Below are 72,089 nucleotides of genomic sequence, written 5' to 3' on the forward strand. Positions count from 1 at the left end.
TGACTCAAACAGTAATAGCCCTCCCTCCACAAAACCTTCCTCGCTGCCAATATGACTAATAATTAATCGTCTTCCTTTTCCTGAGGGACCTTTTAGTCCAGTTGTAAGCCCCTCTAAAAAAGCTTGCCGAGATGACAAAACCTGGGGATCTTACCAAACCTTGTTCTTCATGTGACCTGTAATGACAGGTTGGTAAGTTTATAATCATAATCACTAATCATTTTTCAAAATTAACACCACATTCATATCATATAAAATTGATTTTAAGATGATTAATTTATGATAGGTTTAATTAAATTCTTATAAACATGTGACATGGTTTAATATGTCTCACAATTATCAGAAAAGTTCTGATTATCTAAACCAATACTGGGTAAAAGTTAGCTGCAGGTATGTTTGATACAGACAGACTAGTGATATTTTTTGTAATGCTATATATTATTAGTTGATATCATAGATGTAGAACAAAAGAAACAGACTCCAAATGTCAAACAAAATTAAAAAGAAACATGGACCTAACTAACTTTACCAGTTTCATTCTAATAAATATATATCGAAAAAAATGTGTTTAACAAAACGAACTTCAGTTGTTTACCCATTAGGTGTCAAATTAAATAAATGTTATGTGTGTGTGTAAACTTAATAAACCATTGTTGACAAATGTCACACAGTTAATATACTGCCTAAATAAGCTCACACCAATAGCTGCCATTTTTTCTGATTGGGCATTCAGTTCAATATAGTAAGTACAAATCAATGGCTAGTATCCAAAAAAATTACCTTCATTAAGCCAGGTTTCATCTTGATAATATAATGTTCGTCCTTCTCTGCGATATTGTTTTATTTTGACCAAGTAACGCTTTCTCCATAAAATGATATCTGCTCGGTCAATGAGGCAGCTTTGGCGTTTCCGGCTGGCATACTTGAAATTCAGATGCTTGAGTACCTGTCGCATTGTATTTGCTGACAAATTTGACAAGTCGGCATCATTATTCACAACTTTTAAAACCTGCAGACAAAGAAATGTTATATTAGCATGGTTTATTCAAGAAAATACTGAAATCAAGTAATAATAATAATAATAAGGCAGGGCAGCTTGTGGCGAGCTGTTGGGGAGTAACGACCCCACGGACCCGAGTGCTCCCGAGAGTCGGTCAGGGTCTCCGTCTCCGGCGTGTCTTCGTCGGTCGGAGTGGACCCCAAGGGGACCCGCAGGACTCTCAGCTCTGGCTTGCCTTCATTGGCTGTCCAGAGAGGAGTCGCTAGAGCTATATGCTCCAGGGGTGGAAGTGAAAGATGCATAAGACGCGAGTTGGCACAGTGGCTGGTAACAGCCACTGGGTAGAAAGCGGCGCACACCTCTCGACACCCCTGAGCCGCTCACACCGGTGTTGCTCCTGGTCGTCTTCACGACGGCAGTTTCAGGGGCCCATCTAGTCAGCGGCAAGTCACCACCTGCCTCGATAACGTGTGTTAGCATTGTTATGGCAGGTGTCCGGACTTCTTTTCAATAGCCCAGTCTCATTGTCCACCCAAACTTCAATCCATAGACCGGTATACTGTTCACTTTTTCTGCAATAGTCCCAATGCCTGCTGCGACCGGTTCATGGGTGGGTGTCTATTGTTGCGCCTGTGAACGGGTTCCAGCAGGCGTTCTACATGACATTAAAGCTCTCCAAGGGGCCTCTACGTGTTGGATCTATATCCCCACGCAAGCCTATCAAAAGACCGGGATTTATAGGCCCGTGATATCCAAGGAGATACAAATAATAATAATAAAATAAAAAAAAACATCCGCTGACACTGACAGACGTCCTTTTACATTTCTTTTGATAAAATATATTTTAAATGTGGTTTTTGCCCTAAAATAGTGATAAATACTCATGTGTGAACCGAGTTATTACTACACCATGCGGACAATTGATATTTTTCATTGTAGACACCGCGACCATGGGTCGCAGTCGCATTACAACCGTGTTGACATTTGTCATACTTCACCGGCAAAACTACAAAATTATTAGAAATGATAACAAGGAGTCGAACTAAAGCGGTAACATCAAGCGCACGACCACCACCCCCGCCCGCCTCGTCCAGTTCCTCGTCCACATCGTCGTCAGGCGACGAGTTTGCAACGGCGCCTGACACAGACGGGTCCAGTGACGAGAGCGGGCCGCCGCCGCCGGCGCCGCCACGACCACCTGCGCGACGAGGGCGGCCACCGCTGCCGGCACGCTTGGGGCCTGCGGGACATCCTGCCCCGCCCACGGCTCCCGCTGCCGGTGGTATAGTGCGTCGCATGAGATGGTCTCAATCCATTAATGAGAATGTCATGCGCGCCTATTATGGGGCTACAGAGGGGGGAACACAGCTATCCGCGTATCGTTCAAGAGTACTGCCACTGTTTCAGGTTCTTGAACCCACCATCACCGTGTCGGAGCAACGATTATCGGATCAGGTGCGCGTCATTCAGCGGCTAAAGCGTTTGGATGATGCGACACTTGATCGGCTTCGCCTGGAGGCTCTCTCTGCTCGCGCAGCCTCCGCCTCGGTGCGAGATCTGCCCGCCACGTCGCCGGATCCGGTGCCCGCACCCGACCTGGCACCGGGGGCGCCGCGGGTTGATTTTAGTACCGACGAGGGGGATTTTGCGAGTCAGAGCGTGAGTACATCTGCCAATGAGAAACTGAGGAGGACTTTGGAAGAGGCGATTACGCAGTATCGCGCCACAACCAACTCTAGGCCACGATTACCACGTCTGCCTATAAATAGACGCAATCTAGCGCTAGTGGGAGCCCTAAACGCTTTACTAGAGCCACATTTACGGACTAGTAAAGATTTAGATGATACGCACTCGATCATGTACTGCGGAGCCATCGCGGCGTGCCGTGTTGCTCGAGTCAAGTTTCCGGAAGCTGAACGTGCACCTAGGACCGCCGGAGGTGTCCCTGCATGGCAAGCGCGGATCGAGCGACGTATCAGCTCGTTTAGGACTCTCATTGCAAAGCTGATCTGCTTTAGGGGGGGCAACAACCGCCCCCGAGTAATGCGCTTTGTGAACCAGGCGTTCGCGGGGACGGATGTCAGGCCCCGCGACTACATGGCCAATGTCACAGAGCGCATCGACTTTCTAAAGCAGAAAGTCTATGCATGGGCAAACCGTATTCGCCGCTACAGAAAGCGTGTGGATCGATTCCAGCAGAATCGTCTTTTTCAAAGTGACCAAAGGAAGGTGTACCGAAGGTGGGAGGAAGCCGACTCTCGTGTGTCCGACGTGCGGCTACCGGATGCTACTGCCATGACTGATTTCTGGCGTAGCATCTGGTCAGTGCCTGTGGAACACACGGAGGGCGGTTGGATAGACGTTGTCGAACGTGAGTGCGAGAACATCGAACCTATGGGGGCTATCACCATCAGCCCCGATGACGTAAGTTGTGCCATCCGTACGACCCAGAACTGGAAAAGTCCTGGACCGGACGGATTGCACAACTTCTGGCTAAAATGGTTTCGATGCTCGCACGCACGGTTGGCAACGCAGTTCCAACAAGCCCTAGAGCTCGGTTCCCTCCCACCTTCCCTAACAACTGGTGTAACCTTCCTGCTCCACAAGTCCGGTAGTACCACGGAAGCAAAGAACTACAGACCCATCACGTGCTTGCCTACACTTTACAAGCTCCTTACATCCATTTTGAGAGCAAAAATTAACGCGCACATTGTCGCTAACAATATTTTGGCCTCCGCTCAAAATGGATGTAGGGTTGGGTCCCGTGGTACTAAAGAGCTCCTCCTCATAGACATGACCATATGCCAGCAAGTTCGACGGAACAAGGGGGCCCTCTCGGCCGCCTGGATTGACTATAAGAAGGCCTATGATTCGGTGCCTCACTCATGGCTGAGAAGGGTATTGGAGCTGTATAAACTTGATGCAGCTTTAATATCCTTCCTAAGTGCGTGTATGAGGCAGTGGATCACAGTCCTTCGTCAATCAGGAGGTGGAGATGACCGCCCTGGCCCGCAGGACTTTATAAGGATCGAGCGAGGAATATTTCAGGGTGACAGTCTGAGTCCCCTGTGGTTCTGCCTAGCTCTGAATCCCCTCAGCACCCTGCTGAAGGATTCAGGGTTAGGTTGCCAGCTTCGGAGAGAGGGTGAAGTCATTTCTCACCTTCTGTACATGGATGACCTCAAGCTATTTGCGCCAAATAACCAAGACTTGATGGTGCTATTGAAAACCACAGAAGTTTTCAGTACCGCCATCAGAATGGAGTTTGGTGTCGATAAGTGTGCGGTTATGCATGTACAGCTGGGGGAGGTTGTAAATTCAACAAATTTACAACTTTCTGAGACAATGTCTTTCAGATCTATCTCTGAATCAGAAACCTATAAATACCTTGGTATGTCACAGTCGTTGGGTATTGAGGGCGAGGGTATTAGACGGTCGGTGAAGGAGCGCTTTTTCAGTCGGCTCACAAAAGTCCTTAACAGTCTTTTGTCAGGAGGCAATAAAGTGCGCGCCTTCAACGCCTGGGTAATGCCCATACTCATATACTCCTTTGGCATACTAAGGTGGACTCAGACCGAGCTGGACGCCCTGGATCGGAGGGTCCGTCTACTACTCACCACACACCGTATGCTACACCCACGGTCGTCAGTTATGAGATTGTACATCTCACGGAAGTGTGGAGGTCGAGGCTTCCTTAACGCCAAAGATCTCCACAACCGCGAGGTGTGCAATCTCAGGAATTATTTCCTTAACAACGAGTGTGGGATGCATCGTGATGTGGTGGCAGTGGACGGGCACTTCACGCCGCTCTCCTTGGCAAACGAGAACTGGCACAAACCTGTGGTACAAAGTGCTGCGGGCCGCAAAGCGGTATGGGAGAGTAAGGTGCTACACGGGCGGTTCTACAAGGCCCTCACGGGACCCGATGTAGACCTGCTCGCGTCGGTGAACTGGTTACGATTCGGGGACCTCTTCGGAGAAACCGAGGGTTTTGCCTGTGCAATTGCGGACGAAGTTATGATGACGAACAACTATCGGAAATATATCCTGAAGGACGGTACGGTCGACATTTGTCGGGCATGCCGCCGTCCCGGAGAGTCACTCAGGCATATCATTTCCGGTTGTTCTCATCTTGCTAACGGCGAGTACTTGCACAGACATAATCTCGTAGCCAGGATTATTCACCAGCAGCTGGCTCTTCTATACGGCCTTGTGGACTGCGAAGTACCGTACTACAAGTATTTACCTGTGCCAGTTCTCGAGAATGGTCGTGCCACGCTCTATTGGGATCGATCTATCATCACTGACAGGACTATTGTAGCCAATAAGCCTGACATTGTGATAATAGATCGATCGCAGCGCCGGGCCGTGCTCGTCGACATCACCATTCCCCAATGATGAGAATCTCGTGAAAGCCGAGAAGGACAAGTCCAGTAAGTACCTAGACTTGGCTCACGAGATAACCGCCATGTGGGATGTTGATTCGACGATCATTGTCCCGATAGTCGTTTCAGCGAACGGTCTCATAGCGAAGAGTCTCGACCAACACCTTGAGAGACTCTCGCTAGGTGGTTGGATCAAGGGTCAGATGCAGAAGGCGGTGATCTTGGACACGGCGCGGATAGTCCGCCTGTTCCTCTCTCTGCGGCCCTGACCACCGGCAGCTTGGGCCCTGCCCCGCTGCTGGCGGCACCCTAGGTTAGGTTTTTTATAATTTGTTTATATGTATTTTGTATTGTTTTGTAAGTGTTTTTATATTTTACTTTTATATACATATTATAAAAAACCTAACATAAGAAAAAGAATAAATAAAGAGAATAATAATAATATTCTTTATTGTGCACAATGAAACATGATTAAATACAGCAAATTAACATAAAAAACTAAGCAGCAACAGGCGGTCTTATCGCTTAAAAGCGATCTCTTCCAGACAACCTTCAGGTAGTAGAAATTAGCGCAAGGAAGAAATATGTATAAGGGTAGCAAAAATAAATGGAGAACGAGTACAGGAAAAAAAAAATATATCAGCACAACTAAATATATAACAATATCAATACATGCATAAATGTAATATATACAATAAATAAATAAATATATATATATATATATATATAAACATATCACACAATACAGATAGACAGACAGAATCTAATAATTAACGATTATCAGTTAATTATCAGTTATATATATATATAATAAATTACTCACCTTCTGAATGGTTGGTGGCTCATTCCTATGAAAAAATTGATGAACTACACGTCTAATTGCAGCGAAGGTAAACTCATCAAGTTTTTCAATAATGGTTAATTTGGGGCCAGGTTTATTGGGAGGACTAAAGTTTTCATCCGTTTTGTGGTCTTTCATAATCTGCCTGACAGTTCTATCAGATATTCCCAATATTTGAGCCACTTTCATTGCACAGTCCACACGTGACCAATGTTTTCCCGTGGGCCATGTACTGTGGGTATGTTTGTAACAGTTCACGACCATGAATTTCTCCGAGACACTCATATGACTTTTAGGACGCTTTTTTGGTGGAGATATAGGGTCATTCTCTTTGCTGTGAGAGGAACCTGGTACAGGCTCCATTTTACTTGCGATAAAGCAAAACCCACGAGCAAAACACAAACTTGAAACAATAACGAAATGAAACAACAAAAACTTAACAATGGAAATCACCACGGGGCGAACACAGAATACAGAAAACATTCGAGCTATCCAAACGTCAGATGTCGAATGAAGTGACAATAGATGTTATGGCCGCCACAGAACCACCATGTCCACCATAAAGGCTACCACACATGATCAGTTGTCAAGTTTTGAAGACGTACGTAAAAATATGATTGATTTTTTTTCCTAAAAATGTAATCGCACATAATGAGAATAATAATTGGTACCAAATGTTATTAAACCCTGAGTTATTGCCATTGTAATTTAAACTTTTCTCCTATAAAACAATTTAACTAAATATATTTTTTTGCGACGAGTATTTAAATAAGATTGTTTATTTAAGAAGGAAAATTAAATGTTGCCTTTAATATTATAAATAAAATAAACAGCTACCTATAACATTTACAGAAGTGAAAATTTACCGATCCACTAATATGTCATTTTAATGGCAACACTTTTTTGACGTATGTTGGAATCTAATTAGGTTTTAGAGTTTACACGCCAACCCGTGCGTCCGTGTTCTAGCCCCGGCGGTGCGAAGCCTCCGGATTACACGAACCCGTCGAGATCCGTGCCCGTGTAGTTCGGGAATAATGTTAACATGGATATTTCTTTCTACTCCTCGTTTTGTGTTGATTAGGTTAGGTACAATATCCGTGCAAGAGCTCAAGCTTTCAATAGGTTTCTGTGAGGGAATATGAGAGGGCAGCTGGAGTTAAGAATAAAACGACGTAAAATGTATTTGAAGTTACATGTCAAGTCATCCGAACATCCAAAGAGTTGATCGGCGGCGAGAGTCCCGTGGCCAGTACTCACACTCCTCTTCGCGGCACTGTCGTAGCTATCAGTGGAGCCCCAGGCTGTTCCTCAATTTCATTAGCCGTGGGCCAGGCAAAGCTTTGGTGAGAAGGTCTGCTTCCATATCCTCTAGCTTAGCTTTAGGGCGGCTTGATTGTCATTTAGGATGACTATGCGCTCGTATTTAGCCCCTAGATCCTTGTAAAGGTTCTTCAAGTGGATGGCTTCCTTCGCGGCTTCAGTCAATGCAATGTACTCGCTCTCTGCTGTTGACAAGGCGATGCTCTTTTGTTTCTTCGACATCCAGCTTATGCATGTACCAGCATACTTGTAACAGTAGCCTGAAAATGACTTTCGGTCGAGCTTACATGAGCCCCAGTCTGCATCGGCCATTCCGTGCAAATCGTTGCCGGTCTTCTTAAATGTCAGGCCCACACTCTTTGTTCCTTTTAAATAACGAAGTACTCTTTTAGCGCATTTAAAATGCTCTTCGTTATAGCAATCATTAAACTGTGATAAGTAGCTTATGGCGAACATAATATTGGGTCGTGTCGCCACTGGTGTGTGTGTGTGTGTGTGTGTGTGTGTGTGTGTGTGTGTGTGTGTGTGTGTGTGTGTGTGTGTGTGTGTGTGTGTGTGTGTGTATGTGTGTGTGTGTGTGTGTGTGTGTGTGTGTGTGTGTGTGTGTGTGTGTGTGTGTGTGTGTGTGTGTGTGTGTGTGTATTTTAATATGCGTTTTATTTCCGGTCAAACGCTGCTATTAAATTACTTGACCGTCACTGGAAGCTTTATAATTGAGACCTGTTTGTTATCGCCTGGTGTCGCCCCTTATTAGATTAATTCTAATGTATTATAGCGCCAATGTGATTGATTAGTATCTGAATTTATGATGACTGAAATATATGATACTGAAATATCGTTTTTGAATTATTTTATTCTTCGAACAGATAATTTTACACTTAGTAGTTCAAGTGTAATGATTTATAGTTATTCCTTATTATAATTTATTTATGTACTTATTTTAATTGTACAATCTTGCCTGAACGATCAGGTACAATGATTGCAACCAGGCACAGTGCCTAAGAAATCAAATTTACTTTACTATTACTATATTATATAAATCAATGATCGTAATACCTATACAGGATTAAACAATTGTGTGACATTTGTAGAAGAAATACTTGTTCTTGCTACCTGTCTCCTGTAAAATCGCTGGAAATGTGTTAGCTGATTGCCAGTTTCCACGAGCCATAATGTCATCAAGGGAATGATTTTCCCACCAACTTTTTGAAGCTGCAGCTGATCTAATACTACCTTGGGCAGCTGCTATGTTCGCTTCTTTAAACAGTTTTTATCTAATTAGCAATGATCGTCCGTGAGGCTGGCTGCGGCCGATTCTTGACACTTGTCGTGAACAAATTAAATGATTTATTTAGCAGCATTACGTCTGTCATTTACAAGTGATATGGTTCTTTCTATCTAAAAAAGGGAGATTTAGCATACTATTTACTCGTATTTGCTAATTGTAGAGTCTATTTTTGAGCCAAACTGTGGCCAAAAAATGATACATTTATCTGATCTTATACAGTTGTCATGGTCAATCGTAAGCAAGGTTAAATTATGTATGCGCCTACCAGAGCAAAGAAGTAGTAAAGTGGCAGTATGACGCATTATTTGGAAAGCATTGTTAAAGAATTATCAGTTAATCAACATCCCAAAATGGGGGTTTAGTCGTTTTAGGACACGTTAAGGAAATCGACTTAAGAATATGTTTTATCAGAACATGTGAACTCAAACAACTTGATGTTTCAGTGTTACACAATGTAGAAACGACTGACTTGTGTAAAAGTATGGTATTATACTGATAATTTATTTATTTGATGTAAATCCGATAAAAATTGTGCTAGTTTATATATATATATATATATTTGTACATGCCAAAGAAATCCAACGTTGCCAAGCTCAAGCTTTTTTGTAAGTTCTTAAAGTCATTTTTCTGCAAGATTTTTTAAGCAATGATAATTGATCTGAGCTCCATCACTAGCGCCTCAGAGTATATTTATACAGAGTATACTTCCAAACCTCGAGAATCATTTCCTCGACTTAGGGAGGTGGTAACCCTGTCGACGTGTCGATGAAATTGAGATTCTTCCGCAGGTGTCTCAGAGTAAGCGGCCTTGCTAGCGCTCGGGCTTTGAGATCTGCCCACCAGAACATTTTTTCCCTAGCAAGGCGTCATTACCAGAAATATCCCGGTCGATTGGTTCAAGTGAGCGAGGACTATGGGCATCAGAAAAAGGTGGTGGGAATACCCACGCGAGTGGATAGTTCCACGGAATACTGAATGCGCGGTACATCGCTTGAGGGTCTTTCAGGTCTCGGGATACATAATATTGTGTACCATGTGGGCTGTTGCCGAGGCGAATAGATCCACCACCGGTATTTCCCACTTTGCAAAAACTGTATCCACGCAAGCCGGTAGTAAGTTCCATTCCGGTGGTAGGTGACGACGCGATAATTGATCGGCTTGACAATTGTACTTCCCCGGTAGATAATATATTTTAAAGTGTATTTGATTGTGATCTAGAAGATCTAAAGTCCGATGGGTTATGTTTACCAGGGCTAATGATTTCGATCCCCCTTCTTTCATTAGACGGGTTACGGCCGTCCTGTTGTGGTATTGTATAGGCATCAAACTGTGATGCAACAGGTGAGCGTAACCTTGAAGAACATGAAGGATCGCTAACATTTCTTTCTGATTGCAATGAAGGTTCCGAAGCTCCCGAAAGAGCTAGGTCGTTCAACTGCGACCCGGACATCGGTTTTAGAAAATTGGTGGGGAGGGTGATGTAGACTTGTTGACGCCTGGCAACTTTATACCCACCAATTTAATCGCTCGACACACTTTGCGGTATTAGGAACGATGTGTTCGATGGGTCTGGCAGGGTGAAATTTACTTACCATCGAGACTTATGAGGGTTCGAATAAAGATTTTGGACATGATCTAGTAGTATGGCATTTTGATGGGCAATCAGAAAATCGTCTAGGTAAACTACAATTCTGACATTCCATTGTTGCCGCAAAGCTACCCAATTTGTCAGTATTGACAACGTTTTTGTCAAATTTGTCAGTATAGAAAATACACTTGGCGTACGTGCGTGAAACGTGAGACTTGTACGTGAAAGTATATTATGATTATTATGGCATATACCTGCACACCCCGTCATTTGGTTGAGGAAGTCGGGTATCCGATGCATGTTTATGTGGTGAAACGGTTAGACCAGTATATAAACCGTTTAGCGCTTTCAAGTTGAAAATTGGTCGAGCTGATCCGTCCGATTTTGGCACAAGGAAAAGAGGAGAAATGAAGCTTGGTGACGGTTAGTGCTATACTTAGAATGCCTTGAGCCTTCATTTTGGGCACGGAGCATCATTGACATCATTAACTATATATTGACGATCGGTCTGCAGTGGGTAGTGACCCTGCCTATGAAGCCGATGGTCCCGGGTTCGAATCCCGATGACCCTGAACTGTATACATAATTGATTTCACGGCGGTCCGAGCCTCGCCTTCGCGCGAATTAAGATAACAGCAAGACTTTTGATTAAAAAAATATATTTATTTCGACAGACAGAATAACTACCTAGTTTTACAATCAAGAGTATTCTAACTTAAAATTACTTAAGACCTAGTATTTATAATTAATTAATGCAATTCAGCATCTTTAGCATTGACGTAATGCTCTAGATTAGGACATGCTGAATTGAATGTTAATTAGTGCTGTAACCGCCAGAGTACACCCTGGAGTCAGCTCTCAGCGATAACCCAGTTTAATATTTATTTACGGAGCCTGCTGGTTCAGAAATCCAATTCCTCCCCCTGTGGGACGTAGTCGGAGCGTAAAACAAACACCACTTAATCAGATTCTTATTTATTTAGCACTATAAAATACTCTTAACACACTCAGTCTAGACCTTAGGCACTAACTTTAAGCACTAAAAATACTAACACTATAGGTACTTTCACTATAACGTCACTTTAGCACTATACTAAGGTAAAATAACTAAGCGGTCCACGTAACAAGCACTAAACCAACTATTAACACTGATACTGTTCACTACTTTAGGGCACTTTCACTTTTCTTCCGGATTTTCCTTTTCTTCTTGTTGTTTCCGAGAGCGCGTATTAAATTGAACTGAGCGCAGGTCGTATCTCGCCTGCTCATATAGGGCGAGTACGACGTCTGGAAAGTTACTCGAGAACATTCTCCAAGCTCCGCGAGGTATCGAGCGTAAACCAGTCGCTTCGCGACACCGCCGCCTGACGGGATATATATCAGTGCTTGCGCGCGTGCCCGCCAGTACGATCCTTGCTTTCGCAGAGGCCGCATCGCTCGTCCGCCGCGTCAAGGTCACGCGCAATACGCTATTCTCATAGCGACCCAACACTCCTGTTTCTGCGGAGACGATATCGATCGATCAATCGATTTTAATTAAATAAAATGTGTTTGTGTCAACTTATTTCTATCCTATAACTAGGCACCCTATAGCTGGATTAGTTAATTGTTCTCGTTAGGCGATTCGTTCCGGCAGGGGTTAAGGCTGTCCGTAACATTCTGCCCCCGCTGACGCTACTGCGGCTGCTCCTGTTGCAACGGTAGGACAGCCAACTTTGTGACGGGTCTCCGGAACATGCCGCCTCGGGTTTGGACGTCAGCCGATCGTATTCCACCATCCGGTCCTGGGTACACCTTGGTGACGATGCCGCGTGGCCAAACGTTGCGCGGCAGGTTTCCGTCCACTATTATTACGTAGTCGCCCTTCTGGATCGGCCTGACCCCTTTGTCCGATGATTGACGCGGTGCGAGTGTTGGTAGGTACTCTCGTATCCATCTTCGCCAGAAGTGATCGGCCAAAGCTTGACTGGCCCGCCAAGTCCTGCGATCTGCTTCCTCGCACGGTCCGGTCGATGGAACTCCTGTTGAGCCTCCTAGGAGGAAATGAGCCGGTGTCAATGCCTCCTCGTCCCTTGGGTCTACCGAAACGTGGGTTAGTGGTCGTGCGTTCACAGTGTTCTCCGCCTCTGCCAGTACGGTCAGCAACAATTCTTCTTTGGGTGCCTTTGTGTGCAGCGTTGCTGTCAGGGCGTTCTTTACGGAGCGTACTAATCGTTCCGAAGCTCCGCCTTGGTTAGGTGCACCAGGTGGAATAAACCTCCATGTGACGTTATGCTGTACGCCGAACTCTCGAAGCGCTGGCAACCACTCTTTGTATGCGTTGCGTAGTTCGACGTCTGCTCCTCTGAAGTTCGTCGCATTGTCGCTATAGATGACTGCGGGCCATCCTCGTCGCGCTGCTAGTCGCCTAAGAGCCATAATCGCCGAGTCCGTTGAGAGACTATGGACGACCTCTAGATGTACGGCTCGCGTCGTTAGGCACGTAAACAATGCGACCCATCTTTTTTCATGCCTTCGGCCGATGGTCACTGTTAACGGTCCAAATAAATCCACTGCTGTGTTCGTAAACGGCCTCTTGTACGGCTCGATCCTAGCCAGCGGTAAATCTCCCATCGCTGGTACCTTCGGTTGCGCTTTCCTCAATACACACAGGCGACACTTGCCAGCCACCATGCGCACCGTTGGCCGTAGGTGAATGATCCAGTAGAGCTGCCGTAGATCATTCACAACCCGTTCGTTATTTGCATGTCCAGCTTCCTTATGCGCGCGTTCAATCAGTAATCTTACTATTTGATGTTTTCCGTCCAGGATGATAGGCTGCTTTTCTAACCCTTGTACTGGCGCTGCATTGAGCCGTCCTCGCATGCGTATTAGTCCGTCTGGGCTTAATACTGGGTCCAAATCGTGCAGTCGACTCTTGCGGCTGACGGGCTCGTCCTTAGCCAGAATCCGATACTCCTCAGGAAAGCTTGTGCGTTGAGCATACTGAAAAAGTAGATGCTCCGCCTTTTTCCTATGTATGACTAGTAGCGGCTGTCGTTGTCGACTCCTAAGACAATCGATAAATTGAAAAACTCGTGCCGTGGCGTTCAACAAACGATTGAAGTTTGAGAATCGCTCGACGTCTGGAATCGGCTCTTTGTTGACCCTTGGCTCTTCCTGGGCAGCGCAGACAACTTCTTCATACTCGGGAAGAACTTCTTCAATGTCTTCTTTTATCTTCTCCTGTGGCCATTCTTCCTCTGGGCGCTTAAGAAAGTCTGGTCCTTGATACCATCGGCTTTCGAAGGTCACTCGCCGATCCTTGTCCGGGCGAGTAGCTTCGTCCGCCGGGTTTTCTTTCGTGGGAACCCAGCGCCACTGTTTCGGTATTGTCAGCTCCGCTATCTCACCTAAGCGGTTAGCCACATAGGCGCTGTACCGTTTTGCGTCGTTGCGGACCCAATGCAGCACAGTCTTTGAGTCCGTCCACATGACGACTTGATCTGGTGTTAGGCGATGCTCCTCTCGGATAACTTGCTGGAGCCTTGATCCGATGAGCGCCGACTGTAGCTCCATGCGTGGTATACTGAGTTGCCTCGTTGGCCCAACCTTACTTTTTGCTGCGATTAGACTCACTTGGGCATCCCCGTCGTTTGAGGTCACTAGCCAGTACGCCACGCATGCATATGCTTTTGTGCTGGCGTCTACGAAGACGTGTAATTCCCTTCTCGCCACTGCCCCCGTTGAAAGATAGCATCTTGGTATCCTAAGTTTCGCGACACTGTTTAGGGCTCGCAGCCAAACCTCGAAGTCGCGCTTATCCTCTTCTGGCAGTGGCGAGTCCCAGTCCAGCTTTTTGGCCCATAGATTTTGTAGCTGGACCTTTGCTGTTATAGTGTAATGGCTCAAAAGCCCCAGTGGGTCATATACTGACAACACGGCCGATAACATTTGCCTCTTTGTAGGCGTCTGTCTCATTTCCTTTACTTCGACCGGTACCCTTATCAGCGTTGTGTTGAAGCCCAACTGGTCGGTTTCAGGGTTCCAGTACATCCCGAGGATCTTGTTCTCCTTGCCTTTGCCGAGCTGTGCCGGTGTGCTCGCGTGTAATTCCGCCGGGATCTTTTGAAGTAGCTTCACACTGTTTGAAGCCCAGCCTCGCAACTGAAACCCTCCCTTGGCATGCGACGACGCAACCTGCGTAGCATGATGTAAGAGTTCCTTTTCATCCGGGTAGCTGGCCACGTAATCGTCCATATAGTGATTACGGATGATGTCCTCCACAGCATCCGGGAACTCCTCTGCGTTGTCCATAGCGTTCCTGTTCCTGACACTATGGGCCAAAAATGGTGAGCTTGCTGCGCCAAAGAGCATGCTCGTCATTTTGTAGAAATGTGGATTCCCTGTCCGGCGGTCCCCTCTCCAAATAAACATTTGTGACGGTTGATCCTCGGCCCTTATTTTTATTTGGAGGAACATTTCCTGTAGATCCGCCACAACTGCAAACTGTCCTTCGCGGAACCGAAAGAGAATCCCTATCAGTGACTGTAGTATATCCGGCCCTTCCAAAAGAAAATCATTTAGGCATTTCCCTTGGACGCGGCATGCAGCGTCGAAGACTAATCTTATTTTGCCCGGCTTATTCGGATTAGTTACCGCAAAATGCGGCAACACCCACGCTATCTTGCTATCTGGCGGTTCCTCAAGGGGCTCGGCGTATTTTTTCTTTAACAAATTATCAATTTGCTCCTTATAACTCTCTGCGAATGCCGGATCCCGGTCCATCTTGCGCTCGATACTCCTTAATCGACTTATCGCAGTCTGCAAGGTTGGTGGCATTCGCGGCTCGTCGTCCCGCCATAGCTGGCCCACTTCATAGAGTGGTCCGTTGTCGTCGATTTTCTTTATTGTTTTATCCAAAATATCCACGGCCCTTTGGACTTGCGGATCCACTTTCTTGATATTTTTTATTCCTAGCGAGTCTATGTTAAAATAGTCTCTTAGCATGGAGTCCAGGTTCTCATCCTTCTCGCGGCAGTGTAATATCAGGTGCTCTTCGCCTTCCCTAGGGATGACTAGCCGTGGTCTGCCCCCGAAGATTACCCATCCTAGTCCCGTTAGGACTGCCGCTGGCTCGTTTAAACCCCTTATGATTGCTTCCTGTGGCAGCAACACAGGCCATTGATCAACGCCGATGAGCAGTTTGGGTACAGCCTCCTCGTAGCACGCAGTCGGAATATTTTTGAAGTGTTCTAGTTCCATGATCTTCTTGCTCATCCGTTGCGTGCGTAGGCCTATACGTCGCACAGTCGTGAAGATGAGATCGTAGGCGGTTTCCAAACCCTTCCCACGTACACACACTTTCACCTGTCTGCTTATTTCGGGCTCTGCTTCCATATTGCTTACGCCTGCGAGACATAGCGGCGTGGCAGGTCCTATAGCTCCTACGGCGTCCGCTAAGTCTGTCTGAATCAGGCTTACGGTGCTCCCGTCGTCCAACATTGCGTAGGTGTCCACTTTCCCTTTGGGACCTTCTACTGTGACGGGAACCATCTTGAGGAACACAGCAATTGGCAGTAGCGTCAACGCCGGTTTTGGTGGCGCGGTGCCGCACGGCGGCGCATATTTCACCGCGTTGCGGCACCGCAACGCTAAAATCGGCAGTTTGCGTTGTGGCGTCGCGAAGAGCGTTGTCTGGTAGAGTAACCAGTTCCTCGTGGGTTTTGATTGTGGATAGACGTGTCTCTCTGCCATGGAGCGTCGTAAGAAACTTATTGCTTATTTGTTATTAAGAAGACATTACTCTGTTTTAAATAAACGACAACGAAGATACTGGATACATCCATTTAATAAGGCTATAAATCCCGATGGCGAGTACTTTTCTCGAAAATACGAAGCATTAAAGATAGACGAAAAAAAGTTTTTCGCCTACTTTAGAATGAGTGTATCATCATTTGAAGAGCTATTAAGCGGGTTATCAGAATATATACAGAAAAAAAATATTATAGGAAGGAAACCTGTTACTGCTTTGGAAATGCTGGGCTTGACAGTAAGGTAAAGTGAAACAAATACGTTTTTTATATTTTTTTTATTGATATTTATGGTACTAGGAATCAAATTAAGGATTTTGCATTTGCATAACTACTTATACTTAGAATACTTAATTGCTCTTTCAAAAGTACAATGATTAATTTAAGAAAAATCAAAGTCATCGTCTTGTGTACCATAGGATTGTGTACCTGACGTTGGTGAATTTATTGGACGTTGTTGGTTTGATGGCTCGGAATGTATCTGTGAGGATGTGGTAGTCCTCGTTGCATGATTCGAACTTCCAGGAGTAGAAGTGTGGTAGCCACTCTGAAAAGTATTATCATCTCTCTGAGTTAAATATCCTTGATTATAGCCCTGATGCTGATAACCTTGAGAATAGCCGTGAGGTGTATATTGCTGAATTGAAGGCCGAAGAATGTCCGTTAGTATTTGAAGCACCCGACTTTGGAATATCAATGTTTGATGTTCATTCAATGCTTGAAGAGATGGTAAAATCCCTTTGAAAAAATGCAAATGTCTATTCTCCGGTGTTTTTAATATGTCAAAAATATTTTCTTCAAAGTCATCCCTCTCATTTGCCTTTCGTTTTCGTGATTGACTTCGGTAACGAGGCAATGCTGTTATTTCATTTTGGGTATCACTATCTTCTTCCACTACATTTATACTGGAATCAGTTGCATTTTGTGAAACCTTTTTCAAAAACTGTAATTGTTTATTCAAGTGATATTCTTTAAATCTTGCAGCTCCAGCTCCAGACCGATTGGCATTTTTTTTTTTTTTTTTGATATTTACTAAAATTATCCTTTATGGTCTTCCACTTCTTAACTAGTTCATTACCTGAAACAGAAAGCATCACAAATGAAAAATAGTAATGAAGATTAATAAATAAATAATAGTTAAAAAAAAACACACTTTTATTAGCAAATAAATAAGGAGCTTTAAAAATTATGTAGGTACAGTACGATTAAAATCAGTTAACGATTCGGCCAACCTCGGTAATTGTCGTGAACCCTCATCTCTCACATAGAGTTATCAATTTACAGATATGGCCTTTAATTATATTACTCGTTGTCTTATTGAATACAATACAATAACGATATGAGCAACAAAACTAACTCAACCTTTAATATTGAAAAAGAGAAAAATAATTATCAATTATTAATCCGACGTAATATCGTACTGTTACTTACATCAAACAGTAAAATGTTGACTTATTATATGTATTTTTTTATATATTGTATACAAGTAAAGCTTCAATAAATAATGAATGTTTAAATTCATGTCGCTTCTGCATAATAAATTTCTTAGGTCTACCGGTTAGTAATGTCATCTTGGCAGGTGCTATACATTGCGTTTATGATACTTCAAATTGAATACTACCTAAAAGAAATCGCGGTAATGTATTTCGTGTCATTTCCGTCTCCGGATTTAGGCGATGATATCCGAGAAAAGGCGAATCGTTAACTGATTTTAATCGTGTACGCAAACTTTCACAGGTGAAAATGTTGTTGAAATTGAATAACTTTTCAAAAAAAAAACAAACTGCTTGTTCCTGATTTAGGCAAGTAAAATCTGATTGACTTTGCCTTGAACAAGCAAAATGTAAATTATTTTTTTAGTACATGTGTCTTTGGAAAAATAATAATTCAACTTTAGCAATACTAATCACCTGTAGCAGTTTGCGTAGATAAATTAATAGCACCTTGTATTATTATACCTACATTTTTATTAATTTATTACATGCCTACTACTTAATTATTATTTCATTGCAGATTTCTAGCAACCGGCCGTGACTTCAAAATCATGCATACAAATTACTACCGAGGAGCAAGTACAATATCGAAAATTGTGAGGACTGTTTGTCGCGCCATATGGAAACATCTATTAAGTCAAAATATACCTCCTATAACAAAACAGCTTCTAGAAGATGTCGCTATTGAGTTTGACAAGAAAGCGAATTTTCCTAACTGCATAGGAGCTCTCGATGGTAAACATGTCCGTATTTGGTGTCCTGCGCGCAGTGGATCACTATTTTACAATTACAAGGGCTATAATTCAATAGTTTTATTAGCTCTGGTTGATTCTAGATATAGATTCATTTTTGTCGATATAGGAGCATATGGAAAGGAATGTGACTCCACCGTTTTCCAGAACTCGAAACTTTATGATTTGATGATGACACATAAATTACCCATTCCAGCACCAAAGCCCTTACCAGGTGATCAAAATGCAACTCCATTTGTTTTTGTGGCAGATGAAGCATTCGCAATCTCGAATAACGTCATGCGCCCTTACTCAGGGAAGCATTTGTCGGTAAAACAAAGAATATTCAATTATCGGTTGAGTCGTGCCCGAAGGTATGTGGAGTGCGCTTTCGGCATCCTAGCCAATAAATGGCGCATATTACACCGAGCTATGAAAGTGCAATATGAATTTGCTACAGACATTATTAAGGCATGTTGTGTACTACACAACTTTGTTTTGAATCGAGATGGAGTACAAACGGATGATGACATTATTAACGATAATGATTCTGATCTTCAAACGTTGCATTCGCCGACAACTAATGAAAGTAGTATGAGCCCACATTTAATAAGAAATACATATTGTAATTACTTTTCTAGTGATGTGGGTAGCCTTAGTTGGCAATTAAAAAAAATATGAACCTTCCTATTCTCATTTAAAAAATAAATAATACCTACTTTATTTTAGAGATGCAACGGATAGTTGTTCGGCCGGCCAAACGATACCTACATGTTAGTTTGGCGGCGGGCGCGTCGTGCAGGTTTCAACCTGTTACGTATTGTAGGTTCGCGCGGACCGTTTTCTAGGCAAGAAACGAGTTTTATTAAGGTGCGTCTACGCTAGGCGAACCGAGCACGAGCGGAGCCGTTCTCGGCTTCGTCGTTCGCGGCGTCAACTGTGGACGTACAACGAACCTGCAACGATTACTTCCCTCGAACGTAGTTTTCCGCAGTGTGCTCGCGGCACGAATATGGACGATGTTAATAATATTGCGGCAGCCGCTGCTGTTGCAGCGATTATTATAGCAGTAGTCAGCAAAAAAGGAAAAAGGCCAAGACGATGGGGATCTACAAATCTATATAAAATGAGAACCAAGCAACAAAATTTAGATTTGCTAACCATTTTGAGAGGTCAAGAAGCAACTGGCCAATTTAAGAACTTTATATATATATATATACGAGATATATATATATATATATACGGATATACGAGACCATGCATCAATCTTCTTATTTTTTTTATAGTAATCCTCATGTTTTGGGTCCCATATCAATGAATTATTTTGATATAAATCAATTAATTGCAAAGAAGCATCTTCGGTCCACGTTTCCATGATGCTCGGCTCGAGCGACCGACGTCTGTCACTAAACACGTCCACGAGCGCACTGCGAGCGCGAGGCAAATCCCTTTGTGTTCGTCAAAAAACCGACAACCGGCGGAACGCAAACGAGCACGAACGAAACGCTCGCAGCGCGCTCGTTCGAGGCTTGTAAGTCGGTCCACATTAGACGAATTGTGTTCGGCTCGTGCTCGGCTCGCCTAGCGTAGACGCACCTGTTGGTCAGTACGGATCTATTTCGTATGCAGTAGGTATAGTTTAAATTATTTGAGATGAACGAAATTTGCAAAGACTGTCATTGCGATTTGAACTTTATCTTAAGATCTGTATGGTATATATTTGTATGGATAATATTGTCCGAAACGTTCAACTGAAATAATTTAAACTTTTTATACACATGCGCCCGCCTATTTTGCTGAATAAATAAGTTCTTTGTCTTTAATGTGTATACGTAATTATGAACTCATACTTCATTCTGTGTTTATTTGTCTAAAATAATGGCAAATAAAGATACTATAATATGTACTATCCGGTATCCGACCGGATAGTAAAATAATGGCCGGATAGGCGGATAGCAACCGGATATCCGTTGCATCTCTACTTTATTTCATTCAGTCTATTGTAAACTGCGAATAAACAATTTAAATAGCAATTTAGGATTTTATTTATAGTATTTGTTTACCTTTTAGGATTAGAGCACCATATACCCAGGACCATATTTTTTAATAAACAAAGTACTAGTCCTGTGTTCTGTGATTGTTATGCGAATGATTAAATTCTCTGTGTACTTACCATTAAATATTTTTATTTATAACTCGGACTCTTAAAGAAAGGGACTGAAAATGGCGACGCTGTTATTTGTTTCTCGCTCACACAAGCATAAGTGTGAGCGTGAGGCAAATAACAGCCCTTTTCTTTAATTGATTATTTCAAAAGAAAAGACTACACTACTTACCCAATTTAGATTTTGCGGCAGCGTCTTTTTCGTTATAATTTTCATAAATGATTTCACAAATGCTTTTCCAAGCGTCTTGTTTTATAAATTTGTCTTTATAAGTTTCGTCACTAGAATCCCACAAACAAGGGCGTTCCTGAACCAAAGATATAAATAAATCAACGTCAACGTCAGACATTTTAAAATTGTGGGTTGACGCGTGTTGTTTGCAAGACTGACAGAAACAAACTGACGTCGACGCTGGAATGTGCGCCGCGGTGCGGCGCCGCGCCGCTGATATCGGCGCTGGCGCCACTGTGGATTTTAGCGGAAATATGCACCACCGTGCGGCACCGCGCCACCAAAATCGGCGTTGACGCTACTGCCAATTTTAACGGCGCGGCGCCGCAACGCGGGTATGTGTTTCGGCCCTAACAGTGTCCGGCTCTTTTACTACAGCCGCCGGCGTTTGTCCGGACCTAAGGCTGGCGGCGGGCTGCGGGGAGGGTGCGGCCGCGCAGGGCGGCGGCGGCCGGCGTTCACGCGTTACTTCCTGCGTCTTCCCCTCGCTGTGCAGCAACTTGTGATGCCTAATAGTGCATCCGTCGACTCCACAAGGTTTGTCGTAACACTTAACCCTTCTATGTTTGCTGTTTAGGCATCTGAAGCATATTGTGTTACTCCTGGCCCATTCCCATCTGGCTCCCACGTCCATGGCCAAGACCCGCTTGCACTCCGGGGTTCTGTGGCCACCGCCGCAGCATAGGCAGGGCGCGTGCTGCGCCTCGGCGTTGCCCGTCGTGTATGTTTGCTCGGCGTGGTACTGCGCCTGCTGTGGACGTCTACTTCCCTGGACTCGTTGGCTCGTCGTCGATGGGCGGGCGGTTTATTTTACTGCCGTTTCCCTCCTCTTCGTGTAACTCGTAGGCAGCCGAGCATGTGAGAATTCTAGCTCGGCGTCGCTCTCCTCCATGAGAAAATCCGCCATGAGCATAAGCTCGCATTTTCCATTTTTTATGTGCTCTCGGGCATAGGCACACCATCTGCTTCGTAGGTGAGGACTCAGGCGATCTGTGATTTCCCTCACAAGCAATGGATTGTTACTGTAATTCTTACTATCCAATTCACACAAAGTGCTTACTATGTTGACAACTTTGGTAGCAAAGTTATTCAAATCTGTGGCGCTAGGACCCACGGGCGGCAGACGTTTTAACTCCTCTAGCGCTTTGTCGACGAGAAGATCGATTCTTCCAAAATTCTTTTTCAACAATTTTATTATTAAATCTGGCTGAGTCGATGTCGATAGTAAATGTTGCACGTATTGGCGTGCGTCCCCACGTAAGCAGTTTCGCAGCCTTGCCATATTTTCAAATGCACTAAAGTTGTAGCGTTGAGTTGACTCGTTGTATGCGTTGTAAAATAACAACCATTCATTCGGGTTGCCCGAGAAAGATGGTAATTCATAGCACTGCTTCGGCGGTGTCGTGCGTACGGCGTCCCTTAATTGGTCGGCGAGCCTATTAAATGCAGTAGCCGCATCACTCGGCGGCGGCTCTACCGACGACCGTAGCCTCGTATGAGGAGTGAACGGCGTTGACTCGAAGTAGTCCCTTGGCACTTCGATACGCGGCTCCCTGTACCCAGTGCGTGGTCGCGGCGGCTCTAACGGTGACGGCGAACGATAATTATTGCGCGGTCTGCGCGGCGGCGATCTATCTTCTTTCCTTGGCTGGCGCGGCGGTGATGGACGTTCATTACGCGGCCCGCGCGGCGGCGACCGGGCGCGCTCGGCCCGTGGCGGCACGGGTAGCGTCTCTACGCGAACGCGAGGTGGGTTGTCAGGCGGGCGGTGCGGCGTCTCGACGATATCATCCACGTCCTTTAGCCACTCGCTGACTCGGCTCTCGGGTTCGACTTGTTGTTGTCTCTTTGGGCTACAACCGCGCGATGATGCCACGGAGGTGTCCGAAAGTGCCCCATATTCGTCTACCACGACGTTTAGACGGTGTTTATATTCCATGTCAAGCATCTCGCGTTCCAGAGCGAGCTCCTTTAGCTTCAATTCTATTTCTTTCCGTTCTTTCATATATTGAAGCTCTTTGAGTTTGGTTGAACATAGACTGCTGATGTGTGAACCTCTTGTCGACGTAGATTTGACCGACGACACTTCACTCCGTGCGTTCTCCTTGTTCCTAGGCAAGGTTGTGAGAGGTAGGGGCGCAGTGCACGGAGGTTCTCTCCTTACCTCCGGCCACCCATTCTCCCCCTCGGAGATGGGCGACATCTTCCTCGAGCGCGCGCTTAACTGTTCTCGTTCGGCGCGGCGTCGCTCAATTCGTCGTTGATTAAACCGCTCAATTGAACACGGCGAACGCGGAGGCCCCTTTTGGACGGTTATCTTCACGGCCTTTGTTCGTGGTACCTCGGCCTTGGCCCTTTCTAGTACCGGCGGCGAAGATTTGGAACTCGCCTCTGCTTCCTCGTCGAAGGCCTTATATATAGACCCAGTGCCCTCGACGCCCTCGCGAAGTTCCCCTAAACTGTAACCGCCAGAGTACACCCTGGAGTCAGCTCTCAGCGATAACCCAGTTTAATATTTATTTACGGAGCCTGCTGGTTCAGAAATCCAATTCCTCCCCCTGTGGGACGTAGTCGGAGCGTAAAACAAACACCACTTAATCAGATTCTTATTTATTTAGCACTATAAAATACTCTTAACACACTCAGTCTAGACCTTAGGCACTAACTTTAAGCACTAAAAATACTAACACTATAGGTACTTTCACTATAACGTCACTTTAGCACTATACTAAGGTAAAATAACTAAGCGGTCCACGTAACAAGCACTAAACCAACTATTAACACTGATACTGTTCACTACTTTAGGGCACTTTCACTTTTCTTCCGGATTTTCCTTTTCTTCTTGTTGTTTCCGAGAGCGCGTATTAAATTGAACTGAGCGCAGGTCGTATCTCGCCTGCTTATATAGGGCGAGTACGACGTCTGGAAAGTTACTCGAGAACATTCTCCAAGCTCCGCGAGGTATCGAGCGTAAACCAGTCGCTTCGCGACACCGCCGCCTGACGGGATGTATATCAGTGCTTGCGCGCGTGCCCGCCAGTACGATCCTTGCTTTCGCAGAGGCCGCATTGCTCGTCCGCCGCGTCAAGGTCACGAGCAATACGCTATTCTCATAGCGACCCAACACTCTCCTGTTTCTGCGGAGACGATATCGATCGATCAATCGATTTTAATTAAATAAAATGTGTTTGTGTCAACTTATTTCTATCCTATAACTAGGCACCCTATAGCTGGATTAGTTAATTGTTCTCGTTAGGCGATTCGTTCCGGCAGGGGTTAAGGCTGTCCGTAACAAGTGCTGACAAATGATATATTAGGGGTGCTGGCACCCTTAATTCCTCCCTCCTTAAGAGAGGAATTATCTGAAGTTGGCAGTGGCGGCTTCAGAGAATGCCGTCTGAAAAATACAGAATGTAATTTTTGTGTTATGAAAATTATTGCTATTACACTTGAAATGGTATATAGGGCAATGGTCCACACACTGATTCTATTAGTAATGATGTAGTTCTCGCTGTTGTCACTTTCACTAGTTTCACTATTGTATTTTACGCTGTTGAGAATTTCTTTGACGTCGCTGAAGTCAACGCCTCGTAGGTCCACTGCATTCCTGGATTTCTGGATTTGTTGCTGCAATTCTGGTAGTACAACAGGAGGTAAGATGTAGCTGATGATTGTTGTATTGGTAACTGCTTTTATGATAATATCTTCTATTTGTGCCTCGCACTGTTTCGCTGGGGTTATTATGAAGGTTCCCTCTAAGCTTTGTTTGGAGATCTCGTCTCCGCATGTTTCAGATATGACTGTTCTTTTTCTTGCGTGTAGGAGCCAATGGTCTGCTGTAACTTTCTGTATTACGGTGTCTTCTGTCTTGATTATTTGTTGTTTGCATTGATGTGGGTTGTCTTTTAATAGCATCAATTGTTCTATGCAGGTTGCTGCTGGATGTTGTACTATGTCGTCCTCGGAGCAGATGTGTTTGTTTTCTTCTATTTCCTCACAGTATCTAGCTACTGGACGGAAATTCAATCTATTCATCATAAGGTAAGGGTATTTAGGAATAATGGTAAGTGTTTGTTTGGTTTGAGGGTTGTAAATTGGGATAGGTATAATTTTGTAGTAAATATATGTGTTTTTCTCAATAAGCGGGATATCTAGCATAAAGGTTAAACGATTATTACTAATAAATGACTTAAGGTCTATGCTACGTTCTATTTTAACTAAATTTTTCTTTGACACTGGATAAATGAGAGTGGCATGTTTTTCTATTTCAAAAAGAACTTTAATAAATTCGGTCGAGTTTATAATAGATTGATGTAGAGTTGACAGTTTACTAAAAGCTATGGCTGTTTCTATTTCTTGTATGATATTGTAGATAGTGCGAAAGTTATTTAGAATCTGATACATGCTATTCATAATAGTAATTAAGTTAGTTAATTTTATCTCATCGTTTTGAATTGACTCTAATTGTTTTGTTTTATAACCTAAATGTTTAACGTTAAAATTAATGTCGCTCGAAACGTTTGTTAATTTATCAAGTGCCTTTTGGAGCAATGTTACCTTATTCTCTACTGATATCTCCTTATGTTTCATCTTATCAATTACCGTGACAAACCTAATAGCATCGTTATTATCTAAGTTACCTGTAATTACTTTCACTATAGATCCTAAGGGGTTGAGAATACCTCTTTTAGTTCTTTGTTGTTGCTTGTTGTGTTGGTAAAATCTGTAAAAGTCTATCTCTAACTAGTTCTGTAAACGAATTTATCTGTATTTCTAAACCCATTAGTTCTCTTCTAGTATCTATATTACTATCAACTATTTGTTTTAACTTACTGTATTGGTATAGATTTATTTCTAACAAAGAACTTATTGATTCTAAATCAATAATCTTAATTATGCTCCAGGAGCTAGTCCTCATCAGAGCTGTACCCATCCTGTCCTCAGCGCCAATTAAGATAACAGCAAGACTTTTGATTAAAAAAATATATTTATTTCGACAGACAGAGTAACTACCTAGTTTTACAATCAAGAGTATTCTAACTTAAAATTACTTAAGACCTAGTATTTATAATTAATTAATGCAATTCAGCATCTTTAGCATTGACGTAATGCTCTAGATTAGGACATGCTGAATTGAATGTTAATTAGTGCTGACAAATGATATATTAGGGGTGCTGGCACCCTTAACTCGCGCCTAATACGACTGACGTTATTGACGGCACTAAACATGGGAGACGTGTCTTCGAACTCTGCCCTAAACGAAATCGTTCGGTTATATCTCCTCCGAATGAGGGTAACTCGGGCGGCTTATGGTAGATGGGTGCATAACTGCCGTGTGGCACCTCTAAATAACGCGGTTGCGGCCTACTAGTAGCCCGGTCAACGACGGCGGCGCGCGGCGCGGTCTCCTTCGGTAAGGGAATTTTATTCTCGATCGCGACGTCGTGCTGCTATGGCCTACACTGTTGTCCTACCCGATTCCTAGTGCGCCGCTCAGACTCGTCAGCCACGGTACTGCCTCTGTCAGAATTCGCCTACAATTCGGCGATCTGCAGCTTCAATTTGGCAGTATCGGACTGCTTCTGAGCGACAACTAGAGCGGCTTTATGAACCTCCAGCTCGGCCATGAGCACCGATAATTGACTATCACGATCCCTATTTACCGATTTGCAACCTCTGATTGATCCACGAACAGACGGCGCCCGCGGCGGCGGCGGCGCGACTACGTGGTCTTTATTGACTAGCGTATTCGACCTACTGCGTATTACTACCGTATCTTCGAATGCGTCCGAGTGTACCGATTTGTTTTCTTCCATCTCCACCACTATTCACTTGGTTGCCGCTGGAGCCTTTGCTCCATGTATTTGTCTCGGTAGACGTGGTCTTGCCGGACGAGGGGGTAGGGGTGTCGGCGGGCGCGGGGGCAGGCGGGCCCTTGGTGCGCGGTCGAAGTCTTCTTTCTTGAAACACACGCGGGGGGTACCTAACTATATACAAATTTACCTGCCTAACGCCTATGCCCTGACGCTACCGAGCGCAACGTCAGTGCCCCTAAGCGTAAATCCCTCGGTGCACTGAATCTCCCGCAATGACAAAGTGCAATGCCTAGAGCGTTCGAAAGCAGTGTGATGGCATCACCATGTGACACATGCAACGAAAGTTGCCAGGACGCGTGAGTGGAGGAAAACCTACAACACAGCACGATCCGACCGGCAAGCCGGTATGGTGGGGTATGGAGGGGTAATTAGGTAAGGGTCTGAGCCGAAGCGTACTTCAAGGCTCAGCGCGTTCGTTTTTCAAGCTTTTTTTTTCTATCTGAGTGGAGAAAAATCTTGACACTCAGCGCGTACTTGTTTCTTTCTTCTTTCTGAGTGGAGAAAATCTTGACACTCAGCGCGTACTTGTTTCTTTATTCGGCTATCGAAGGACCATAATTGTTGAGCGTAGACTAATTTTCCCGAAGCTCGTACGCCGAAGACTGGAACGCGCTGGCCGAAGAGAAGCTGCTGCTGCTGATTACCACCGAAATACCACCACCATGTTACCGGGTTAGTGTAAGGGTTAGTAAGAACCATGTATGTTGTAGATAGACTGAAGAGGCTCGTTAGTTGTTTCTTCTCGATACCCTTTTGGGAGGGTGTGAGGGGTCTCTTCCGCATCCCTGCTGCGGAGACTGTATCCGTTCGCGCCCCAACTTCGTGGGGCGGTCTTCCGTCGTGGTTTTGAGGACGACTGTGTGATCTGGTGTAAGCCAGCTTTATCACTACCGGCCGTTATCCAACCCCGCGACCCCTAGCCTGGTGATACCGTTTGAGCGGGGCCAGGTTTCGGGGCCGCAGTGAAGGCGACCGGCAGCTTAGGCTGGCGTGTGCTTCGTGCCTGTGTAGGCGTCATCCGAGTGAGTGTTGTATTGTGTCGTCGACGTCTTCTTCTTCTTCTTCGTTGACGTCGTTGTGTAGGAGGGCTCGGGGGAGATGCCGAGCCCCGTGTAGGTCCGGTGGACGTGTGTAGTGTGGCGCGATCCCTCGTAGATGGTCGTGGCTGCAGTTGTCCGCGCGGTCATACATGACCCGCGCGAGACGCTCGATGAACTCGTCCAGGCTGCGCCACTTCAGGTACTCGGCGATGGCTGCGTTGCTGACGAATCGGGTTGCTGCGACGATGGTCCGTAGCGAGAGTGTCTCCTGGCACCTCATCTTCTGCTTGTTGGTCCTGGAACAGAAAGAAGGAATACCAGGCTGGTGTAGCGTAGGTTAGTCGAGAGCGGACGTAAGCTTTGTACAGACCGACTTTAATCATTTACCAATATAATTATTTTTGACGATATATTCTTAGATTTAGTTTTAAGATTTGCGGTCATTTATTTTATTTTAATTTAAATTGATTACTAATAAGTAAATGTAATTAGCCTAGAATAATATTACTATTGTGTGCCCTTACAGGGTGTCATGATCTGACTTTATATTATGTAACACCTATTATGTACATGACAACACAATAAATAAATGATGATGGTATGTCGTCGGTGTAGCGCGCATAGCACGAGGGCGAGAGGCAGCTCCCCTGGGGGACTCCTGCCTGTATTGGGCGGTCCTGCGACACCGTGCCTTCCCCTTTGCTACGGGTAGGCGGAGAGAAATAAATTTAAACGAGTTAAATAATGAACTTAAATTTATTCTTCCGAAATTTCCGCCGCAAGCATACGAATAAACGTCGTAGGGTTGGGTACGTTTACGCCGGCACTGATTTCGTACCGAGTTATAGTTCACCACGCAAGTACCCCCCTGATGCTGCTGGAGTCACTGCGAGAGGGAGACGGGCGCGCTGAGGGACGTCAGCATCGGCCGCTCAAGAACCGCCGGAACTGTTCTGCTGGGCTACCTTTCAGCCCTAACTGGGCTCCCCAATGGGGGTTTTTAAACACTAACACGATACGACGACACGACGATAGGTATACCGATAGCAGCGCCACCTACCAGGTCCAATTGGTTTTTCAAACCATCCATGTACCTATACTTAAACCTTCTCCATAATGTAACACTTTTCTGAAAACCGCATCAAAATCGGTTCAGCCAAACGCGAGTTAATCGCGAACAAACATACATACATACATACATACATACATACAAACATACGAGTCAAACTAGAACCTCCTTTTTTAAGGCAATTAAAAAAAGTTGATTGATCCACCTAACTGCAACATAGGTACACGAACGACGAGTCGGTTAACCAAAACGTAGGTGCCTATATGTTTTCCCAAACCTGTGTTCCACTAGGTACAGTACAGCCAGGGTTCAGCATCAGCTCTATCTTTGTTACTGCTCTCCCAAATGCTCTTCAAGACGTGTCGGAAGACCAAAACAGCGTGTGCCTATGTTGCACCAAACCTGAGTTCCACTATTAGGTACAGCCAGGGTTCAGCTTCAGTTCTATCTTGGGTACTGCTCTAAGCACCTTTTTTAGGGTTCCGTAGTCAAAATGGCTATAGTTTCGTGATCTTCGTCGGTATGTCACAAATATTTAACTCGTAATTAATCTATATATAGGGCGTCCCACGCCCATGCCACATGGAGGGAAAGTACCTTAAATATTGTAGATAGAACATTTTACTGAAAGAAGACATTATTTAAATTTTAAAAACAATTTTAACTGCGTTCATAGATTTTTGAATAATTATACGTTTGAACCGGGAATCGAACCCGCTACACGAGAAAAAAATCATCCTGTAGCTTTATCATACCGATCGAAAGGGTTCATCAGAAGGATTATTTTTTGCTAAATAACATAGTGTCAGAAATAAAAGGAAGACCATGAATTTTAACATTTTTAATACAAAATTAATCAATTTATCAAATGCTCAAAATGTCTCCCCTCCTGTTGAATACAAAGTTGCACTCTTTTGATTATTTCACTCCCTGTCGCTTTTTTGATCTTGCTGTGGTGGATATTCAGAATAGTACGTCTAAGTTCTGTTTGTAGCTCGTTGACACTTTCATACGTGTTCTTGTAAACTAAATTTTTTACATAACCCCATAAAAAAAATCTAACGGGGTTAGATCTGGGGATCTTGGCGGCCATTTTGTTTGTCCATTTGTCCCGATCCAGGGACGAAAGTGTTCATTGAGATAGTCCCTTGTTCTGTGACTGTTATGAGCCGGAGCCCCATCTTGCTGAAAAATAAGGTTAGGTTAGGTTATAATAGGGAAATGATGCATATTTCTCAAGTGGGTACATTGATTAGTAATAGGTACTTATGATCATGTCAGTTGTATGTCCTTACGGCAATGTTAGCTTTTCATTAATCTGAACGAAATTCCACATCAAATGTTAAAATTCATGGTCTTCCTTTTATTTCTGACACTATGTTATTTAGCAAAAAATAATCCTTCTGATGAACCCTTTCGATCGGTATGATAAAGCTACAGGATGATTTTTTTCTCGTGTAGCGGGTTCGATTCCCGGTTCAAACGTATAATTATTCAAAAATCTATGAACGCAGTTAAAATTGTTTTTAAAATTAAAATAATGTCTTCTTTCAGTAAAATGTTCTATCTACAATATTTAAGGTACTTTCCCTCCATGTGGCATGGGCGTGGGACGCCCTGTATATACATTTTATTATATATATATTTATTTAAATATGATATAAATGCAAGTGTCCTGACTGACTTACTCACTCAGACTCACTGATTCATCAACGCAGAGCCGAACCTACAAACGATAGAAGGTTGAAATTTGCACACCAGGTTGCATTTATAAAGTGTACAAGAGATAAGAAGCAATTATGAAAAATTCAACCCCTAAGGGGGTTAAAAAGGGGAAGAAAGTTGGTATGGGGTTCAAGTTTTATTTTAAGCTAGCAATTTGAAACTTGGTATAAAGATTGTGGTGTTCATAAATAAATAAATCAATCAGATGCGTTGGCAACACTAGTCAGACTGTCATGGCGGAGCGGTGTTTCGAGCGCACTGTGTGGAACAATAACAAATTGTTTTATTTATAATATAATTAATCCAAGAGTGGTTAGATTAACGGATGTAAATCTAAACACCACAAGTGGCGACGAGGTAAATCAGAAAACTGTAAGTAAACACGAAATGTGACAAATAAGCGTGCAGAAATAAATAAGGCGCCATGTTTACCAACAATTGCAGCGGCAATAAATGGTATCGAAATTTTAACTAAATAAGTACAATTCAATTCAATCTTGTCTTGTGATAGACAAACGATTGCAGTAAATGAATGTATATTCATGTCGTAAATAACGAAAATACCAACATGTTGGTTTAGGCTGATGCCGGATGTATGGTGTAGGTTACTCGTACGGCCGAGTTGTAAAGTCCTAGTAAAGCCATAAACCCAAATAACGAAAATACCAACAAGTTGGTTTAGGCTGATGCCGGATGTATGGTGTAGGTTACTCGTACGGCCGAGTTGTAAAGTCCTAGTAAAGCCATAAACCCCATAAAATGATGGGAAGAAATCGCTAAAATGTCAAATGACTACTGGCTGCGGCCGAAAATGATGTAAACTCGTACGTCCGAGTTGTCAAATAATACATCATACACCCCACAAAATGGATGGGAACGAATAAAGCGATAAATTGATGAAAATGAATTTTATTGTACTTGTTAGTTATTTATAAAATATATGTACCATGAGTACTTATCTAATAAAAAATTATGAAAACTGGAATATGACCTGCATGTACAGGGTAATTTAAAGGAAAAAGTGAATGCTTGGTGGTATTTCCACATATAAAGACATAATAAACAAATAAATTATCCCCTAGTTGCTCAGAATTACAAAAGGACTAGTATTTTGTATCTTCATTTTGACAGATCAGATCACAATTACTATTGTGCTTTTTTCTAATGCCTTAATGGGTGTAACCCGGAGGCGTCTGTGGATTCAAATGGAGTCTAATCTAAATGTTTTATTACAAGGTAAATTGGCAAGATGACATTATGTTGAATCAATAATACACTGTCTAGTGAAGTAGATAAATGAGCAATTTATCACAATGATTTGGATTATCTAATAATGTATGGAAATACAAGAACTCCACAAGGTTATTTTGTTTTCAAATTTCAAAATGAAAAGAAGAGATTGTGTGTTGATTCCTTATTGTATGCTGCATAATAATAAAATAAAAATAGCCTTTGTTTCAGACAATTACATGGTTTCACTTGTTATCTTTGTATATTACATCTTAATTATTTATTATAATAGGGTTGTCTGTATGCCTTTTGTTGGCAAAGGCCTCCCCCAACTCTTTCCATTTCTCTCTTTCTAGTGCTATGCTGCATAATAGTACATTGCATTTTAAATTTTAAAATGAGATTTATAAGAATTAATATTGTAATCAGTAATATACATACAAGACGTCTGAAACAAAATAAGCTCTCAAAAGTTCATGACTGGTCCATTCAATAAACCCAAATTTTAGCAGTATCTGTTCAAATGATTCCCTGCATTTTATTGAAAAGTAGATGTATATAGTTATTTGTTATACAAACTGTAAATATTTAAATAGCAATTTTCTTGTATCCTGTACATCAAGATGGCTTTTACTGGAATTGGATCTCGCATATAAGTAGTTCCTGTATTGAGAAATTTTGTCAGACCGTGACCAACACTTCTGACTTATGGATTGTTTTAAGTTTTACCAGGACGAGTCTCATACAAACATTTGATTCTCAAGATATACCGGAACAAGTGATATCATTGAAATCAACATTTGTCATCTAGCCTATTCAATTAAATTTTGTCGTATGGTAGACAAGTTATGAGCAACAACAAATGTCAACAAGTTGATTTAGATTATATATCTTATATTAACTTTATTAGTCTTATCAAATTCTACAATGTAGGCACTAAAGAAGTCATTTAAGACACCTGTTATAAAATGATTCTCATTGCAGGAGCTTATCCCTGGAAGGGGAAGCCATTTAGTGTTAACAATGTTAACATATACATGTTAGAAAAAATAAAATAAAAGAAAAACTGAAAGAGAGGTCTGACAGACAAGGCCTTAGTAGAGAATACAACAATGTCCCGGAGTAGATTTACTCTAGGAATGTGTACTAACAATTTGTATGAGTTTTCAGGTTTCTTGGGCATCACCAGATTTTACAAAACTACAGAGCAAAATAATTATACTGGGTGTTAATGCAAATGTTAAGTTATATTGATATGTCACAATATGTCCTAATTAACACATTGAGACCAGCAACTTAAGTAAAATTGTTGTTTGCAACGTCTGTGGGTGTTGTTCAACATTGTCAGAGAAAATATCAGTGACCAGGAATGGAGACTGACTTAGCTGCGTGAGGTATAATGATGTCAGCACCTGTGGTATGTTACGAGCCATATATATTTCTAAATGTCAGTGGAATAGGGTAAGTGCAAGTAAAAAGAAAATCTTAATGGAGTTTTGATTTAACCTTACTAGTGATCATGTCGAAATTGTCAACTCTTGAGTGGCAGTGATTTAGACCACCTCATCGAAATTGAAATTAAATTCGACGGGCACATATTGGTATCCATATCTTAAAACCTTCCATTCTTAAACCATATCTTAATCTTGTGCATTGTGCGGCCTGCATTTGTTTGGCAAGCTGGCAATGTCTCTTACTGTGTATTAACCTTTTGGACGCCAATGACCGATATATCGGCACCGCAGGTACAATGCGCAAAGACGGATCATCCATCACAGACCACAGCGCAACAGAGAGCTACGTGCATGTGCATCAAGTTCAATTTCAGTTTGACACTTCGGTGACGTGACGTCCTAGTGACAGCTTTTGTGTTTGACATGGCGTCAAAAGGTTAAATAATAAATACATTAGGTCCAATGATATACAATCACCTTATAGGAGGGATTAGAATAATGTACTTATTAGTGTCAATGTTACCTATGATGTTTCTTAAACAAATTTATGGTAGATTGCTTCCTTAAAATTTTCAGCAAGAATTTTCAGGAACAAGGTATCCTATGACATTAAAACTCAATATTTCATGAAATGTGTACATTATAAATAGCAATGGAGTATTAAGTTTTTAAGGCAGAGGGTATATATTTTCCACCTGATTTGAACTTTATTTCAAGTTATAGGGTTCATTTTTGCGTTAAATTGTTGACGCTTATGCTTTATTAATGGCCTGAAATGTATACCTGTAACAGAACAAATAAATACCTAAATACTACTGTATACTGCTTATACTAGTCCATACCACAAGTCCATTATGTATTTACGCAAGAAAGACAACATCAAATTATTACATGTCAATCAACTTGGTTAACGGCTCACAACACAGACAACTGTTTGAATTGTTTATATACCACATATACCTTCCCAAATGGGTATAAAACACACCCATAGCGTAATGACAGATGAATCGTCTGGATTTCTCTTACAGGAAGTTCACAACCAACCAATGCGGCTGAAAACTGACTACATGCTAAACAGTCCATTTGGGGTGCAAATTCCTGGCGAAGGTCGGTGGAGTTTTTCTGGTGGTTACAAATATTGCACTGAATCCTCCATCAAGCAAATAACGCAAGTTAGCCACGACGTTTTGTCGACATAATTTGGTTTCTGTTGTTTTGAAATACATATGTATTATGTATTTTATGTAAGTATTTAGATACCAATAGTACCAACACAGAATAAAAATAGTAAAATGTGAAGCGAATTTCAAATACCTTGATTGTTTATGACAATTAAGTGCAGAAGTTGTAAATGAGTTTTACATAGCTGCATTAACCTCTGAGATTTCTTAAGCGTAGGTATTTAGTTTCCAATCTTTTCACCTACAATAGTGGAAGATAATAGTGGTACCTGATCAATAAAATATCATACCAGTTTCATATTAATATCACATCTGTCTATGTAATGTTAATGCCTGAGTAATAGATGACATACACGACTGGTTGAAAGTTTAGATCACATTCACATCTTCATCAGCAAACATGGGATTTGGACCAGTAATTAAGCAATCAATTTCTTATTAAAATTATAAGCTAATCATTGATGTTACATATCTGTAAGTGAAGTCACTGTTCATATGGTAACATCACTAACAGAAATCTATATAATATTTGACTATGCTGATTTATTTAAAGTTTTGACTTTGTAAGTATCTATACCTACTGTTATAAGGATAAGATTTGAGTACAATTATATAAAATTTACACAGATTATACTAGTTCCAACCGGAATAATGAGTGACAGAAGTCTGTAGTTTACGGTTTATGTTTCGGATTTAGCACCTTTTAAAGAAATGTTGTAACGATTACAGCGCCACCTGCGTGGCGTATGTATCCTTATATTTACTTACTTGTAGACAAAATGTGCACATTGGCTCATATAGGTAGTTTCAACTACAAAAAATATTGTAAGTATGAAAGGTTATTAAACATTTATATGCTTCATGTATTTATCTATAGAGGGTTAATAGATTTATCTATAGTTGGTCAAACCAAATTGGCAATAAATAGGAACAATACTCTCTTTTGTGTGCTGGTGCTAGTGTAAGGCAAGGATAGTATGATTCTCTGTCTATGTTTAAAATGTGACAGTCCTTGACAAACTTTAACAGATTTTATTATGCATGATATAATTGCAAGTATACACTGAAATGAATAGATGCAGATTGTAACAAAAGTACTTACAATTTCATTTAAAAGAAAGGAGAGGTAATAGATTATAAATGTCATAGGTATCTCTACAAAAGAGGATACACTGCGAACAAGATATTTATGGAACAATCATTGTTATACTGGATGTACAGGTCATAGATGTATCAGTATTGCTACAGTGAATGTTACATGTCATTGATGTATCAGTATGTGGTCTACTTTAACTACCTACATTAAGGACTAATCTAGACTCAAGTAAGAATATATGTTGTGCTACTAACCAGTGGTAGATATTTCTAGTCTAACATCACTCATTGTTGTTAACATATTAAGCATCCAAAGCTGGCTAGGTAATATATAGTCGTGATCATATTGTAAACATAATTATTGTACACTAAAGGGTATTTACAAGAAATAAGGTTTCTAAGACTATGTGGAAAGCTGTAATATTATTGGTAACTGGAGTTCGACTTCTTGATATTATCATTAGGTGTTGTCATTCATAGGTGAACACCGAGTTAATAAAAAGTGTGTGGTGATTTATTAGTTTTGTCATTGTTTCTAAATGCATTATTTTAATTGTTACCACTCATTTGGTTAAAGCTAAGATGCTGATTAGAAATGTGTGTAGTGCGAGTTTACTTTTTGTTATTTAGTAAATGGTTCATTTTATGAATTGTTCTACAATTTCAAATTTGTTAAAAGGGAAGAGATGTGGTGTTCATAAATAAATAAATCAATCAGATGCGTTGGCAACACTAGTCAGACTGTCATGGCGGAGCGGTGTTTCGAGCGCACTGTGTGGAACAATAACAAATTGTTTTATTTATAATATAATTAATCCAAGAGTGGTTAGATTAACGGATGTAAATCTAAACACCACAAAGATAATATATTATTAGTGTTATGTATGTAGGTAGCATGAAGAAAGGTTTTGACAGTTAGTCATTAAATGATCATCTACGGAACCACACCTAGTCTTTTATTTAACATTGGCGACAGGCTGGTAAAATACAGTTTTTCCGAAGTATTTCGCGTGTGACAAAAATGACAACCATCGGCAAGTTAAGTGCATTCGATTTGAGTAATGGGAATTGGCAAGTATGTGTGGACAGAGTTGAAATGTACTTCAAGGTCAACTCGACCGCGGACGACATGAAGCCACCGGTATTAATTTCGGCCATCGGTGATACAGCATATGAGTTAATGGCAAACCTATGTAGCCCTAAGAAACCAGCGGAATTAACATATGCAGACCATCTGTGTTGGCAGAACGTTTTCGCTTCCGTCAATGTCGTCAGGGCAAAGGTCAGTCAGTTAAGGATTATGTACAAGAATCTTATATACAAACTGGATATTGCGTGCCGAACATTCCTTTGAAGCCAGAAAAAATGACCTTGAATTACGTCACGCCGATCTTGCATCTCTTTTCTTTCTCTTTAGGGTGTCGGATTTCGGCCTCCAATGACTCCTACAATGCTTTACTATGCAATACATAGCGCATAACCCAAGTAAATCGACGAAAAACTATTATTTCACGAAAAAAATCCTCTAAATTAGTGAATGACTTCTGACAATTCTGACGTGATTCTGACATATCGGCCATATTTATTTATTAGTAGTGTTGCCATAGTACGCAGGAGGTGCATACCGGTGAAATGAGGATTTTGATTGGGTTCTTTTTTTTATATAATACAAAGAAAACTAAGTGAATAAATAAAAATAATTTTTTTTATTAAATTTGATTGCAGAAAGTTTTATAAGAAAAATATACATTTCTGTGGAAATTAGCTTAAAGTAAACTAATTAGTTGATGCCGAATAATTCGTATTTCTATAAAATATTAGGTTTTTTTTATAAATAACCTAGCAATACATCACAGTGTCGAAAAGAGATAGATCATAGGAGCAAAGGTGAATGAACCTTGCTTCAAATCATAGTTCGGCACGCAACATCCAGTTTGTATATAAGATTCTTGATTATGTAGCTGAGTTAAAGAAATTATCTCGCTATTGCGAATTTAAAAAAACAACGAGAATTTGCGCGATCAATTTGCATGCGGGATTAGTAACGATTTATTTCGGCAAAGATTATTTACCGAAGCGACATTAGACTTCGAGAAAGCTGTATCTATCGCATCGAACCTTGAGGCGGCGGAAAGAGATGCACTAGCGGTGGACTCGAGCGGGGGCGCGGGGACGTCGGCGGAGGGGGTGCATCACGCAAGTGCGAGCACGGCCAAGCCTAGTATATCGCAATTTGGGAGCGCTTCGCGACAACAAAGTCAACAAAACATGAGTGCAGTGAATTTTAAAAACGGGTGCGCGGCGTGCGGGGACCGTTATCATAACTTTACGGAATGCAGATTCCAGTTTCGTGTGCAGTAGGTGTGGGAAGATGGGTCATTTAAGGCGCGTTTGCCCAAACCCGATGGAGCAATTTCAGCAATTCGGCGGGCCGGCGAGTAAGCGGCAAGGTGGCGTTTCCACTGGCCGGGGCGCGCGGTCGCGGTGGCCGCGCGGGCGCAGCGGAGGCCCACGCCGAAATACTAATGCATATTGGCTACATAACAACGAATATCAATATACGGACCAGGTGGATGAGTGTTCTGAGGACGAGTGCATTAATCAGATGTCCTTAGCAGATTACAAACCGGTGAGCATAGCAATCAGTGTAAATAAGGTTCGTCTTATAATGGGAATTGACTCGGGGAGCGCCTTATCGTGTGTTAGTGACAAAGTGTATGAGAATTTGTTCCAATCCGTACCGTTACGTAGTTGTGATTAGACGTGTGCGCCGCCATAAAAATTCGCGGCGGCGGCGCGCCGCAAATTTTTCGCGGCGTGGCTGGACCACGCCGGCGTCAAGGTCGTCGGGTGTTGTTCGCTGGTTCTTATTAAAAACAAAGTGGAGTTTTTAGCTTTTTTACTATATTTATAAAAACAACATAACATAATGCAATCGTTATTGTTCATCTTATAACCTAAACTGCTAAATACTAGGCCATCAAGAAAGTCAGGCAAGCTACACAAGTTGCACATCCTATGTGCGTATTATAAATTACATGCTTTTTGACAGGTCTCATAATTATCGTGTATGAAGATGATTTTATTTACTCGCACTGGGTCTAATCGCGATCGTTTAGCGTTGAGAATCAATCCTGCCACTGAAAACACCCGTTCACTGGGCGTACTGGTGGCAGGTGTTGCCAGTACAGCTCTGGCTAGTGCAGCGATCCAAGGAAGAGAATGACGTTTTTCACGCCAAAACGCTAACAAATCACCATTTAACTGCTCCACTAGTTCTTTAGGAACCGCAGTAGCCAGATATTTCCAGCACTCCTGAAAAGCGGGATCTGTGGACTCATCGTAACTGAAACTGCTGTGTTTTAATGACAGTTTATTCAAAAGGCTGGAAGTTGTATCGGTCTTTGAAGTACTTGGCATTGTGACTGGATCTGGTGTAGCTATGTCAGTAGGGTCGACAAATCGCTTGATCATTTCCGAAAGAAAAACTGCACGCGTGGTGTGCTCTTTTTCGAGGAAAGCGTCAATTTCCTTAAGACCAGAAAAGCTAGAGTCTAGAAGTGCTGCGCAAACAATATTTTCAGTCAGAGGGAATCTCTTATCTATGTTAGATAACATATTATTTTTTAAAGACACGATAATTAGTGTTTCATCTTCAGCAGATACATCATCGAGTACGTGCTTTAATTCTGTCCTGAATACAAGTGCTAAATTTATAGAGGCGGTCTTTTGTGCAGACAGGACTTCGACAGCCTCACGAAATTTCTTCAAAAACCGTATCATGTCCTCTATAATGTTCCACTCTGCTTGAATAAGTTTTAGTTCTCCCTGTCCGATTTTCGTCAGAATTTCGTTTATCGGACCTCGATTGCAGAAATGAGCCAAACTCTCAAGCATGGCCAAAACACTATGCCAACGTGTAGGTTTACCTCACCGAACTCATTGTTGAAGGAGACAGTAGTTTCGGCACTACAGTCTTCGCGTGTTGGTGATGATAAGTCTTCGTCAACCATAGGCTCATTCTTGTCAAATTCAATATCTTCACCAACGCTATCTATTTCTTGCAGAAATTTACGTTGTTCTGTCTCCACCTCTATCTCTAGGTCCGGCAAACGATACCTGATGCTTTTGACAATTTTTTTACACTTGGTAACCACAGCATCAACTTCTGGGACGCGTTTTATCCCGTCTACTATTACAAGGTTGTGTAACCCATGTCCCAAACACAAATGGCCATCCAAGTTACCCAGTGCGATAGCTCGCTTCACATTAGATCCGGCGTCAGTAACGACATGAAGGGTTTTATCGCACAAACCGAATTCCGCCACCGTTTTGTTAAGCATCTCCAAAATCATTTCTCCAGTTTTCTTGCCTTGAGCTAGCTTAGTATTTAATGTAAAGGATTTCAGCTCGAAATCTGAAAAAGAATAATAAAACTTTACAATTACCTAGATTACCTAGAAAATAATTTAATACGCACGTTTATTTAAGTTTTAAATGTGTTTAAGCGTAGAAAGGTTTGGAACTTTAAATTTATAATACAAAACAGGTCCATTGCCTCCGAATCTTATAATATGAAAATAAAATTTACATTACGCTTACGCACACAACTTTTCCTGTACAATATATTTAGTGAAAATCATGTTTTACACACCAGCAGTTAAGTAATGTAGCGTGAATGTAATGTAGTTGAGACGTCTGTAACGATCTGTCCATAGATCAAATGTCACCGAAACATGTTTGGGAGAAGATTCTTTTATTTGTTCTTTAACATTTTTCAGCATCATTTCATAGACATCATCCAATGCAGTCCGGCTTATAGTATATCTTGACGGCAAATCCTGGTCTGTCACAATGATATCATATTTCTAAAAAGTCATAAGCAAAATGTTAGACCCTGTTCAAGTATTAATGAAAATAATGATCTTGAACAAAAACACTACGTAAATTAATTAACGTACCTTAAAGAAATCTATCATGCCTTTATCAGATACAGCATCGAAAGGCATTAAAGATCGACAAAACCAGAGGGACAAATCTCTAGCAAGGAGCCACTTGTCCTTCCTTGTGACCTTCAATTGTGCGCCATGCGATACAGTCGCCGTCGCCGCAGATGCTATTCTGCGTCGTGGCAGAGTTGTGAAAAAGTCGTTAATCAGTCTTTTTGAAGGTTCAGTTTTGTCGTCCCTTATATTGTGGGCATCCCTCAGATGTCTAAGAAGGTTGCCTGTACTGACAGTTTTTGCGTAAGATTTAATTTTAGCTCTGGAATAAGCAAAATACGTTATTATTTTGAAAGAACCTCATGCCATGTAAGCACGACCAAACCAAAATCATTAAAACAATAAACCATAAAATCCACAGCAGACCCAACCCGCTAAAACTCGCACACAACCCGCAATCCTCAAGCAAACAGTAGGTAATTAATCAATCGCGAAATATTTCAAATAAAAATGCTATTGAAGTTTATAATAAAATGTGTGTTAGTGTAGTTAGTTAATTGATCAATTTATTAATCATGCTTTTAACCTTAACAAGAATTTAAACGATAAATTATTACGAGTATTAAAAACATGATAGCAAAGTTTTAGTTTAAACACAAGTACAAATGCAATACCACAGTGCAGTGTTAATATTGTTAAGAAAAGAGTAAGTCAAACAAATTTTATAAATAGATAAATGATATTTTTCAAATATCTATTAAGATTTCACGTGGTTTGTTGTTATCGGAGCCGGCTTAATAAGAGCGCCAACTACATCCTGCTCGAAGCTTTGGAGTGAATTACACCTTACATTACACCTAAAAAAAATGTGGTAATATGGATCATGTGTTCATTGATAAAATACGTTATGCATATTTTATAAATATGCATAATTATCAGGATAAACGTTTAACATTGACGATTTGTTAACAGAGACAATTTGAATATCATAATTTTACCATAGGCAGGTACTAATAGTGTGCTTATTTACAAGGACAATTTGGCACCTCTCATTGTTGTTTGGTATATAAAACAAATATATGTATTAAGATAAAACTAGAAAACTAAGTTTACGTATTACTGTTATTACACGTAGTTTTTGGTTTCATAAGTTTCATTTCATTACGCAGATAAATAAGTAGATGGAGTAGCTACGTAGGTAGGTATAAACCACGAATTAATAAACTAGTGGATGTGAAATGACTCCTATTTAGTATGAAAACCAGTGTCGCTAAACTTACACATTCATAGCCACGTTAAAATACGTCACACACTTACAAAATTGCTCTGATTCGTAGCAACTTTCCATACCAAAAGGTTATTACCGGTGGACATTTCTCGAACGAATATCTACTGTAGGCTACATGAGTGACGGTTTAAAATATAATGTCAAAGCTAGATGACATACGACTCTTTCATTATCTCATTCATCTCACAAAAGCTCGCTCAACGTTCACCTAATACAACTACTTGACACCAGATGGCGTTATTTTATATAATTTTAATATTACAGGCGAGAAAAGGGCTAAAAAACCAGTATAAGTAAGGTCTAATTACGCATGGTTTGTAACGGATCTCACGGTCACGTTACACTGGTCTTTTCGAGATCTCTACACGCCTGCGAGTAGCTAACCGTTGGAACTTCTTTCCATTCGACGATATAGGGAGGGGACAGTGTAATCGGAGTGTTTTATCGATATTTGTGTGTTCAGTTAGGTATTTATATTTAATTACCGTATGTTTTAACACATTTAGATGATACTTTATTTATGATTATAATATAGGTAGTGATAATCGTGATTGTATGAAAAATAATATGTAGTACAGTACAACAAATATCTAACTAGAAATTTGTTTCTTATTAATTGACCAACTAGGTTGTTAATGTGAACATTAAATATATCTTAAAGTCAAACAGATAAAATCATAGTTCTTTAAAGGTCTATTAACTCGGTATTGCTGTTATTTTGTAATCACAAATCTGCAATGACTTACATACGTAAGTATTCGTCTTTAACAATATATTTACTTGTAGCAGCATTTAAGGCCAATCTAGACGGGACAACCTGATTAAATTGTCAAATTAATTGTATGGTGTGAAAGCATACATGAAACTGGCTCATCGATCCCACTTGATTTGATTGTAAGATTGTGACCTATCAAATCAGAAAGGGGGGCGGCAAAATTCCAATATTTGACGCTAGTTTGCGTGGTACGGAACACTTTTTATTAATTTAGTGAGCCCGAATGTCACTAATAATTACTAAATTAGTAACTAAGTTTTAGGCGTGTGGACGCTAGATGAGATGTATGGCAATTTTATCCCCAGAAATCTTTCTCTAAGAAATGCTCCTAGCAAATGGTGCTATATTTTTGCGGAAACTAATTTTCTTGCCCAGTAGCATTGATCCATTTATTTTTAATATCGGCATCTTGTGGTAACCGACAATAATTAATAATAAAGAAATAGAAAATATAAAACGTTTATTCATGGCAGATTGCATGCATTGTACGCATAAGTGCATTAAGTACCTAGTCTAATTATATAAACCATGAAAATATGATGGATGTAAAAAACAAAAACGTATGTAAAAGAATACGAAGGTTTGAAAGGTTGCCATGAAATGACCCCGACTTAACTTAGTGCTTGATGACCAGAGCTGCCATATTTACTAAAACATTGATTATCCCAAATAATAATTAGAAACGTGTCTAAAATAATAATTTATTACCGAACCAAACATCAAACTTGAAATATCGTAACTTTAACTTTATCGATATAAATATCGACATTGCGCAGCATCTGAGTAGCGAAGTTATTTGACATTTAGGATAGCGAATATTCCAGATCAACGTAAAGAATAGTGACAAAGGATTGTGAACTCTAAGTTCTAACTGATAAAATATAGATTTACTTAACGAACATTCTTAAATAATGCAAAATAAACAGATTTTTCGTATTTATCGGATTATATTTAAATAAATAACCACCGGTGATAGGAAATACCTCCACGTGAAAGATTTTTTAAACCGCTGTGATTTCTGCAGCTTAATACTGCACAATACGGCATTTTAAATTTAATTATCAATTTTTGTTAGACGAGCGTACGTAAGACGTGAATGTCATTCGAGCATGAAGTTTACACAACAACTGAGCATAGTCTGTGCATAAAGTGAGTCGGTCGCTACTAACTGTCGGATAGACGGGAACGCCCACTTGCCATCTCCATCCTACTCCGTGGTATAAACTGATATTCTTTTGTTGTATTATTCAATTCAATAGTACAATTAGAACTTCACTTACATTCCAAAGCTGATGGTCTCATTTTCTTCCTTTAACTGCGTCAGGCACTGGTTACAAAACACTTGGCCGCTAAAAATGTTATTGCGTTTGAAATTTTCTTCCAAAATTAACTGGCCGAAATGCTTCCAGCAAAAGCTGTTTCTTGCTTTAACATCGTTATCATACAACATACTAATTGAAAAACATCTTAATTCTAACTTATTAATACTTGCAGATGACATTTTTATTCAGTATTCATCAATTCTCTCACTCGTATCGTATACGTACGTAAAGCAACAAACCAACGAATAAAATAAATGTTAGACGGGCGGCCGTCTGCTTGCGCGCTTCCCCCCCTCGCGTCTCGCTGCCGCCCGTGTCCTTGATCGCCGTCGCACGCGGCCTAGCGGTGAATTCAATTTTTCGAAATTTAGCTCACGGCGCGAATTATTAAAATCGCGGCGGCGGCGGCGGCGTGGGGTCCACGGCGCGGCGGCGCCGCGCCGGCGCGGCGCACACGTCTAGTTGTGATATAGTCTTAATTAACATTATATGATTATGGTAAGATTAGGCCATTGGGCTATATATTAATGTACCCGTGGAGTAAAACATCTTCATCATAATTTAAGAGCATGGCTCTTGTCGGTGGAGTATGCGCCAGTTTTCTCGGTCCTCGGCTAGGCTCTTTAGGTCCCTGTAAGACACGACATTTGCTTTCGCTTTCAGTTGTTGTGTGTAGCTTGCTCGTGGTTTTCCGCGGCCTCTTCTCGCTTATATCTTGCCTTCTAATAATATACATGTAGTGTTAAAGAAAGTGTCGTGTCTTATTAAGTGACCTATCATTATGCCTTGTCTATTTTCTATGGCAGAACAATTTTTTTTAATTTTTTGTTTTATTTCTTACTTTAAAAAAATGGCCGAAATGTAATGATGTGATATGTTTTTAGCATCGCCTCAAAAAGCCCTTTCGTATGATACCATACACGATAGGTTTTTGAAAAAAAGCTTTTCCATACAAAAAAATGTTTTACCACTTCCTCAGGGAATTTTTTTAGGAACTGCGGGTCAAAAATTTTGTTTTGACCTCTAGTATGCGTGTGCCAAACGGCTAACCACACGGGACTTGATCGCGTAAAAAACTTACAAGTTATTTGTACTTAGAAATACACTTGATCACTGATAATCACATTATTTGTTTAATTTTAGGACACTTCACTTAATATATTACAGGTTGTTGTTTGGGTTACACCTCTGCTGTGCACTATAACCGCTGTTGGTTGAATCCTGGCTACAGCTTTTTGTAACCAATTTCTTATACATTATCTGCATTTGGATTGTATAAAGTACAGGAGAAACAGCACTAATATTGCAGAAATAATTATTGAGGATTATTCCAAAATAATTCAATTTGGTGTCGAACTGTCTGGTAATACTGTGAAATTGGCATTGTCCCTCAGATATCTCCAAAATAGATTATTACAAGTGGTCGATGTCGAGCACAGTTTGTAAGCGTGTAGAGTCGTCGGTATATCGATTTACTAGATCATCAAATTTAGGACAACCTAGCTCCTCGATATTCATATAATTCACTATGTCCCCTTTTTTTCATAAATTCCACCCTTGTACCCAATTACACCGCCTTCTTGAGCTGCTACTCTGCTCAGTTCGATGAGTTTTTCATCTATCGCCTTCGGTGATGTATCATCCTTTTCGTCTTTGAAGGGCAGGCCATGGATGAATTTGGTTACATAGGTCGCTTGCTTAAGGTCCTTGGGAGTCAGTTGATTTTGGTGTCCAACAATATGATGAGTGCTACTGACTCGGCCGGTCGACGTCTCAATCCAGCTGAATTCCTTGCATAAGAACTGCTTACTCTGACTAATGTAAAACCCGTCCACATCGACGATGTAAGATACTTTGACCATGGTGTGTTCAAAACTTTAACTCACCTCGTTTTTTTATTTCAAAATCCTTCAAATAACAAGTGAACTTGTTATGTATTGTCTGAACCAATGGCGAGGCAATAGTAAAACACCTTATTTACAATGTGAGACTCAAGAAGGTATAAAAATACCAATCCAAAAAAGGTCACAAATTTTTACGCAAATAAATCGTACCTTTTTTGGTTTGTCACTATTATTTCTACGCCATTTTAACATATTTTTAAACCACTCATACGAAAAGTACGTAAAATCATACTAAAAAGTCCGATTTGTCCAAAAAGTACGTGTTTAGTACGATTTTGGGCGGGGTACGTATTAAGTACGCATGCTGTTCAAAAAGTACGTAAAATCGTACTAAAAGGTACGATCTGGCAATACTATGTGACACAAACAATATGTGTTTATTGTACAGGCGGCGACCGTATGATCCACTACATTATCGTATACAAGAATACGCTCCATGGCAATGGTCGTTTTTTGTATTTTTTCTTGAATAACTTCTAACCTGTTTATCCTAAAATTATAAAAAAAATATATTCGAGTTTCTTACAATAAGCTCTTTCATTTGATATGTAACACGATATAGTTTGAAAAACTTTATTTTTTAATTTTCTCATTTACCCCCCAAAAGTGGTCCCCATGTTTAAATTCTATTTGTTTACGTTACATGTCCATCTTTGGGTCACAAGCTTACATATGTGTACCTACCAAATTTCAACTTAATTGGTCCAGTAGTTTCGGAGAAAATAGGCTGTGACAGATAGACAGACGCACGAGTGATCCTATAAGGGTTCCGTTTTTTTCCTTTTAAGGTACGGAACCCTAAAAATAACCGAAGCCTCCAGTGTCCAGAACAGGAATCGAACCAAAAATGGCAGAACGATTTGTACGGTAAGATATCGCTTGGGCTCCTCCCTTTCGGTGTGTCGGAAGCCGGTGTTGCTCGAACACCGACGCGTTCAGGCCACTGCAGTAGTGTCGGTACAGTCGTGCAGCTGCAGTCAAAAAATGGACTGTCACCTCTTGCATCAGATGACTTAGTGGATCATACGGTCTCCGCCCGTACTATAAACGCATATTTCTTGTGTCAGCGAAACCTTACATTGTATTAAACTACTACGTTACTACAAATTGTCCGAACAGATATCAAAGAATAGAGCAGATGAGACAACACTTTTGGACCCGCTTTCACGATGAGTACCTGAGCGAGCTACAGCAGCGGACCAAATGGAGGGAGAGGCGGAACGAGCTAAAGGAAGGTGATCTCGTCGTAATCAAAGATCACAACGTTCCACCGATGCGGTGGCGCTTAGGACGAGTGCACCAACTATATAAAGGCCAGGATGGCATCACCAGAGTGGCGGACTTCAAAACTGCCAGAGGCATGGTCAAGAGGGCAGTAAACCGAGTCTGCCTCCTGCCAGTCCGAGACAGCGGAATGGATGATTCTCTTGCAAGCCAGGGCTTCCAAGCACCTTGTTCACGCCACCACTGCGTGAAGACGGAGGACGATTCCGGGCAGCGGGTCGCGGGCGGCGGGCACCGGCGCCGGAGCGGCGCGGCCGCCGCCTCCTACTCACACCACGAACGACCGGCATGACATTATGTCGCGTCCGCGCATCAAGCGCCTGTATTTTTTATATTAATATACCTATACAACATTTTACTGTGTACAGGGTTGTTTGCTGCCGAAGCCCCAATCCTGCACACACTGATTCATCAACGCAGAGCCGAAACTACAAAAGATAGAAGGTTGAAATTTGCACACCAGGTTGCATTTATAAAGTTGTACAAGAGATAAGAAGCAATTATGAAAAATTCAACCCCTAAGGGGGTTAAAAAGGAGAAGAAAGTTGGTATGGGGTTCAAGTTTTATTTTAAGCTAGCAATTTGAAACTTGGTATAAAGATAATATATTATTTGAATACGTGAAAATTAATTTCAGCGTTTTCGAAAATTCATCCCCTAAGGTGGTGAAAAAGGGGTTGAAAGTTTGTATGGAAATCAAAAAAATTATCAAGTGCGGGACTTGAAAACTTTGTACATGATGGGCATATTATTAGAATACAGGAGAAGTAATTTCAGCGTTTTTAATAATTCATCCCCTAAAAGGGTTAAAAAGGGGTTGAAATTTTGAATATAGTAGAATATAGTAGAGACCTTCATTTTGAACATGTGAGTGCCTCAGATATAATAAAGGCGTTTAAATCAATTAATGTCAAAAAAACTAGTGACCTCTGGGGAGTATCTGTCCATGCTGTCAAATCCTTAATAGAAGTTGTAGCGCCTGACTTGGCAGTTATAATTATTAACAGTGTTGATTGCGGTGAGTTTCCTGATCTAATGAAACATAGTAAAGTCACTCCTTTATTTAAATCAGGTAGCACATCCGACCCCACTAACTTTAGACCGATATCAGTGTTACCGACATTCAGTAAAAATTTTGAAAAATTAGTATAGTCTCAGTTATTGAAACATTTTAACATCAATAATTTAATGCATAACAAACATTTTGGTTTTACACGGGGTCGCTCAACAACCGACGCTGGTGTTGAGCTAATTAAACAGATCTTCGATGCCTGGGAGGAGTCGCAGGATGCTTTGGGTATCTTCTGTGATTTATCTAAGGCCTTCGATTGCGTCTGTCATGAAACATTGATCAGGAAACTGCACTTTTATGGAGTAAGAGGATCGGCACTGAATTTAATTAAGTCCTACTTACACGGTAGAATACAAAGGGTCGATGTAAATGGACAACGATCACCGGGGTCATTGGTCTCTATGGGTGTACCGCAGGGATCAATATTGGGGCCGTTCCTGTTCCTTATCTACATTAATGACCTGCCATACCTTGTAAAGACCCACCATGATATAGTATTGTTTGCAGACGATACCTCACTTATTTTCAAAGTCAAACGACAGCAGTGTTGCCAGATCTACTGATTAAGCAGTAGATCTATCTGATTTTAAAAGTATCTACTGATCTGCTTTTTTTGTTATTATTTAAGAAATCTATCTGATTTTTCGAAATCGAATGATTATTCGTCATGACTCGTGACCGGCCGGATTATCTAATTACTTTATACCGTCGTATCGTGTCGTCTAGCCTTTTCAAACATTTCTTGAACTAAAACCCCATAAACATAAAATCCTGCATCCCTCACAAACTAGGTGGTTATCATTAGAAGCAGCAGTATCCCGGATTATTAAACAGTATGAGGCCCTTAAGTTGTATTTTATTGATGCTGTTACCAATGAAAGACTGACTGCCCCTCAAGATATATTGCAAGGATTAAATTATAATCCATTTACAGAACTGTGTTTACAGTTTTTGAACTATGTGTTGCCAATTTTTAATAAACTAAATAAATTGATGCAGTCTGAAAAAATCCAGGTCCACAGCTTAAGAAAAAATGTAGAAGCAGTTGTGAGAACAATTCTTGGCAACTACATGCAATTTCAATACTTGAGAGCAACCAACATAAAAGAGATTGAATACAAAAATCCAAGGCATTATCTTCCTCTGGAAAATATAATTATATTTGGGTGTAAACATTGTGGCATCTCTACAGGGGTTAAATTTATGAGCAGAAGATTTGGTTTGGACCAATTTAAAATAAAAAATTTGGACTTATGTTGAGGGAGCCACTCAGATCTTCAAAAGATTTTCTTTTGATGACCCAATTTTGGAAAATATTGAAATATTAGACCCAGAAATCGCCAAGAGAAACAAATATGCGTCACTGGCTTCATTAGCTGCTAGATTCCCAAATCTAGTAGAAGAGAAAAACTTGCAGGCATTAGACAATGATTGGCGACTACTTCAAAATACTGACATTGAATATGAAGGAAATGACGCAGAAGAGTTCTGGAAAATAGTATTTAAAAAGAAATATGGTGATGATACTGAAGCATTCCCCACATTAAACAAATTTGTGCTGGATTTAATGACCTTGCCACATTCAAGTTCTGCAGTTGAATGAGTTCTTTTTCCAAGTGAACATAAATAAAACAAAACTGCGGAACAGGCTGCTTCCAAAAACTATGTGGCATAATGCATACAAAAAGAATATATAAAAAGTCAACATGCTACTTACTCCCATGACTGCAAAAAGTATTTACCCAAATTTTCGACCTACATGTATGACTCAGGTTCTGAGTAAGCAAGTAAGAGCTTTGGCATATGTTTTTTATTGTGACAGTTGGGTTGGATGCATGCAAACAAAATAGATTTAACATTGTTTTTTTCTTCAACTACTTGCAAGCAGCAGTTCTAAAATGATGTACTTAATTAAGCATTTTTTATTAGATTGTTATCAATCAAAAGAAGTTACCATTAAACCATTAATCATTCAACATTAATATAAGCATAAGGCACAACACTACAGTAACTAATACAAGGTAATAAGTTATGGCCAATATAGCCTGGCAAGGCAAATGAATTGTATAGCAATAGTAGAAAAAAAACTTGTGCTCGTTTATTCATTATACTAACAGAAGTATAAGAGACAGAATGATACTCTTCATTTTACTGTTACTGGCAATTTGATTTCCCATCTATGCTATACTCAATTACTCAATCACGCCCAGTTTGTCAGTAGAAAAATTTCTATGGGAGGTCAACCATTCGTGACAACACATTTTAAATTTGCCGCCTTTTTCTACTAACAAAGTTGCTGTGTCAGGTCAGAGTATATATTAACTTTTTTTTTTTCAATTTTACCTGTTGTGGACATATTTTTTTAAATCTACTGCTTTTTTCCCCTATCTACTGCTAAACCGATTTTTTTTCTACTGCATATTTCAGATTTCATCTGGCAACACTGAACGACAGCAACAAGCTTACAGTGATGTAAACGATGCTATTTCAGAAGTAGTAAATTGGTTCAATGTTAATAACTTATTGTTAAATGAGAAAAAGACTAAATGTATTAAGTTTGTCACTAGTAGTAACGTAAGGCATGTGCAAACAAGTGTCATTTTGAAGGACGAGGCATTGGAATTGGTTGATAGTACAGTTTTTCTTGGTATAACTTTAGATTCTAAACTCCAATGGGGTCCCCATATTGATACTCTTTCGAATAGACTGAGTTCTGCAGCTTTTGCAGTGAACAAAATCCGTCAGTTAACTGATGTGTAAACAGCTCGATTAGTATATTTTAGTTACTTCCATAGCGTTATGTCATATGGTATTTTACTGTGGGGTGGTGCTTCAGAGATAAATACCATTTTTGTTCTGCAGAAGAGGGCTATTCGAGCAATATATAAAATAAACCATAGAGACTCACTTAGAGATAAATTTAAGGAAATTGACATAATGACAGTGCACTGTCAATATATTTATGAGAATATTCTGTATGTACATAAAAATATTGCCAGTTTTAAGAAAAACTGTGACATACATAACATTAATACTAGAAATAAGCATAAGCTTGCAGTACCCTTCACTCGGCTCCATAAAATTAAAAAATCATTCATGGGTAACTGTGTAAGATTTTATAATAAACTTCCAAATATCATCACTGAATTATCTGTTAATAAATTTAAAAAATATGTAAAACGTAAACTTATCTCTAAAGCCTATTATAGCACACAAGACTACACGAATGATGAAACACCGTGGGATTGTGATTGAAAATAATTAATTATTTATTGTTGTATTAATAATGATGAAATTGATAATTCAATGAATACCTATATTAGGTAATCCGTATTTTTTGACATTTTGATTTTTATTCTAGAAAGTTTCTAGACTAGTATTTTTTATACAATTTTGGTGTTTGATGATCCTTTTGTGAATTCTTATTATTAAGTTTGACATACCTATCTATAATAATTCAATGTTTTTAAGAATAATAATAACTGCATCAATAAATTGCTCTGATATTTAGATTAAGGTAATATTTAAAACTTGACAATTTAAAAGTGCTTGTTGCTAGGCCTATTTGAATAAAGAATATATTGAATTGAATTGAATTGAATTTTGAAAAAGGAAACCATACCTGAACAATGGACCAAGACCATAATTACTCTTCTACACATGAAAGGAGACAAAAATGAAATGAACAATTAAGGGCCAACAAGCTTGAGTAATTTATACAGTTTTCTCAAAATTATTATTAGGACGTGTCACAAAAATATTGGAAGAAAACCAGCCAAGAGAGCAAGCCGGATTTAGAAAACATTTTTCTACAATAGATCATATTCTAGTCATCAAACAGATAATAGAAAAATGCCATGAATATAGACTAAAATATTATGTAGCATTTGTAGACTACAATAAGGCTTTTGACTGCCCTGCATGACAAGATATGGAAATCACTTAAAGAACAAGGAATCTCAGAAAAATATGTAAGAATTATAAAAGAAATTTACTCAAACAGCACGGCTAGGATTAAACTAGAACGAACAGGCAAGGAGTTTCCTATAAGGAAAGGTGTCCGACAGGGTGATCCCTTATCACCAAAAATATTTATTGCCGTCCTTGAAAGTGTGTTTAGACGTATGAATTGGGAAAACTTTGGGCTCAACATTAACGGAAGACTCAATCACCTACGGTTCGCAGATGACCTCATACTGGTAACAGATAACCCTTCAGAGCTGAAAACTATGTTAGAAGATTTAGACACACAAAGCAAACTGGTAGGCCTTTCCATGAACATGTCAAAAACAAAGTTAATGACGAACAGTACGAAGAAGCAAATTATAGTGAATGGAAGTGAAATAGACTATGTTAATGAATATGTATACCTTGGGCAGATAATATCACCGGACGATCAGACAGATAAGGAACTTGAGAGAAGAACCACAAATGCATGGAGAAAGTTTTGGCCTTTGAAAGAAGTTTTTAAGGCAAAAGAAATACCAACAAGGCAGAAGTTTAAAGTTTTCAATAGTTGCATAATACCAGTAATAAGTTATGGTTGCCAAACTTGGGGACTAACAAAAAAGCAGCACCAAAAACTGAATGTGTGTCAAACCCATATGGAAAGAAGCATACTCAATATAAAGAGTCAAATTGTCCATTATCAAGGCAAAATCAAAAACGATAACTAAATTAATAAAAGAACAAAAGTGGCACTGGACAGGCCACATGATGAGAGAAACACTGGATAAGTGGACAAAGGACCTTGTAGAGTGGTGTCCTAGATATAACAAAAGAAAAAGTGGTCCACAAAAGTTTAGATGGTCGAATGATATAAGAAAAATAGATGGAGGTAAATGGATGCAAACAGCAAAAGAAAGAAACAAGTGGAAAGCTATGGAGGAGGCCTACGTCAAAGGACGAGTTGAAGTTAAAGTCGTGAACGTGAAACCAAATTAATATATGCTATGCACCCAAAACTTCAATAATAAAGGCTATTTACATTTACATATTTCAACGCATTATTTGATGATGTTCCGGTTCTCTGGAACCGGGATCATAAAAATTACAAAAACCGTGAAGTGCAAACTTATGTTCGCATACATTAAATACAATCAACTCACAGCTGGATCATCCAATCTCTTTTGCAGACTTGCTTGCCCAAATTACTAGGTATAGAAGGAAACTTATATATCGAGAAAAAAAGGTATGTTAACAATTATTTTATTTTTTTATTTTTTTTTCAATTCCCCACACATTTATTGCTAATACTTTTATGTTATAGGAACGCAGAAGGCGTCAAGAACAGGCAGGCACGAGAACCTTCTCGAGCCCGATCTCCTCTTCTTGACCATGAATCCTCATCAGACGAAGATAATGACCCACCCAGGGTCATTAACATAAATATCGTTCCCAGACTCCTCACCCCCTCAAGCCCCTCCTCCAGAAGAAAGACCTATAGATTTTGGAGATGATGAGGTATTTTTAATTTTTCATAATTCCTCCTTTTATTTTCATTCAATCAACTAGTATATATATATATTATTCTCTTTTTAGATTGGTGCTCTGTTACAAAATTTAGGAGAGGGGTTTGATGCGCCACATAATGATCATAATTATGTGTTACGTGGAAATAAGGTAATATATTTAACCCCTTCATCATAACTGACCTTTCTTTTATTTTATTTTATTTTAATTGTAAAACCTTATATATACAATAATATACATTCCCCTTCTAGATATTCTTTAATATTCAGGAACCAGAACGAGATAATTAAAACAAGTCTCCCATCTAAAAGGTAAAAAAATATATATTTCCTACTTTAAATTTAGTTTGTAAATCTTATTTCTAGTTATCTGCCAGACAACATTCATTAATTATCCCACTCCTTTTCCAGAAAGATATATTTCAATTAGATCATTACTTATTGATAAAACTTTTATTTTATTATTAACTATTTAACCATAAAATGCCCACCAATTTAATTTCGTTAGTCATATCTCAATTTATTCAAATTGTTCGATTTTAATCTATTTTGCTATTTTCCTAAGCTTAATTTCATTAATCTAATTAAAACCTTAGTATTATAGGTGTGGTGTAGGCCACTGTCGAATATCACCCTGTACAACTAATACCTATCTCCCATCTGATTTGATACGTCACACTCCCATATGTAGCATGCAGATTATTACGCATCAATTAAGCCGAACAAAGAAACAGCTGTTCGTTTGAGTAGTATATAAGGCCAACATTTTGCAATAAAGATTCATTCTATACTCAACTCTAGTGTTGTCATTTACCCCTGGACGTCCCACACTTCATGGCGACCCTGCCAGGCGGGCTGCTCGAGGCAGCCTCAGCTTAGACGCCGCCCAGCTGCCCAACCGCCGTGCCAGCCAGCCAGCCACTTCATGGCACTGCGCCTGCCAGTCGGGCTGCTCGAGGCAGCCCCAGCTTAGAAAACAGCCAGCCAGTCAGCTCCACTGCACCAGCGAAAGCCAGTACCGTCAAAGTCAAGTCATGGGAAGTCAGTGCACAAAGGACAGAAAAGAAGAGGTCATCATCGCTCAGAACGGAGCCTCCAACAACGCCAGCGGTATCAACGATGATGCGCAACACCAACAAGGCAGAGCAGAGCGTCTAGCACCCGCCTCACCAGCACCAGCACCAGCCCCTCGCCACTAACCCCACCGCCAGTGCGCAACAGCAACTACAGGTACAAATTCAACACAACTGCGTTAATTTGCTGCTGATTTTTTTTACCGCGATACAAACAAGGCTATTAACGACAAAACAGGGGAATAGGACAAAATCGAGCGATACGGCCAAGAGTTAGATTAATTATTCGTAAACCTCACAGTAATACAGGCCAATGGGAAACCAGAGGCATATAAAATCTTGCAACCATTAAATGAGAAAATGACAATAAATAAATTCGCGGAGGGCTTGCGCAATGACAAACTACAACCCGGTCACAATATCTGTGCACCTCGCTGGAATGTGGCGCCTCTCCCGCTTCCCCTGTCACCTCTCCGCGCACTCCCCGGTGCGACAGTAGGGGAAGAGGGGGGACAGTGGATCACGGGGAACAGTGAATAAAACTATCTAGCGCCATCGTTTACGCACACATAGAAACGCCGACGCGTGGTTGTAAACTCGTCTCGACAGGCCCCGCACTGCGCCAGTCGCCCGCGAGCTCAGGCACAAGGAGGGTGCGTTATGGCTGCCGGTCGAACAACACAGTACGTAAAATTTATTTTACATATTTTTTGAAAATGTTTGTAGGCAAATTCACGCGTGTTATTGAATGTGTTTTTGTTTTATCCTGTTATTTTGTGATTGCAAATTGTGCTCATTGGTGTTTTGAGTGTATTAATACATATTTAATTTTTTTGGTGAATTATTCTTACTGTAACGGTTTTTGGGGTACAATGGGCTATCTCCTTGTGGGGAGCAGTGGATATTGGTCCAGTGTTCCCCTTGAGTGTCCAATGTTCCCCATGACAATTTATTATTCGGAAACTAAATTATAAACTTGTTTTTAGGTATCATCATGCCCAGAACACACGTAAGAAAGACACGCATAGGTCTCCACACTGAAGAGCAAATGCAGAATGCTATAAACCTTATCAACCAAGGCAACAAAAAGAGGAAAGTGGCCGAATTAACTGGCATACCATATTCAACCTTACATCGTTATTTTAAAAAAGCTACTGAGGTGCCTAAAGAAAGGATGAGATTCACTCCCAATTATGCTGTGAATAAAGTATTTTCAGCCGAACAGGAACTGACGTTAGTAGAATACCTTATTAAATGTAGTCAAATGTTCTACGGTTTAACCCCAAATGATGTGCGCATGCTAGCGTATGAACTAGCTTGTACAAATAATCTGAAAATACCCCAAAATTGGCACAAAGCTCAAGCTGCTGGTATTGATTGGTTCTATGGTTTCCGTAAAAGGCATACGGTGCTAAGCCTGAGAACACCAGAAGGGTGTAGCCTTAGTCGGGCAACTGCCTTTAATCGTCACAATGTCAACATCTTCTTCGACAACTTAAGAGAGGCAATGTCTAGAAATGCGAACTTTGGCAACGGGACAAGGGTGTATAACTTAGATGAAACCAATACTGTCACTGTACAAAAGTCTGCTAGCCCCGAAAGGTCAAAAGCAAGTCAGCAAAGTAACGAGCGCTGAAAAAGGAACACTGGTAACAACTTGTTGCATTATCAATGCCACCGGATATGCGTTGCCACCGGTTATGATATTTCCACGAGTTCATTTTAAGGACCACATGATAACCGGTGCCCCAGCTGGAACTCTAGGCTTAGCTAGTCAGTCTGGGTGGATGAATACGGAATTGTTCATAGTTACAATGAAACATTTCATCGCCATAACTCAAAGTAGCAAAGACAATCCCAGCCTTTTGATAATGGACAACTATGAAGCCCATATAAGTCTACAAGCTTTAAATTTAGCTAAAGATAACGGCGTTACAGTGTTGACAGTGCCACCGCATTCCACTGGGAAATTACAGCCACTAGATGTTGCTCTATTCAAGCCGTTTAAAACTGCGTACAACGCAGCAGTGGACAACTGGATGATGCGGCACCCTGGCCAAACATTTTCAATATACAACGTCGCTGAATGCGTAAAGGAAGCGCACATAAAATCCATGACACCCGCCAATATATGCAGTTCCTTTGAAAATACAGGTATTTTTCCATATAATAGAGATATCTTCACCGATGTTGACTTTGCCCCAAGTGAGGTGTCTGATAGACCACTGGAAAATGACAACCCGACAATAACACATGTAAATGAAAATGCAGAAGCCCGGAATGATGGCCAATTCAGTTTTGAAATTGCTAGTAACAACTCTATTTCCGAGCAACGCCGGCGCCGATCTTCAAGCTCCTCAATATCTGAGCATGCAGAAACAGTTATTACTACCGTGCAACTTGAGATGCATATCCAAGAAGAGTCATTGCCAATAACGCCCCGTAAAAATGACGAAAAACCTGCAACACAACCACCACAAACACCAATGATTTTAAATAAACCAGGAACATCCAGCCAGTTCATCAGTCCGTTTGAAATGCGAGGCTTGCCTAAAGCAGGTCCTAGAAAAACAGGAATCAACAGAAAACCACGACGCAAAGGCAAATCAATGATTGCCACGGATACACCAAATAAGGATGAAATAGAAGCTAGGCAATTGGCTAAAAATAAGACAAAGACAAAGGTAACAAAAGCCACAAAAAGAAAAGTCCTTCAGAGCGACTCGAGCGAAGAAGACGTGGAAAATATAAGTCTCCATTCTGATGAAGATTGCTCATTGGAGGAAGAAGTCAGCTCTGATAGTAATATCATTGACTCGAACAATTTTCGGCCATTAGAAAATATGCCGCAAGAAGGACAATTTATACTAGTAATTTTCCGATTGAATAAAAATAAGGATGTCTTTTACGTCGGAAAAGTTTTAAGACTGATAAATAAAGAGGCTGAAGTTAGTTTTTTACGCAAATGCGCTAAACAAATGAATACATTTCGAATGCCAAATGTACCTGACTTGGCAGTTGTAGCGATAAGTGATATAAAAATGATATTCGCTCAGCCGTCCTTTGCGGGGCAAACGAAAAGACAGCAAGGGTATTACGTATTTCGTTACGACTTTAGTCGTATTGACGTACGCTAAAGTCTAGGAATCTAAGGTACCTACCCACATTTAATAGACTACCATACCTAGACTTTAGCGATAGGTATCATTATTGTCAATACGTAAGGCTTGATTGGTAAAGTCGTTTGTAATAATTTTTAATAGTTGATTTGTAACCCTAGGTAACTGGCTACTTAGCCTAGACTGATTATGTAAACCTAGGAAACTGGCTACCTCACCTAGACTGATTATATTATATTTGTATGATTATTTGTAAACTAGTGAAACTAAAAACTGCCTATAAGGCTGCCTGATTGCTGTGATTTTATGTTGTTGGAAGAAATTAGTGCCTATATTACAGATTGTAATAAGTAATGTTAAAATTAACGTTAAGTATTATTTTTTATGACATAGAGTATTGTCTTTAAGTTTTCTTTTTTGAATTTATATTTTCCATAATAAAACATAACTTTTGTTGATTTATGACGGTATTTTATGTAAGTTAATACATATGATCCCCTGTTCCCCCTATGGTCCATAGTTCCCAATGCCCTGATCCAAGGTTCCCCAGACATGGGGAACAGTGGACCAATTCCCAGTTTTTCTTAAAGGCACTCTGTGGCCTAAAGTTCCACCTATGTGCCTTCTATAGCGCATTTTATTTATGCCTTAATAACCCCTTATTAATATGAGTAAAAAAAACGGACATAAAATGTGTTTTTGCTGGGCTGTGTGCCTCAAAACAAAAACTGATCCACTGTCCCCCCTCTTCCCCTACGGTTAGCATCTTCGTTGCCGCTACACGTCCCGATAATTTTGATATTTTCGCTTTATTGTTGTTTTGTTTTTTAATGTTTATTGTTAAGTTTAGACTGTTTACTGTTAAGTTTGGACTGGTTTGGTTGTTATTAAAATTGTTGTAGCTGTTAAACTGAAGTCATGGGAAAAACAATACACAGCGAATCAAGAAATTTAATCTTGAAAGTGCTCAAGTTTTTTGAATCGGAGAAAGCAAACAAACAGTACACCATACCTGTAGACCAAGTGGTGAAACGAACCTGTGCTGCAACTGGGATATCAAAGAGGACTCTAATGAAAATTAAAAATGAAGCCAAAGTACAACCACCTACTTCGCCGGGCGCTAGTCCGACTCCAAGTACTAGTAATAATTTAGAAACCCACCCAGAACCAAAATTATCGACACCGGGTAAGAAGCGTAAACAGTACAAAAAACGCATCGAAGTAGATGATTTTGAAATTTGCGCAATACGAAATATCATCAACAGTTTTTATGCTGTAAAAAAAGAAATCCCAACTTTGAAGAAAATTCTGGCAGCAGTTAAGAGAGACCTAAATTTTCAAGGTGGGAGAACATATCTAAGAAATATTTTAATTAACAAATTGGGCTACAAGTTCAAAAAGTGTAAAAATATCCGTTGTGTATTGACACAAAAGCCGGACATCGCCGCATGGAGGGCTCGCTACCTACGCCGTATGAAAGAGAATAATGACCTTGGCGCTGATAAAAAACCGGTTACCTACCTGGACGAGACGTGGATCCATTCCCACTATACGGTCAGTAAATGCTGGCAAAATAATACCGACAGCAGTGTGAAGAAAAATTTAAATCCGGGTCAACGTTGGATTCTTGTACACGCTGGAGGAGAAAATGGATTTATTGAAGGTGCAGAATTACTTTATAAATGTAAAAGTAAAATCGGCGATTATCATAACGAGATGGACACAAACAATTTTTTAAAATGGCTCCGTGAAAAGCTTATACCAAATTTACCGCCGAACGGTATAGTTGTCATAGACAATGCACCCTACCATTCGACGCAGTCGGTGAAAGCGCCCACTAGTGCTGCTCTTAAAGCAGACATGCAAAATTCCATTCCATTCCGTTCCATTTAATGACAAAATGACAAAGAGGGAATTGTATCCCATTATACTGAGAACAAAGCCGCCGAAAAAATATGTCGTCGACGATTTGATGCGAGAGCATGGCCAAGAAGTTGTACGTCTGCCACCTTACCATTGTGACCTAAACCCTATAGAATATATATGGAATTTGGTAAAGCAAAGGGTGGCAGATAAAAACATTGACCAATCGGAAAAGAACATAGAACAACTTACAAAAGATGCGATTAAGTCAATTGCGCCAGCTGACTGGAAAAAAGAAGTGAATCACGTGGAGAGACTACAGCGAGAATACTGGGAAAAGGATCATCTAGCAGATGACAACATCACACAACTTTTAATATCACTAGGGGAAGACAGTTCGGCGAGTTCAGAAAGTGAGAGTGAGGAAGATACAATGTCAGGCATAGAGTCAACAATTTATAGTGACTGAGTTTAATAATAAATGTTTTTGTAATCAAAATTATTGTTTTTTTAATAACAAACCCTTCATCAATAATAAATTGATTTGAAAAGGTTAGTAAATTTTTTTTACCTCCACATTTCTCGAAAAAACTTTTTTTCACACCGTACCCAGACCGCCGATATGACGTCACGAGGTCAGGTGCACAGATATTGTGACCGGGTTGTAAGTACCATTGTAGCATCGCGAGATTATACCTCGCTAAAGGATGCCATACAGAGTGCAAAGGACCAAGAGGTGTCCATATCATATACGCCCGCACCGGAGCAAGTCTTGTACTTTCGGAACAAAGGGCATAAATATCCAAAAAAATAAAAATGGCGAAAATAAAAAGATTAACGGAAGAAATACGATTACAAAAATAGGAAAGCTAAATCAGATAAGTATCGCAATCAAACGATTTGCCTGATCACCTAAAAGTTATTCTTCTTCTTCTCGTGTCGATGGTTTCGTATACATTTCATATTAAGCGGGACCAGAAGGTAGCGACGCTTAACGCCCTGTCTGTTGCGTCCCGTAGATCTTGCTCGGAACATGTGTGCGGGTTCGCTGGGCAGGACAGCATGTGTCTCATCGTTTGGGGAGCCGTGCCACATACGCATAGGGTATCTGCGCCGTTTAGGCCGCCCCACCTTACCAAATTCTCTTTGCTGCGGCCAACTTGGGAACGCAGTCTATTTAAGGCTTTCCAGATCGGCCATGGTTGTTTGTGTCCGGCCGGGAGCGTTTCGGCGGGACGGACGTAGTCATCGGGAGGGGCGCGAGTACTTTGCCAGTGTGCCAGCCGGTTCTCGGGTGGCGGGACACTGATAGCGGTAGTGCACCGCATAAAGCTCTTTCGGCTCTTTAGACGCGACGGTGGTAGCTTGTGGCCGTGGAGAGGGTGTCTTGGGTCTTGCTCCTGCTTGAGTTTTTCTATAGCGCAGGCCACCTCCCTGCGGGTCTCCGGGGGCGCTATACCCGCCAGGGGGTAGAGCTTACCGAGCGGCGTGGGTTTCAGACAACCGGTGATCGTGCGGCAGGTGTCGTTGAGTGCTGAAGAAACTTGTCCTGCATGGGGGGAGCGGTGCCACACCGGGCATGCGTATTCACCCGCCGAATAGCAGAGTGCTAGGCCGGTTGTGCGGAGTGTGTGTGCAGAGGCACCCCAGTGCGTAGAAGTAAGTTTCCTCAGCAGGTTATTTCGTGTTGTGACCTTTTGGCGTGTTTTTAGGCAGTGACTCTTAAAAGACAAAGTTCTATCGAGGGAAATTCCCAGGTACCTCGGGTTCGGGCAATGCTCAATGTTAACGCCGTCCCAGATTATGTTGAGCGGTCGATTTGCGTCCCGATTTCGCAGGTGAAATGCGCACGACTGTGTTTTTGTAGGGTTTTGTTTTAGGCAGTTGGCTTTGTAGTACCTCGATTGACCGTCCAAGGCCGTTGACAAAGTTAATTCAGTATCCTCGAAGTTGTTGCTTTGAACCGCTATTGCCAGGTCATCCGCGTACGCGAACCGCCGAGTTCCGGGCGTGTCTGGCTGATCGTTAGTGTATATATTGAACAGGATCGGGGCCAGCACACTTCCCTGAGGGAGTCCGTTTTTTTGTGGACGCCAGCGACTTTTTTCCGATTGCAGGTGAACTTGGAATCGACGATTGTGGAGCAGTTCGCGAAGAATGTTTATGAAGCCCACGTCCTCAGTCATGCCGCCAACCTTCGAAAGCAGTCGTTGTATGTTCACGCAGTCGTTGTATGTTCACCGTATCATAGGCAGCCGTTAGGTCCACAAAGACTACGCCCGTTATCAAACCGAGCTCGAAACCATCTTCTATGTACTGTGTGAGTTTCAGGGTTTGGCTGGTACAGGACTTTCCCGGCCGGAAGCCTGCCTGCTGTGGAATCAGGAGCGGGTCAATGACGGGAGCAAAGCGATTTAGGAGCAGGCGTTCGAACAACTTATAGGTGTGACACAACAGGGAAATGGGACGGTAAGTTTTTGCATCTGATGGATCCTTTCCAGGCTTGAGAAGAGCGATGACTTTGGACCTAAAAGTTATTGTGACTCTTATATGCTTTCAGTTCTACCACGGGGTAGTACACCAAGATACAAACCATACACGGAACCCTTGAAACTAAAACAATTCGAGCGAGCTCTCAATTGCAAAGGTCCTAAGCCACACGGAAAGGTATTTTATTCCGATGTGTGAAATTAAGAAGTCTACATATTATTATGTAACAGCGCGCTATAAAAAATAATTATTTTGTATCCAAAATAAAATATATTGAATATGATAATAAGGTCTGCCGACCACATACTGAATACACATGCGCTAAAATGCGCTGTGTAAGTACTATATACTCATTTAAAAGACAAGTGACGCGAATCACAAAGAAGCTTACTTGCTTAATTCCCACGCGAGGGTATTAGATACATATGTGCAGGCACTGAATCCCTGATACATCATGATACGATCAAGTTACCATTCATGAAAGTCCTTGGACACGTAAGAAAGTGTTAAAAGAACTTGTAGCATCTCATACCTGGGTCCTAACTCCCAGTCCTTACTCCCACGGGCTGATCCTCTGGATTCTCCAATCGGATATAATTCCTTAACGCTTTTGCCTTGTCTTCCTGTCTGATTCTCGTCTTCCAAATTACTCCCTGAAACGTTTGATTTAAAATGTTTACTTTCTGGCTACCATTTCTAAATTCTCCCTAAACTCCTTCTACCCTAATACGGCCCTGACCCGTCCGGTTACTTACCTTGCTGTTTTTCTATTCATTTCATGTTTTTATTATAATTTGCTACTGGTTAATAACTAATTTTGAAACTCTAAACGTAGTTCTAAAATCCCCTCGGATTTAGGTATATAAGCGGCACAGCGGCCATCTGCAGTTCAGTTTGCTTCTGGTTCCCAACTAAGGAACGTCAGTTATAAGGGTCCGTGCGGGGCCAAGCCAGGCCCCGCACCATCAAGAAACCCTCGCTCGCGCTCCATAAAAGTACCTGTGTTCCTGGCAAAGTCTGGCGCTCTCTCTGCACGCGCCCAAGTCCGGTGGTGCTTTGCGGTTGCCCTAACGGTGCGCCTCGTCTCTGCAAGCGCGCGCTATCAGCGCGCCTCGCCTCTGCAAGCGCGCGCTATCAGCGCGCCTCGCCTCTGCAAGCGCACGCTGTCAGTGCGCCTCGCCTCTCCTAGGCGCGCGCTATCGGCGCGCCTCGCCTCAACAGGCGCGTGCTATCAGCACGCCTCGCCTCTTCTAAGAGCGTGCTATCGGCGCGCCTCGCCTCTGCAGGCGCGTACTATCAGAGCGTCTCGCCTCTCCTAAGCGCGTGCTATCAGCGCGCCTTACCGTGCGCGCGCTATCAGCGCGCCTTACCGTGCGCGCGCTACCAGCGCGCCTCACCTTGCGCGTGCTATCTGCACGCCTAACCGTGCGCGTGCTACCAGCGCGCCTTACGGTGCGCGTGCTACCAGCGCGCCTCACCTTGCGCGTGCTATCTGCGCGCCTTACCTTTGCGCGTGCTATCTGCGCGCCTTACCGTGCGCGTGCTACCAGCGCGCCTTACTGTGCGCGTGTTACCAGCGCGCCTCACCTTGCGCGTGCTATCTGCGCGCCTTACCTTTGCGCGTGCTATCTGTGCGCCTTACCGTGCGCGTGCTACCAGCGCGCCTTACTGTGCGCGTGCTACCAGCGCGCCTCACCTTGCGCGTGCTATCTGCGCGCCTTACCGTGCGCGTGCTCCTGCCTTGCGCGTGTTACTAGCGCGACTACAATCGTATTTATTATTTTTGTAATTATACCATTTGTTAGCGTATCATATTGAGACAAAAGCCGATAAATAAAGAACCTACCCCTGTTATATCTATCCTTTCCTTTCTACCTCCTCACTCCCTGCTCCGTTACGCACTCCTCTAATATACGTGAAGGAGGGCGTAACGTGACAAACTGCCAGTTAAAATAATTCATGGTATAAAAAAAATGTATGCACAATAAAGAAATAAATAACAATATACCGTTTATACAAATGAGAGAATTAATGAACAGGTGGAAAATAATAATTATAATTTGTACGAAGGATAGAGACAAAGAACAATTACGCGTATATTCAATGACAAAGAAGATAATTTAGATTAGGAATTATTCTTTTATTTGTCATCCAGTAAGTTCATATTTATTTAATTTATTAAGAAATTTTTCTAAAAAAAATTTCATTTTATTTACCTATTATGGATAACTTAACAATGTAACTTAGTAACTATAATACTAAACTGTACTAAATACTTGCTTAATATGTTGTATTTATAACAATTAAGTCACCTTGCCGTAGTGAAGGGGCTTGCGTGCTCCAATGACCCTCAGGGCTATAGGGATAGGGCCTCCCAAGCCGGACAGGCCTGAGGAGAGGGGCCAGACTAAGAGCAGCACACGGGGGGCGGCTCCGCGTGTCCCTCTGAAACCAGCAGAGGGCACAGTGCGAGACGCCAGGTCCCACTGGGACGGAGTCGGTGCTCGGAAACGAGCTGCCGTGGGTTGGCGCAGACCGCCTGGTGCGACGATGTGGCTACGGCCACCGTCGGGCAACCCGTAACCCGCACTGAGCGGGTCGGGGACCTGCCTCACTGAGTTTCTAAAGCCCAGTCACTAACGTCGCAGGAGGGGCATACCTCCCTAAAATAGCAAACAAAATGAGTGGCCAGAAATGGAAGAAACTACCCCAGGAGGTTCCAATCCTCCGTGTCACCACAGTGCGGGCACTTGCCCGATGCCCCCCACCGCATTTTGGGGGGGCACACCACTCTAGGACGCAAACCATCAACGACCATGGCAAATGTTTACTGGACACCGATGCATGCGAATTAGTATTAAGGTTGCGCGGAGGAGGGGACGAGGAAGGTGCTAAGAAGGCTGGCAGGAACCATCTCCAAACCCTCCTCTTCTCTCACTGACTGATGACATCTGCTTTGACTATTTAAGTTTGTTTCATTTGTGTAGTGTAACCTTAATGTAAAGTTTAACTCCCTTATATTGTAATTTGTTCTCTGATATTTTTAACTATTTTTAGCTCAGAGATGGGCATTAATCGATTAATCTTTTAGTTAACTAATCAATCGATTAAAAATATCAATCGTCATTTTTTAATCGCGATTAATTTAGTTGCGATTAAATTAGTTGTGAGAATGTTCGACTAACAACTAAATTAGTTTTAGTTTCAATCGACTAAATTTCACGATTAAATCTATATTAAAACTACGTAGTCGCCCGTTTTTGCATTTTTTATCTTGCAATATGTAACTACAAGTACGTATGTATGTAACATACGGAGGTACTCGTATGTTGTAACTATGTTAGTTTGGGTAGAATTTTGCGACTTATTTTGAAGCAGATATCTTCATCCGATTGAGCTAAAATTATGTATACACGTTTAGTTTGAAATGCTTGAATGACAATGCAAATAATGCCATAATATTATTATAACGATATATTGGTAATAACGACAAATAGCGAAAAACTGCATTGTTTACAAATCGCAAACAATAAAGTAGGTTGGTGCATTATTAATACTTTGAATTATACGATACTGAGTAAATCTTAGACATAGAAACTATCAATATTTTGCTGTCTCTGATAGTAAAACTCTTTTTAGTGTCACGCGGTGACAAAACAATGGGATAATCCTACTTACCTGGCCTGGAAGTTGTTTGTTGCATTTTGGTGCAAGTGCCGACGCATCTTCTAAAAATAACACGTTCTATTGAATGACACATCTGCATGTTGTTTATTATCTACGCGGTCTATTTTGTTTTCAACGTGTGGTCATTAAAAATATTTAAACCTCTTTGTAAAGAACTCTCAGCGTTAACTATGGTACATTTTCCTTGCGTCATTCTACATTCAAATATATCAATCAACATACATATTTTATTTATTACCGCTATTGCCAATATATTGGACCGGTAGCGAATTGGTCGATCAGCCGCTTGTTTCATATACAAAGTTTGATTTATTATTAACTGTGTTTTTTAATGTTTTATCTTATCACATATAAACATCTTACTGTATAAACAGCGTTGATTTTTTTGATATTTTTTGCTTTGAATGTTTCATACCTACAAAGTTTGATTTATTATAACTGTGTTTTTTAATGTTTTATCTTATCACATATGAACATGTTATTGTATAAACAACGTTGATTTGTTGATAATTTTTGCTTTTAATTATTATTTTTACGATTGCAAGACTAACCTCATATAGTTTAACTAAATACATATCATGGTTGCTTTTATATTTAATATACAAAGTTTGATTTATATAATTGTGTTTTTTTAAGTGTTATTTTACTAATGCACAAAGTACCCAGTTCTTTTTTACCCTTAGATAAGAGAAATTTAATCCAATTTCAGACAGATGCACTACTTTAGTAGCAAAATAATAGTGAGAACAGATCTCACTCCTTAGAAACGGTCAAAATATCGTAAGTAATACATGACTATTTTATTTTTAAACATCCGTTAAGATGTCCTAATCAGTCTGTCAACATAGCCATACCGAGGTATTCTATTCAATTTGCTTCTAACATTAGTCGCGAGAAAATAGTCTAACTAATTAGTCGATTACAAAATTTAGTTGTCCGAAATCAATCGGCAACTAATTTAGTTGCAACTAAATTAGTTGCACTCTATACAACTAAGATTGATCAATCGTCGTTTTCAATCGTCAGTCGCAACTAATTCTTGTAATCTTAATCGTTAATCGTTAGTCGATTACATTTTGCCCATCTCTGTTTTAGCTATGATAGTTAAATTAACTTGTAACATTTCCGCTGAATTGTAAAACATGCTGTGTACACTTGTTTTGGATTTCGTGCTAGTTCTTAAGCCATAATGTGAATTGTATGTTTCTCATGATATTGTACGATATCTGTTTAGTGTACCTAATAAAGTAAAAAAAAAAACTCGTTCGATGTCCGAGGATACAGCGATTACTAGACCAGTACGGCTACCATCAGTTTGGCAGTGACATAAACGCCATCGAGAACGTAATTTACTTTCTATGCATCTTGCTCGTTCTCGCATATTAGTGCGAGCGAGATGCATAGAAAGTAAATTACATTCTCGATGGCGTTTATGTCACTGCCAAACTGATGGTAGCCGTACTGTTCCGCCGCCAACAGCTGTCCTTAGAGCGACAGGAGCGGCGAGAACAGGGATTGCCTCCCATCGATTGGATAGACGAGGACTGGGATCCGTAAAAACGCTGGTTCTTTATTCTTGATGCATCAAGGTGGTTTGTTTACAGTTTGTGCAAGTGGCGCACCCTATGCAGTGATATGCGTAATATTCCCTATTCCGCGAAATCTACTTTTTTTGTAACTGTTGCAAATTTGTAACATGTCATGCGAATTCACATGTAACACATGTAAAATACCGGAAGACGTGAACCGTAGAGTAACAGGCGTCGTCTTTACTGAACTATGTAGAGATATTAACACGTTCAGAGCCAGCGCGAGCTACGCGCTACGAGCGTAGCCGATAACACGTGAAAAACCGTATGTAGCGTAAAGGGCCTGCGAGCAAAGAACCCGCCTAGCGAGTCGCTGGCAGTAAATGTCTTAATCTCATTTACATAATAATGAATAACCCATCATTAATGTTTAAAAAAGTAGTTGTACTTGCAAATACTGCGCAACTGTAGGTTAACTAGGTTGTTATATTTCTCTAAAGATGGTCAAAGACTAAATAAATAATAAGATTAAAAAAAAAAGCATTTGGCCATTTGATATAATGGTAATTTTTTCCCTATTTTCTTTTATTTTCTATAAACTGTTAATCCTAAAATTATAAAAAAATATATTTGAGATACTCACAATAAGCTCTTTCATTTAATATGTGTTAGGTATTAGATATGGGGTAGATATATAGATTTATATAAATGTACTTGAGAGTGGGTTTTAGCTAGGCCGCTCAGCCTGTGAATATACTTACTACTCACCACGCACCGTCTTTTATTTATTAGTGGCTGACGAGGATAATATTAAAATCAACATGTCTGTTCGAAAAATTAGGGAGTTCAAAGTGATAGCTGGAGATCATACTGTGACAGGCTGGAGAGCTACTTTGTCGTCAACGATGTGAAAGATGAGCGGAAATTACCGACATTGATTTCGGTACTCGGTGAGGCAGCTTACGAATTAATGGTGAATTTGTGTAGCCCTAAAAAGCCGGCCGAGGTGGCCTTTAAAGAAGTCTTGCAGGTAATGGAAAAACAAATGCAACCAACTCCTTCGGTGCTAGCAGAACGTTTCAGATTTCGTCAGTACCGACAGGTCAAAGGTCAAACAGTGGCGCAGTTAAAAAAGATGGCACGGTTTTGTGATTCCGCATCGACGTTAGACGACAATATGAGAGATCAGTTTGTGTGCGGGTCTAGTGATCATATAAGGCAGCGATTGTTTGCGGAAGGTAAAATCAAATCAATTTAGTGTCAGTGGAACGTTCTCATTACATTTTCAACAATTTTATTCTCACCGATCAAGTCCTCCACATGATCCCTTTAGACTCCAAAAAAGACACCGTATTCCCTATATGTCAACATAGCCATTACACTATGGAAATTGTGTCACTCAGAAAAGAGACGCTCACCATAATAGACCCGCAAGGAAATGAGACTCTACGTACAATTATACACAGAAAAATTTCAGCACCTCTTGGAAAAAAAAACAGTTAAACATCAGATTAAAACCGGTAACAGACGTCAAACATTATATACAACAGGACAATTATAACCGTGGACCTATCCTAATAAATATATTTGAGCACATGGCAAAGAACAAGAATCAACCAACCAAAAATGTTTTAGATAAGTACAGAGACACGAGAAAAAAGTGTTGCTCACAAGCAGCAATGCTATGCATCAGCGGTGCATTTTCTGTTCCAGAAAAGTGCAACCGCGCGATGCCATAAACTGCAACACTTGTTTTAGAATATTTCATACCAGCTGCTTCGTGTCGATGGACAAAATAAAAAATCAAATTAATGCACAAGAAAAAAAACAAAAATATGGGAAACTGTGGCTTGTGCCTCGCCAACGAAAATTAATAATTATATAAGAAAAGGACGCAAACTGTCTTCTTTCTTTTGAATGTATATAAGTAATAAATAAATAATAATAAATATTTATATAAAAAACATCCACGACCCAAGAAGAAATATTCGTGCCCATCACGTAAATAAATGCCTCGGCCGGGATTCGAACCCAGGACCTTCAGCTTCGTAGGCAGGGTCAGTAGCACTAAGCAGAAGCGGTCATCAAAAATAAATTATACAATACTATATACACAAAGTCATAAAATATGTAGACAGCGTCTCATCAAAATCTTGACAAATTCGATAAAAGTTTTAGGCTGCTGGGTGTTATTCTGGATTTTGAGATAGCCATGGTGTTTCGATGCCCCAAATGTTAACTAACTGTTAACTGTTTTTGAATTGTATAAGGTTAAATCCAAATTAAAGCCAGTGGTTCCAGTTTTGGCGATATATATAATCCAGTTAAGTAATCTAGATAGAACGTTATGTCATATTTCATGAGATTCGTCCAAATAGTCTCCAAGTTGTATTCTCAACAAATAACCATTTATTTGCCCTGAGCAAGTTCAAGCCTTGCTCAATAACCTGAGTTCATTGTTGGGACGAATCTATATAATTATTGAGTAACTTGATTAATCAGTGAATTGCAACTGTATGTCCTAGGCTACCTAACTAACACCCTATGCACCCTATGACAAGACAACTGATGTTAACCCATTATAATATATAATGAGTTCGACTCTCATTATTGGCAATAAATTATATAATAATATGGTTAAATACATTTATAGACTCAATGACTCGAATTCCTGTACTTTTTACTCAATTTAACAATTTACTCAATTCTTTCTATGCTTTCAAGTTAGTGAAGGGAACACCAAATGTTAGGTTTGCTGCATTTCAATTAGAAGTAGTTAGGCAGATAACTCTAAAATACAAGGCTGCTCAGCATATGCTGACTCAAATGCCGCCCCGTGTTTCAAATGCTAGTAATCCTCTTAGGATTTTACCAGGGGAAGCATTTAAACATATGCCCTTTATGGGGACAAAACACCAAAGGTGTCACAATTGTGCAAAACAAAAAGTTAGGCGAGAAACTCGGTGTATGTCAGGCCTGCAATAGTACATTATGATACAAGTGTGCTAAGTTGGTCTATACACACGAGGCGATATTGTGCGCGCGAGCTGTAAGCGAGTGCGCAATAAGAAAGCCGATGTGTGTAATGACCAATGCACACGCGTTTCATACGACGATTTTCAACACACTTGCGAGAAAAAAAAAGATACTCATATTAATCAAATTTTAATAGTTAAAACAGTATTGTGTGTTGCATCTGTCATACTGCCGGCCGCCCCTCGCCCCGGCCGCGGGGGGCGCGGCGGGCGGGCCGGCCGGGCCGCGCACCGCGCAGGCGGTCGTCGGGCGCGCGGGTGCCCGCCAGTCCGACCAATTAAAGAAGACTCCCTTTCCATGCATATTATTAGCAATCAGTTACCTTCTTAACTCAGTCGGATAATATAATGAAAAAGCACGAGTGGAATAATACACTGAAAGAGCACGCGTGTTTAATATCTAGGATTATGAGCCAAAAATCGGTGGAATAAAAACGTCGTTTTGAGCAAGTGTGTTGAAAAAAATATTTTGACTTTGACATACTATCTTTGTCTTACACTAGTACCTGCACCCAAAAGAAAAAGATGAGTATATTTTTTTTGTTCTTATTTACTGCCAATTTGGTTTGACCAAGATATTATACAAATTTAGGTGTTCGAGCCTTCAGGCTTGACCCACTGTGAGATAACCCTTCAGAACATCAGCGCCATCTAGTCTTCGTTACGGAATCAATCCAGTTTCATGTACTGTATTGAGTCTGTGGTATGTTGAGAGGAGTCAGCGCGTAGGCAGGCGGCCATTTTATATACAGTACGCTTTTGAATCTCAGCGTCGTCAGTCAAATTCAACTTCTTTTCATAGGAACGAAGTTTTTTCAAATATAATGTAAGTACCTACATATTATTAACTACAAAAGCAAGGCGGCACAAAGTCAAAGAAACTGCTGCAAATAGCATCAAAAATCCTGAATTTAGCACTACAATACAAAATAACCATAATACCCAAATATTTGCCGGGCCGATACAATGGCACAGCCGACAGCCTGTCGCGAGGAAGAGCCTGTCAGGAATGGCACCTCGACCACTCGATACTGAAGAAGATTTTTCGTGTCATGGGCACTCCAGAAATCGACCTCTTCGCAGGCAAATCCTCTACGGTAGTCCCAAGATATGTGAGCGAAGATCACAAGGACATGACAAGCGAGTACACAGATGCCTTCAGCAGACCGTGGAGCTACAAGTTGGCATGGATTTTCCCACCACCAGCGGTCGTTCCTCGAGTGCTCATACATCTGAACGGTTCCAGAGGAATTTACCTTCTGGTTGTTCCGAAGTGGGAGAAAGCTTTCTGGAGAGCCGGAATTAAAAAGAGGGATCTCTCCCCCGTCCAAGATTCGACATCTCAAAAATCACCTCCGCGATTTACGAACAAATCTTCCGCCTCGGAATATCCAGAACTTGTCTTTGGAGGTATGGAAAGTACGGGCTGGGCCGATGAGGTAAACAGTTGGAATGAATCAGAACTTTCTCTTCTGCAATCGGCCTGGAGACAATCTACGTTAAAAACATACAGACCCGCATGGAGATCATGGTTTAAGTGGTCGTCGGACAATAATGTGCCTGCAAAAACGCCTAGACCTGGTGATTTAGCTAGCTAATCTATCTTTATAATGACAAGAAGCTGGCCCCTAAACGCAGAACAGTGCCACATTACTCGAGATCAAATAGTTTTCTGGCCGTCTTTCGGCTCTAAAACAGACAATGCCATATCGCCAATCGGGGTGGTG

The 72,089-nt window shown here is 41.0% G+C and overlaps 3 protein-coding genes and 1 pseudogene across 3 annotated transcripts; 1 reads left to right on the top strand and 3 right to left on the bottom strand.

The window, feature by feature from the left end:
* Positions 1 to 12,931: 12,931 nt before the first annotated feature.
* LOC134747421 (uncharacterized) lies at positions 12,932 to 16,161 on the bottom strand. Its single transcript, XM_063682045.1, has 2 exons — positions 13,007 to 16,161; positions 12,932 to 12,953 (listed from the first exon to the last, which is right to left on the bottom strand). Exons 1-2 carry the CDS (start codon positions 16,159 to 16,161, stop codon positions 12,932 to 12,934), a joined length of 3,177 nt encoding a protein of 1,058 aa, XP_063538115.1.
* Positions 14,089 to 20,588, top strand: LOC134747067 (uncharacterized). Its single transcript, XM_063681634.1, has 2 exons — positions 14,089 to 16,461; positions 18,231 to 20,588. Exons 1-2 carry the CDS (start codon positions 16,160 to 16,162, stop codon positions 19,120 to 19,122), a joined length of 1,194 nt encoding a protein of 397 aa, XP_063537704.1. The 5' UTR covers positions 14,089 to 16,159; the 3' UTR covers positions 19,123 to 20,588.
* On the bottom strand, positions 16,511 to 20,970 carry LOC134747068 (uncharacterized; annotated as a pseudogene).
* A 6,757-nt stretch (positions 20,971 to 27,727) lies between these two features.
* Positions 27,728 to 40,980, bottom strand: LOC134747422 (uncharacterized). Its single transcript, XM_063682046.1, has 5 exons — positions 40,469 to 40,980; positions 40,162 to 40,375; positions 39,437 to 39,924; positions 30,511 to 30,548; positions 27,728 to 28,049 (listed from the first exon to the last, which is right to left on the bottom strand). The coding sequence occupies exons 1-5, from the start codon at positions 40,514 to 40,516 to the stop codon at positions 27,728 to 27,730; spliced, it is 1,110 nt and encodes a 369-aa protein (XP_063538116.1). The 5' UTR covers positions 40,517 to 40,980.
* Positions 40,981 to 72,089: the final 31,109 nt, after the last annotated feature.

Source organism: Cydia strobilella, chromosome 14 (genome assembly GCF_947568885.1).
Source record: "Cydia strobilella chromosome 14, ilCydStro3.1, whole genome shotgun sequence".
Classification (NCBI taxonomy): Eukaryota; Metazoa; Arthropoda; class Insecta; order Lepidoptera; family Tortricidae; genus Cydia; species Cydia strobilella.

Bases quoted from the DNA above. Each gene is read 5' to 3' on its own strand.
- LOC134747421 (XM_063682045.1), bottom strand. From the start codon at position 16,161: ATGGCAGAGAGACACGTCTATCCACAATCAAAACCCACGAGGAACTGG. The intron at 12,954-13,006 runs GTACAAGAGGCC...GACCGTTAACAG, and splicing joins CCGCTGGCTAGGATCGAGCC to TGACCATCGGCCGAAGGCAT.
- LOC134747422 (XM_063682046.1), bottom strand. From the start codon at position 40,516: ATGCCTTTCGATGCTGTATCTGATAAAGGCATGATAGATTTCTTTAAG. The intron at 30,549-39,436 runs GTAAACCTACAC...TATCGTTTGTAG, and splicing joins TCAACAATGAGTTCGGTGAG to GTTCGGCTCTGCGTTGATGA. The intron at 28,050-30,510 runs GTAAGTCAGTCA...TTTCTGTTCCAG, and splicing joins GAATCAGTGAGTCTGAGTGA to GACCAACAAGCAGAAGATGA.
- LOC134747067 (XM_063681634.1), top strand. From the start codon at position 16,160: ATGGAGCGTCGTAAGAAACTTATTGCTTATTTGTTATTAAGAAGACAT. The intron at 16,462-18,230 runs GTAAAGTGAAAC...ATTTCATTGCAG, and splicing joins ATGCTGGGCTTGACAGTAAG to ATTTCTAGCAACCGGCCGTG.